The sequence below is a fragment of the Salmo trutta genome, chromosome 40 (genome assembly GCF_901001165.1).
Source record: "Salmo trutta chromosome 40, fSalTru1.1, whole genome shotgun sequence".
Lineage (NCBI taxonomy): Eukaryota > Metazoa > Chordata > Actinopteri > Salmoniformes > Salmonidae > Salmo > Salmo trutta.
In genome coordinates this window covers 8,374,905-8,443,027 of record NC_042996.1, presented here as the reverse complement: position 1 = coordinate 8,443,027, position 68,123 = coordinate 8,374,905, and the positions used below count along the sequence as shown (strand labels likewise).

Genomic DNA, 68,123 nt, shown 5'->3' with positions numbered 1-68,123 from the left:
CCAGCGGCTAGATCGGCCATAGCATCTTTTTGATATGAAGCATTACCTTGGTAATCCTCTTAGTGGTGGGAAAGTGGTTTAGAGGTGCATTCTTTATAACAGCAGCACAAATGGGGGGATCACTGCCCCGAGGGGCCTGGGTTCAGGGTAGGCCACTCCCTCTAAGGCTCTTCAAAACTTTTCATGAAGATTTCCTGGGATGGGATTGCCCGCCTGCATTGCAGTGAACCCGCTGACATCTCTGCACAGTGTGTGATGTGATGGGATGGAGGGGTGGAGGGAGGGGGGCGAGGGGCGGTGGGGGCCAGGGTGGTTGGGGGTGGTTTGGGTTCAATCTGGATGGGAAACTCAGGGAAATGGTGTTGCCGCGGGAATGCAGGGCTGTTTGAGCCATGATGGCTGAGAGGATTAAGGGGATCAGGAGCGGGAAAGGTGGCCACACACACACACATACACACACGTACACACGCGTATACACACACATGTATACACACACTAATCAGGGCACGTCAGTCACAACATTCTCTGCAGCCCACGCTGGGACACGATGAAAGACAGAGAGACAGAGAGAGACAGAGAGACAGAGAGACAGATTTACAATGAGCATTGGTGTAGTGGGGGCTATACGCCGTATACCCACTTTTTTCCAGTGGGAATTGCATATTACTTCTTAATCCCTACTGATGCATATCAAAGTAGTATAGTGAAGGTATATGCCATTTCAATTATGTAGTACAATAGCGAAATCATGCACAAAGTAGCCTAAACAATCGCAAAGTATGTGAATATAGGCTATTCACATTCATGCTGCACACATTGCTAGTTTTAGCAGAATATCAGGCAGCAAGAGCACACAGCTCTCATCTGGTTGTTGTCGCATGGAGCAGCTCACAGAATTGAAAGACATCAGTAGCCGGTTATGGACTTCAAACTTCACATTTTTGAAGTTTTTCGATTAAAAATTGTAATTTTGAGAGTGAAAACATGAAACTACTATAGGAAAATGTTTGGCAAAATTAGAGTATACCGACTTCTCCAAGCACCACTACACCACTGACAATAACAGTCACCACACTCAATAACAGAGACAGACAGACAGACAGACAGACAGACAGACAGACAGACAGACAGACAGACAGACAGACAGACAGACAGACAGACAGACAGACAGACAGACAGACAGACAGACAGACAGACAGACAGACAGACAGACAGACAGACAGACAGACAGACAGACAGACAGACAGACAGACAGACAGACAGACAGACAGACAGACAGACGTACAATGAGACTCAATGAGAGACAGGCAGACAAGCTTAAGATGACACTAGAAAGACAGGCTTAAGATGACACTAGAAAGACAGGCTTAAGATGACACTAGAAAGACAGGCTTAAGATAAGACTAGATTAGACCATTAATACATTGGCCTAACTCTTTGTAAGTGTTAGAAAAAGTACTCTGAGACTTACAAAGATCCAACAGCATACGCTGAGGTAATTAGACACACAATTGGTACACTCAACAAGTCGTAGACCATGAAAGAAACATCAACAGAGACCCTGAGACAAGGCTGTGAAGAAGACATGCAGACTAGGCCTACTTACAGATGAGTGCACTGTTTTCCCTCTGCCACAGCAGTTGTTGCTGCGTGATTTTGGTCGATTTGCTCAACGGCATTGTCGCAGTGCACCATGCCGGAAGTGCTGTGAAATACCATCTCCATGACCATTTCCTGTAGAGGACAGGAGGTTAAGGAGACAGACATGAGGCATTATGACACAGCTTCCTGTCTGACAGCTTCCTGTCTGACATAGTGTCAGCATTGGAGAAGATAAGGAAATATTTTCTCAGGAAGAGCTGTGGAAATGTTTTCAAGTGTCTTCTGGGAAGGGGAAGGAAATGTGGTGTTGTGATGTTGATCAAGAACATTTTCCACTGTGGCTGAAATGGTGGCTGAAACAGTGGCTGAAATGGTGGCGTATACATCAGACCGGACTACTAGTATTTCTACAACTAGTACACCAATAGTTCCTTATTGCAAATGGTAACTGCTCTTTTCTTTATCAGAGTCAGCCAGTTCTTAACCACATCAGACAGAAAGAAAACAGCACCACATTGGCCTGGGGTTAGTTTCATATCCCTTCTGAACACATTTCTATCCACAACACGTCCTGTTCTCTCATTGCTTACATGTACTTTTTTGATGAACAACTCTTTTATTTTATTTGAGCAGTAAAATCCTTTAGTGCGGACAAGCTTTCTTGGAAAAGATGTGTTGACAAGTTGTGTGAGTGTGTTACTAGAGCTGAACATTGGCATGTCGGATTCATTTAAGGGCTCACTTTGCTTCCAAAATATGAACAGAAAACATTTAAAATGTTGCTTTGTAGTTTACACTACAGTTCTAATAATGATAAATGTTAAAGTAAGTGTGTGACGTGGGTGAAGGATTGTGATAAAAAAGACAATTTAATGTTTTATTGTTGAGAAACGTGAAGAAACGTATATGGCCAATAATAATCATAGTAATGAAAATTGCACACAAAAAACATGATCATCAACTTCCTACATAGAACATGGAGGCAGATTCATGACAGGATGCTGATAGTATATCCGTCGTAAATCCAAAATGACCTACTTACCGAGTGGTGTGAATGTATTGTAGGTTTGAACGTCCTAGTGTAGACTGTTGGAACCTACCAATGTAGACTGTTGGAACCTACCAGTGTAGACTGTTGGAACCTCCCAGTGTAGACTGTTTGAACCTCCCAGTGTAGACTGTTTGAACCTCCCAGTGTAGACTGTTTAAACCTCCCAGTGTAGACTGTTTGAACCTCCCAGTGTAGACTGTTTGAACCTCCCAGTGTAGACTGTTTGAACCTCCCAGTGTCGACTGTTTGAACTCCCCAGTGTAGACTGTTTGAACCTCCCAGTGTAGACTCTTTGAATCTCCCAGTGTAGACTGTTTAAACCTCCCAGTGTAGACTGTTTGAACTCCCCAGTGTAGACTGTTTGAACCTCCCAGTGTAGACTGTTTGAACCTCCCAGTGTAGACTGTTTAAACCTCCCAGTGTAGACTGTTTGAATCTCCCAGTGTAGACTGTTTGAACCTCCCAGTGTAGACTGTTTGAACCTCCCAGTGTAGACTGTTTGAATCTCCCAGTGTAGACTGTTTAAACCTCCTAGTGTCTTCAGGTTGACCCATATAAGACATGTTCCCATCTTTGTTGTTTCTTCATCTCCTTGGTTTCTGACCTTCATAGTTTTCAAGAGGAGATTCTGTGGACTTTACTCACAAGGCCATCACACTAGGAGCCCCTGACACACACAGACACTCCACCCCGCCTACTTTCCAGATGCCAGGTGGGACCTAAACCCACTTTCTGCCATATTTAAACTCTACTAAACTCTAGTATAAGCTACGTTATCAGCTTCTTTTTTCCATTTTATTGTAGAAAGACTGATAAGCAGGATACAGTAAGATTCAATGCAGAAATGTAATTGACAAAGGGGCTCAGGAGTAAAAAAAAAAGAGGATTGTGACTATGCACTTTCATGGCTTACCATAGCTAGCATCTTCGAACTTCTACAGTGAACCACACTTTGATAAGAGTTTTGTTTGGAATTTCATGATTGTTTCTTTACTTGGGGGTTCATTCTAAAACTGCACTTCTAATGCTGTTCAGTCATAAATGATTGTTGAGTCCTATCGATTCCAGTAGCATTTACAGACTTGGTAGGGATACTGTAGCTATTAGTTCAAAATGGAGGATACCATATGTGACTATTCATGTCCTGCCTTGAGGAAGACTATGAAAGTCAGAACATAGTCTGGAAGAACCAAAGAGTACGGATTGCAACGACCATCAAGTGCTTCAAAAACCAAGACGAGCCAAGAGAACTGGGTTGACTTGAGTTGCGTGAACCTCTGGAGGGGTGAGAAAGAAGAGTTGGGTTACCAGGTGGCAAGGGGCCTGTCGGCACAGTTATGGAAGGGTCAGGAGAGGTGGAATCTGATAGGGGTCAGGGACCCATGAAAACCTGGAGCTTTCTCTCCTATCAGTCGCTTCTTCCTCAGACCCCATGGCCGCCGGGCTCTCTGACTGTCTGTTCCTTTGTCCAACGTTGATTATATAAGTCTACGGTGTCCGTTCACCCACCCACTGAGATAGATCATATGAGATACTGATACACACTGCCAATGATCTCTACCGCTGTGCAGGGGGTAGAAACAGTTTATTTGTGCAGTCTCATTATTACATAGGCACGCACATTCACTCAAGTTCTTGGTATGTTCTGTAGGAAAATAGGAACTTGTTCACATGCAAACTTAGCTGTCATCATAAGTGATTGGATCATTTTTCTGACAACAACATATTGATTGTCAGAATGTTGTCTCCAAAAATGTGTTCAGGCATGACTGTAAGGGCTATCATGATCATCAACTTCCTACATAGAACATGGAGGCAGATTCATGACAGGATGCTGATAGTATATCCGTCGTAAATCCAAAATGACCTACTTACCGAGTGGTGTGAATGTATTGTAGGTTTGAACGTCCTAGTGTAGACTGTTGGAACCTACCAATGTAGACTGTTGGAACCTACCAGTGTAGACTGTTGGAACCTCCCAGTGTAGACTGTTTGAACGGGGCAGTCTGGCCACTCTGGCAGCTCGGGGCAGTCTGGGCACTCTGGCAGCTCGGGGCAGTCTGGCCACTGGCAGCTCCTGAGTAGTGGGTGGCTCTGGCGACTCTTCACTGACGGGCGGCTCTGGCGATTCCTCACTGGCGGGCGGCTCTGGCGACTGTTGACTGGCGGGCAGCTCTGGCGACTGTTGACTGGCGGGCAGCTCTGGCGACTGTTGACTGGCGGGCAGCTCTGGCGACTGTTGACTGGCGGGCAGCTCTGGCGACTGTTGACTGGCGGGCAGCTCTGGTGACTGTTGACTGGTGGGCAGCTCTGGTGACTGTTGACTGGCGGGCAGCTCTGGTGACTGTTGACTGGCGAGGCTGAGTTTACGCACTTGAAGCCTGGTGCGTGGTGCTGGTACTGGGCGTACCAGATTGGGAACACGCACCTCCAGGCTAGTGCGGGGAGCGGGAACAGGACGAGTCGGACTGGGCTCACGCACCACTGGCTTGGTGCGGGGAGCAGGAACGGGCCGGGCCGGACTGGGGACACGCACCACTAACCTGGTGCGGGGAGCAGGAACGGGCCAGACAGGACTGTGAACACGTACTGGTGACCTGAAGCGTGGAGCCGGTTTAGCCACTCGTTCTGGCTGGATGCCCATCCTAGCACGGCATGTGCTGGGCATGTCCACCGGACGCACCGGGCTGTGCGGGCGCACTGGCGACACAGCGCGCAACTCCGCATACCATGGCTCCTCCTCCAGCTCTTCCCTCTGCAGGTCCTCAATCAACTGTCTCATCTTCGTCTCCTCCTCCGCCGTCATCCCCCACGAGAGCAGTGGTCTGGGCTCTTCCTCTGCCCTTCCGGACCACCCCATTAGCCCCCCCAAAAAAAAATTCTTGGGGGTGTCTTCCGGGCCTCCTTGACCGCCGCCTGCGACTCCGTCCACCGGCTGGCTTTACCTCCTCGACCTGGGAATCCTTCCGCCAGGGTCCTTTCCCCGACTTGATCTCCTCCCAGGTCCAGAACTCCTTCCCATCGCGAGCCCATCTCTCGCGCTCCTTTCTCTGCTGTTTGGTCCATTGTTGGTGGGAGATTCTGTCACGCACTTCTTCATCATCCGATGATATAGCGAAATCGTCGTCTGAAAGTGTGGACCAATACGCAGTAGAGTTGGTGTTCATTTTCTTAATTTATTAAAGAACGTTGAACACGAGAAAACAAGAAAACAATAAGCACGACAAATGACAGTTTTGCAGGCTCACAAAAAACACGCAATGCAAAAACAATCTCCCACAAATCCCAAACACAAACACACCCTAATATATGGGACTCTCAATCAAAGGCAAAGAGAAAACACCTGCCTTCAATTGAGAGTCCCAACCCCAATAAATCAACCATAGAAACACAGACTACCTAGACTAGACATAGAATTACCTAAACATACATAAACCAAAAAACCCGGAAATACTAAATCAAACGCCCTTTTCCCAAAACACCACCCTGAACCACATAAAACAAATACCCACTGCCACGTCCTGACCAAACTACAATACCAATTAACCCTTATACTGGCCAGGACGTGACACTATGGCCAGGGCGTTACAATGACCTTGCAAGTATAGGGACCTACTTGCTGTTTTTCCTCCCTAAAAAGCTACAACTTTAGTTACTTTCAAAGATGGATTCAGTTACTTAAATTACAGTAGAGGGCAAAGATGAAAAGTCAAGTACATCTTTCAATTTTTCCCTTTTGGTGCCATTCCTTAAAGGTTGGCACAGTGGACAGTAATCGGTAGCGTCTGGGAACACAACAAACAGGTTACCGTCATGTAATAACATCACGGCTCTGCCCACAGCATTATATAAAGATAGACCTCGTTCCGCAGTCATCTAGTTCCTTTACTGCTACTTTCCTGGAAGATCCATGTGGCAGCACCAAGCATTGCATATCCTGTGAAAGAGCGTAATGCTATCAATCCTCCCTATTAGCATTAACATTCCCCTTCAGCCTGCATAACCATAATGAACCTATCAGGCTAAACACACTAGCTATCAGCATTATGTCAAGGAAAAACATGCAACAACCTAATCACTGGTCTAGGATCACCTATGATCGACATGTAATGGTTATAAAGAAGGAGAGAATGTGTGCCCAAAAATGTCCATTTATTTAGCGGTGTAGATGCCTCTCATGGTATGTCTCTAGTCTGATTTATTTCCTGCACCGTCATTTCCCTCTGGTGCTCTCAGGTTTACACCTGGAGAGAACATCAATGGTCACTCTATCGCAACTCCGGATGACTCTGCGTTTCCTTTTTGAAAACATTGCAACAGCATACCTCCCAAAAAACAAACAGTGCCACCAAATAACAAGTGAACAGCTTTTGAAGTTCACACATGAAAGATACGGGTAGCTAACGAGCACTTTTCAGATAGTGTTTGTCAACTCACGTCCGTCATCCTGATACCAATCCAATCATTGATTTTTACCTCAGATACTGTAGCTATTGATAAAGTAAGTCTAAAGAGTAGAGCGGTTGGCTTGAAAAGCTACGTGGTTGATTCCGTTAGGAATGACCCATTATGGTTCTGTGTGGCTCAGTTGGTAGATCATGGCACATTCAATGCCAGGATTGTGGGTTTGATTCCCATGGGGGCGTCACTCCTACCCAGTGCTGGTCTGTCAGACAGTGGGAATTACCTAAATATATACTTCCTTTTGGGACAGTGCTCTTTCTCTCCTAAGAGCTGGCAGGATCATACAAATACAATCCATTTCTAGGGTATGAGTTGGTCACAGGATATACTGTCAAAGACCATTGTCCTGCCACATCATAACAACAAAGTGTACTGTACATAGTGGTCTGAAAAGTGTCTCGAAGACCATTCTGTGGGCAAGGGTCTCTTTCAAACCTACAGCAGGACCTTTGGACTGAACCATCGATTTAGGTGGGAGCAATCTGCGGCACGAAATGGCTTATCACTGTGTTTGGAATGTCGTTGGGAAATGCTCACGTTCTTTCAGGGCTATAACACCAGGGACTCGGAAACGATGAAAGCTGTGTATCTTATCAACAGGAAGCAATAAACGGGATTCCACAATAAAACCCCAATAAAACCCATGTTACATCATTTTCAGTGGCTTTCAAAGACTTAACGTGCCATGATGAATCTATTTCCTTGAAGAATGCTTCTGTGATGCTCCTTAGTGGAGATCAATTTCAGGATTCGAGGTTCTTTTAATACTTAGGACATCCAGTCCATCAGCATATATATTAAGGCCATCATCTGCACATTAAGACTTTCTGTCCTGGTGCTGTACGTTCTGTCCTGGTACATTAGGATCATACTGTGACCATCAACTGGCATGCTAACATTTCAGACAGACGCTGCCTATGTACAATATGTGTCAAGACTGTGGCATTGAATTGGCCAACTAGCCTAGTTTCCAAGGCCATTGCCCAAACCTGCTTCATTCACGGTTCCATTTGAGTTGTATTTACATTTAGAAACATGGTAAACAAGCTGGTTTGTTTGCCTTGACCTCCAGAGTCTGATGCATGTGAGACTCATTTAGCAGCAGTAAAAAATTTCATAATTGAAGGCAATGTCATCACATTATATTTTCATACACAAATAATACTTTATTTCTACATATCTGTAGCCTATAGTCATGGAAGTGCTCTTACGGTTGTTTAGCCCAGGGACGGGAAAATGCCTATGGGCTCTCATGGCTTCAGAAAAGCCAATGGCTTCTCATTGCTCTGTGATTGGACCATTTGCCAATCACATGTTGACCAGGTAACAAGGGTTCCTGAGAGGTCAGAATCATGGTCATTCTGAGTGGAGGTGGTGGTCAAAGGTTGCTCTCTCACACCAAGCGGCTGCTTCTCTCACCGAGTCGCCATTTACAGGGTCTTGACCACCACTTGTGTGAGACACAGCAGCTTCCAGTAAAGGATGTCGGAGCAGTAAACCATTCAACTCCACCAAAACAGATAAAACAGCGTATACTGAAATAGCTTATCTATGTATAGGCTATAAGTAACTAAAATAGCTGATCATAACAACTGATATCTCTAAAAGTTAATGATAACATTTCAACTTATATCTAAAATAGTTGATCATCACTGATATCTCTAAAATCGCTGATCATCACCGATATCTCTAAAATAGCTGATCATCACTGATATCTCTAAAATAGCTGATCATCACTGATATCTCTAAAATAGCTGATCACAACAACTGATATCTCTAAAATAGCTGATCATCACTGATATCTCTAAAATAGCTGATCATCACTGATATCTCTAAAATAGCTGATCACAACAACTGATATCTCTAAAAGTTAATGATAACATTTCGTTATATCTAAAATAGCTGATCATCACTGATATCTCCAAAATAGCTGATGATCACTGATATCTCCAAAATAGCTGATCAAAACGTTTCAGCAGTTATCTCTAACAGAACTAGAGAGGCGGGCCATCGTCACAACAGTTTTTCAAACTCAAACAAATAATCGTTGTCACACAACCCTACATCCGACGATCAACCTTTGTGTAAACAATAACAGAAGTGGGAGAAATGGAACTACCCCAGTTAGTCTGTGATTGTGTCCATCAGGGTCATTAGTGCAAACCGTAGCAAAACTCATCGCAATGGAACACGTTTTGCAACAAAAAATAAAGTTTTTTATTGGACAAGTTTAGGTTAGTGCCTCCCTGTTTCAGTCTGTTTTCTTCCACTTGGTGCCTAATGAATACGACCCAGACGTTTCTCTTACGTACGGTATGTTCCTAATGCAGGCTACACGAGGGTGGCAGGACTATGCGATCTGACCGAGGTCATCTGAAACATGGACACTGGATTATTAAAGGTGGCAGTTTTCCTGGAATTCTCCCCACCGTGCAGGACAGTTAATCCTCATAAAAGAATGATCTGAGGGAGGGAGGGGAAGGAGTGAGAAGAAATGAAGGTAGAGAGAGGGAGAGAAACTTTAGGGGGAAAATAAATAGGCACATAGGGTAAGAATGTCTAAAGTTAAAGTGGAAGAGGAAGAGAGGGATGGAGAGAGACATTGGGAAAGAGGATAGAGAAATTGGATGAGAGGAATATGGAGGGATGAGGTATAAGAAATATAGCTGTGGTTAAATATATGGGCACCCTTGCACCCTTGCACCCTTGCACAATTCACTATTTATTTTAAAACAAGTAGATTTTTATTTATTTCACATACTGTATGTATTTGTTTGATATACAACTACACAGGGCCAAGAAGAAAAAAAAGAGTAATAAAATGGCCTGGACTAAACTATTAAAAATTCAAATGAATTTGGTTGGACGCAAGTGATTCTCATCTATGTGTAACTTGTCTCACCAGTGGTAAATTTCAGATGCCTACAGGGTAAAAATAGCCATTCAACCACTTTCTAAAAGACAAAACGGAACATTCTACTCCATTGCACATCATTGTGAAGTGCAAGGATGCCAATATATTTGACCACAACTGTAACACATAAAGTGATTGATGAAGGGCGTGAGAGAGTAGTGGAGAGCAGAGTGGGTGAAAGAGGGAGTGGAAGAAAGAGAGAGAGGAGGGGAGGGGTTAAAGAGAGGAGGGAGGGGTTAAAGAGAGGAAGGGAGGGGTTACAGTGAGGAATTGAGGTGTTAAATAGAGAAGGGGAGGGGTTAAAGAGAGGCGGAAGATGTGGAGGATGTGAAGAGAAAAGGAGAGGGTAGCCAAGCCTTTATTTACCTAGTCATGGCAGTCACACCACTGTGTAACATGACAAACGGATCCAGGTTAAGTTATTAAGAGTGCGCACAAGGTATAGAGTTGCCTGTGAACGCAGTATCTATTAAGTAAACACAGCCTTGGCAACAGCCAAAGATCTTCAACGTTGCAGGGATAAGGATATGGGGATGAGGACGACACCCAAAATCCAATGTCTAGAAAGAAGAAATCCCCCAAAATAGGCACAATTCAATCCAGCAGCGTTGAATGTCAAAATGTTTTATCCAACCAAGTCAGTGGAGTCTGTATGAAGTAATCCAAATAATTAGTCCACGAGAACATTGATGAACAATAAACAAGACTACTATTTAAGTAAATATGGGTGTGGTCAGTGGCCGGGCGGGGCCCAGTTAAGTCTACATACACATACGCTAAGTAATTATGGAACCTTGTGGTTACATGGATTGTATGGGACCATAACAGCCATGCAATATAACTACAGGGGAGACTGTCTAAATTGCCTGGTATATGAAGTAAAAGGCCAGTCCTGTAATGGGCACTGTACTGTTTGAGATGACTAGTTTTAATGTCATGTTGTCTATGGTGAAAAGACAACGCAACTACACTGAGCTCCAAAGGTATTGAATGAATCGTGAGTAATGATGAACGAGAATGTTGCAAATATCGTACCCCCCCAAAATGCTAACCTCCCCTGTTATTGTAATGGTGAGAGGTTAGCATGTCTTGGGGGTATGATATAAAATGCTAACCTCCCCTGTTATTGTAATGGTGAGAGGTTAGCATGTCTTGGGGGTATGATATAAAATGCTAACCTCCCCTGTTATTGTAATGGTGAGAGGTTAGCATGTCTTGGGGGTATGATATAAAATGCTAACCTCCCCTGTTATTGTAATGGTGAGAGGTTAGCATGTCTTGGGGGTATGATATAAAATGCTAACTTCCCCTGTTATTGTGATGTGGAAAGGTTAGCATGTCTTGGGGGTATGATATAAAATGCTAACCTCCCCTGTTATTGTAATGTGGAAAGGTTAGCATGTCTTGGGGGTATGATATAAAATGCTAACCTCCCCTGTTATTGTAATGTGGAAAGGTTAGCATGTCTTGGGGGTATGATATAAAATGCTAACCTCCCCTGTTATTGTAATGGTGAGAGGTTAGCATGTCTTGGGGGTATGATATAAAATGCTAACCTCCCCTGTTATTGTAATGTGGAAAGGTTAGCATGTCTTGGGGGTATGATATAAAATGCTAACCTCCCCTGTTATTGTAATGTGGAAAGGTTAGCATGTCTTGGGGGTATGATATAAAATGCTAACCTCCCCTGTTATTGTAATGTGGAAAGGTTAGCATGTCTTGGGGGTATGATATAAAATGCTAACCTCCCCTGTTATTGTAATGTGGAAAGGTTAGCATGTCTTGGGGGTATGATATAAAATGCTAACCTCCCCTGTTATTGTAATGTGGAAAGGTTAGCATGTCTTGGGGGTATGATATTTGTGCTTCTGTAACCTTCGCACTCATCATTATTCAGGATTAATTCCGGATTATCCATAATCATGGTAGCATCCACATGAATGTAGAAGTGTTTAGAAACATTCTATTCTTATTTACAATAAAAGTGACTCCAAAATGACACAATACATTATTTACCATTAATTTCTATTGGGCACAAAATAATCTGAAACACAACCAAAACAAACAGCAAATGCATCCAACAATTTGGTAAAGTCAAAAGCGTGACATAATAATTGAGTGCTAGGAATATGGGACTAAATACGAAACTTTTGAATACTTTAATATATATATATAACTGCATTTATCCCAATACTTTTGGTCCCTTAAAATGGGGGGACTATGGTACAAAAAGTGCTGTAATTTCTAAACGGGTTCACTCGATATGAATGAAAATACCCTCAAATTAAAGCTGACAGTCTGCACTGTAGTTCAAATCAAATCAAATTGTATTTGCCACATGCGCCGAACAGATGTAGATGTTACAGTGAAATGCTTACTTACAAGCCCTTAACCAACAATGCCGTTTTAAGAAAAATACCTAAAAAAAGAAAGAGATAAATGTAACAAACAATTAAAGAGCCGCAGTAAAATAACAATAGCGAGGCTATATACAGGGGGTACCGGTACAGAGTCAATGTGCGCTGGTTAGTCGAGGTAATTGAGGTAATATGTACATGTAGGTAGAGTTCTTAAAGTGACTATGCATAGATAATAAACAGAGAGTAGCAGCAGCGTAAAAGAGGGGGGGGCAATGCAAATAGTCTGGGTAGTCGTTTGATTAGATGTTCAGGAGTCTTATGGCTTGGGGGTAGAAGCTATTTAGAAGCCTCTTGGACCTAGACTTGGCACTCTGGTACCGCTTGCCATGCGGTAGCAGAGAGAACTGTCTATGACTAGGGTGGCTGGAGTCTTTGACAATTTTCAGGGCCTTCATCTGACATCGCCTGGTATAGAGGTCCTGGATGGCAGGAACCTTGGCCCCAGTTACGTACTTGGTTGTACGCACTACCCTCTGTAGTGCCTTGCGGTCGGAGGCCGAGCAGTTACCATACCAGGCAGTGATGCAACCAGTCAGGATGCTCTCGATGGTGCTGCTGTAGAACCTTTTGAGGATCTGAGGGCCCATGCTAAATCTTCTCAGTCTCATGAGGGGGAATAGGTTTTGTTGTGCCCTCTTCACGACTGTCTTGGTGTGCTTGGACCATGTTAGTCTGTTGGTGATGTGGACACCAAGGAACTTGAAGCTCTCAACCTGCTCTACTACAGCCCCGTCGATGAGAATGGGGGCGTGCTCGGTCCTCCTTTTCCTGTAGTCCACAATCATCATTGTATCATTTCAAATCCAAAGTGCTGGAGTACAGAGCCATAACAACAAAAAGTGTGTCACTGTCCAAAAATACTTTTGGAGCTCACTGTAAGTGACTCACATGTACACAACCTCAAATAGCATCTGTTCAGCATGTGACTTAGCTGTATACAGCATTTGAATTCCAACACACCATGGCTGAGTTTCCGGGGAATATGTCAGTTTGCTGGCTACAATCAATTCCTATTGATTCTGTGCCAGGAGATATTTATGTATGTGCTGTTGGTTCATGGGAAATGGAATCAGCAGGCATAGAGGCATTTATCCTCAACAGTAACACTTCACCTCATCACCTCTTGGTAAGGCCTGAAATTGGTAGGCTGTCATTGTAAATAACAATTTGTTCTTAACTGACTTGCCTAGTTAAATAAACTATGACATAACAGATGCCCTAAGCAGTCATGACAGCTGATGTCAGCTCATGGCAACTAACTTAACTCAGTTGTGACACAAACCGTTATTTTGCCAAGCTAGTTGGTTAAACTTACAGATAGTCAATTAGCTGACATCTGCCATAATGTTAAAGATGCAGTCCGGCATCTTAAGGACAACAAATTCATAACATATTGTACGAATGTAACATATCATGTGAATTTGCAGGACGTAACATATCATACATAACTGGATGACGTAGTACACAAAAAACGGAGACCCGTTTTGGCTCGTGAGCACCCCTTAAAAACTACTGGCTGAAATTATACAAAAGTTCTTGAGAATCACTTTAAGTCATCTGCCATAAGAGTTAATGACTGCATATAATGCATATTATGTCACTGCTATGACAGTGCTACACAAGCATTACTACAGAGGATTCTGTACTTACCTCTTCAACAAACACACTGTGGTACAGCATATTTACTGTATATGGAATTCTCTAGACCAGAGCCGTATATAACAGAAATGGCATTGGCCTAGACCTTTCTGTTTTGAAATGAAATCTCTGAGACGTCTCATTGGATGAATTACTGTATCACAGTGTCATAGAAGGACACAAAGAAGGAAGGTCAGCGCATCACTGGAAATGAGGTGAGTATGTGTCCTTGGTGGGACAGGGTGAGGATAAAGAGATAGAGGGGGGCGATAGAGGCAGGGGATGATCCAGAGGCAGAGGCGTTACGTAACCAGATCCTCAGGGAACCATGCAGAGGAGTGTGACCTGCATCCTGAGTGAGGCTATGAGCTGGTGCTCACACTCAGACACACAGACACACACCCAACAAATGTAATAATACAAGAAAGTAGTATTCTATTTTTTATTGTTATATTTTACAACAAAATGTAGTGGTATGTATTAATAGCCCAATTTCTTGGAATTTACTGATGGTATTTCCCAAAATGTCATAACATAAATAAAATAACATTTAAAGCATTAATAATTAACCATGAACTGATGGTGCGGCAGGTAGCCTAGTGGTTAGAGTATTGGGCCAGTAACTAAAAGGTTGCTAGATAAAATCCCCGAGCTGACAAGGTCAAAATCTGTTGTTCAGCCCCTGAACAAGGCAGTTAACCCACTGTTCCTAGGCCGTCATTGTAAATAAGAATTTGTTCTTAATTGACTTACCTAGTTAAATAAAAAATATAAAACATGAACTGAATGCACCTGAGCTACTGTACAGCCAGTACAGTTGGAATACTGTCTTAATTCAAATGAAACTCACAACCTGCTCCACAGACCTTGAAGGCTGATTCCTGATGTTAGATGTTTTTGGTAAGGTGGAGGGTAGAGAACAACACCTCCTAGCTCCCACCTGACCACCAGCGTGTGACCTGTCCTGGAACATGACAAGCGGGTGCTAGATGTCCGGGCTGGATGTTAAATAGACAGGACAAAGGTATATTTCTGGACAGGCCAGAGTGCACTGTGTCATTACACCAGTAAAATTGCTCCCAAATGAAGAGTTATTATGCCCTGTCAGTCGTTCACAGGCGTCGTAACACCAGCCGTGGGCAGGGAGAGAGGGGATTTGGTGAGTAGAAACAACCCCAAGCAAGTGCACACACGCACATGCACACGTCCATTAGCTATACTGCATATTTGTTGCGGAGCTTGAAAGATAATGATGAATTAACACTATAGCTGTAGAAGAGAAGGAATGAAATGAAATTAAAATGTTATCATAAGTTGAGGTTCAATCAAATGTCATTTAATTAGACCTCGTTGTCCAATGTAAAAAAAATAACAATAATATTTCACATACTTACAAAGAGTTATGGTATGGTACTTAAATGATTATACTAAACTGGTCAAGGCATTTAGAAGATGCATTACTAAAAAAATCTAGTCATATTTTTCAGTAGCCAATAGAGAAAAAATAATTTTGCATTTTTAGTTTATTCTGGGTACTACTTAAGCAATAAGGCTCGAGGGGATGTGGTATATGGCCAATATACCACGGCTAATGACTGTTCTTATGCACGACGCAACACGGAGTGCCTGGATACAGCCGTTAGCAGTGGTATATTGGCCATATATCACAAATCCCCGAGGAGCCTTATTCAGTGGTATAAAGTACTTAAGTAAAAATACTTTAAAGTACTACTTAAGTAGTTTTTTGGGGTATCTGTACTTTACTACTTATAATTTTGACAACTTTTACTTCCACTACATTCCTAAAGAAAATTATGTACGTTTTACTCCATACATTTTCCCTGAAATCCAAAAGTACTCGTTACATTTTGAATGCTTAGCAGGACAGAAAGTGGTCCAATTTGCACACTTATCAAGAGAACATCTCTGGTCATCCCTACTGCCTCTGATCTGGCGGACTCTAAGCACAACTCCTTGTTTTTACCTCATTTCAACAGCAGAGAGATCCAGCCAAGTTTATTTCACATTTTTATTGTTCATGTTACATGACATTGAAACAGCTTCACTGATACAAAAATCCCCTTTGTTCAGGCAAATATACAATTTGAATGTTAGTTGATCCACAGGAAGCAGACACTGAACGGCAGGACACCGGTGCTGACCCAGTGCTTCTTTCAGGCCAGGTTACAGATAAGGCAGATGGTTTTGGGGTAACACATTACTTAAACCCTCCGGCATGAAGCCTACTTTACGTTGTCAAACGCATGACACGCAGTTTGCATGCCAGAATGCTTGGTCATTTAACGTATATTAAAGTCAGCTGTCGTGACTACAGCATGTCATGCTACGACAGTCTAAGTATGCTTCATAACAGAGGACATTGTACCTGAGTGATATTGAGGGCATAGCGCTGAAAGATCCCCTCCCCAACCCCATTCTTGAGTGTCTGACACCCCAACATCTGTGCTCTCTGCTCTGGTCCTTCATTGGGAGAGAAAAAAAACGAGCCCCTTTTGAACGTTAAAAAACGAATGAGAAAATCACTGTATGACGGTCTTACATCTGGTGCCGTGCCTGACCCCAAGGTTTGCTCCCTAGATAAACTGAAGTTTGCAATTATTAAGGCAAAGGTTGGTTTCTGCATTCTCACACAATAGTAAGGTTTTTGTCAATACACTTCATGAAATGCATCTTCACATACAGTAACTGAGGCTCAGGAGGAATTTCAGCAAAGACCCAGCAGCCCCTATCGATGCGGACCGCATCTAAAATGTGACTGTTGGGTGGTTCTTACTAAAAGCATGTGATCTGAACGTCATTGATCTTTTGACAGCGCACCCACCTGCATGGCATGAATCAAGTACTTCAGCTCAACATAGGCAATATCTACCTAAGTCTCGCAAGACATCAACACTGAGCTTCTACTTGGACCCTGCAGCCACTGTAGGACTGAGGCATCAGACAACATTACCGACAAACCATCCATTAATTCAAGGTCTAGGTACTCCAGATATGTAACTATAAAGAAATGAAAAGGGATAGAGATTTTCTACAAATGTACAAGCTTCCATAAAAGAAAGAAATATCATCATAGAGCAAAAATCGAAAACATTGAATACTAAAATAACAGTCAGATTGTAGAAGACTTCTGGTAAAATCCTTACAACCCCCCACACACATAATTCTGTGAGTGCACCATATAATACGATTATTTACAAAGCATATACAAGTTGTCAGAAAAGACCATGTTTGTGACCCAAAACATACACATAACATACCATTTCATTTGAAATATCAATTTGTTTCATGCATATGTCGATCCACAAAGGATCTGTAAATGTTGTCCGTTCTGGCTGGATCCATTTGGAACAAGTATCTGCTTTAATACCTTAGAAAACAGGTATTCTCTGCTTTGAATGCAAACTGCTAATGTAGCCAGCTACTGACAAATGTTTTTTCAGCACGGCACAATTTGCACAACATTTTGAAATTCCTTTATCGTGGTGTTAATGAATTAATTATGGCATTTTAAGAAATTATGGTCTGTTGAAATTAGGTCAATTACAGTAACAATAGTCACAATTACAGTAATAAACGCATACTGTTTATGTAAACTCTACTATCAGTAGCAATCTGCCATAAACAAATCGCTGGTAACAACGTCACCAAATGACAAGCCTGCGAAGTAACAGTGGATGCATTTCATTTCTCTAATCTATTCCACCTTTGACATTATGACCCATATTGAACTTAAAGGGCCAATCAGCAGTTGAAGCAATAACAAAGTGTAGCCCCCGCTGTTCCGGAAAAGGTAAAGGATGAGATATACAGATGCAAGGACTGACCTTCCATGATATCAAAATGATGGCTTTAACCATGTTTTGAGGCTATATATTGTTTACATTTATGTTGTTTACAAACATTGGAGTAAACGTATCATATATTCTGGGTTCTGATGGGGTACGACGGTTAAACTAAGCTCTTGAGGCATTTATAAGTTATATTTTTCAAGAATCAATGGGAACAAATCATTAATTTATAAGTCAAAAAATGTAGCAACTGCAGATTTCCCCTTTAAGGTGATAAAATAACTTATCTTGTGTCTCAGAAACAGCACAGTCTGGAGGTCCAATCCATTGCTTATTTTACCCAGAATCTTTTTTTCCCACAATTGAATTTTGTCACAAGATATCGTTTTACACACTGGGATAGAATAAAAATATTCTCATGGGTTATAGGATCGCTGTGCCAAGTCAAATAGCTAAATAACCTGTATGGTATACTGCCAGTAGACCTTCTTTAACTCTCATAGAGCTCTGTTGTTGTTCCTCTTCACTGAAACTAGCTTTCACTAGTTGTATTTCATAGCACAGTTCACTTCACATGAAGTTTAGGAAGAGATGGAGTTACAAGTTGAAAATGATCTCAAGCCAACAACATGAGCTCATCTCCTGGTAATGTTGGCTGCAATTGACCCAAGGGGTCTGTAGCGTGACACATTGGACAAGAGTGAACAAGAAGACAAAGAAAGAAACACGTAAACTGTCATTCAGTAGATCAGTAGACCATTGGCCAAGTACCGGTACATTCAAAACTCGGCAACATTCAAATCTCTGGGACAATAACACTGAATGTAGTCTCTTGTTTGAAGATCATGTTTCAAAATGGCTGACAGTGTGTGTTGATCATCGCGTTAAGTGTTGATTGGGAGAATGGATATGGCTGAAAATGTTGACCTGGTGTATGTGTCTGTCGATGTGTATGATTGCTAACGTCTGATCTGATGATTGCTGTGAAGGGATGTTTGAGAGCAACACACTGGCCACTGAGAAATATGTGTGTGCACATAAACTGTGGTGATTTGATTGATTGTAAAAGTATAAAATACAATATAAACTACTTTACCAAACCTAGTTTACAAATATCACTCAGAACAACTTTTTTCCTCTGAAAAAGATACTACACCTGTCATGTGTACCGTTACATCGACTTTGCTTACTCCCCCTAGGTGTACAAAAATATATTTTGACAGTAAGCAACATAGCTCCAATTAGTGTAGATGGCGTGCTGTGTGTGTGTGTGTGTGTTTTTGTGTGTCTGGATGTGTTAAAAATACATTAAAACTTGAAACATATGCTAAAAGTGCTCTTTGTTTTTGAACCCTTGTCCCACCTCTCTCTCTCTCTAATCTTCAAGTGTGCAGAGCCCATGGCCCTGAAGCCACGCCTGCAGTCACAACCAGCACCAATAGAGGCAGCTCTCAGATCAGCTCTCAGATCAGCTCTCAGATCAGCTCTCAGATCAGCTCTCAGATCAGCTCTCAGATCAGCTCTCAGATCAGCTCTCAGATCAGCTCTCAGATCAGCTCTCATTCTCTTTGGGTTCTCTTGACAGTTTAATGGTTGAGGTCTCTGCTCGTATTTGTCTTTTGCTCAGGTAATATCACAGAGTAGGGATGATGGGCTATCTAGACAACTACGGCAGGGCGCGCAGCAACAGCCAAGCGTCTGCTGTCTTTTCTCCCGTTTCTGACCGGCCTCCTTGATTACTTTGTGTCCTTTCGGCGAGTCCCTGTTGTGGAGGATTCTATAGAACTAAACCATCCAACAACAACAAGAAAGAAAAATAATAACGAACTTAAAAGAGTCTGTTTCAGTCGTAGAACGTAGTCCCCTCCAGTAATAGTCTCCTCCAGTAATACTTTGTGGAAAGGGTTGGGGGTTAAGAAAAGCGAACCGCCCCTTTACAGTACGCTGATGTACTCAGTCTGTGGGTGATGTGTGGGGGCACCCCTCGGGCCCGGTGACCTTACCCCCAAGGCACAGTCAGGGGAGGGGGTTTGAGGTGAGAGGGGGTGGAGGTAAGGGGGGTCCTCTTAGTGACCACCGCCGGAGCCGGGAGGGTTGTGGATCCAGTCCATCACGATGAGCGACAGGCTGCTAAACATGAAGATGATGCCCACCACCAGGAAAATGGCCGCCTAAAAGACATCAGGAAAAATAATAACGACACTGTGAGAGGAGGTTGTGTGAAGTGTTCATATCTGTACATTCAGCGCAATCATTTATTGGCAAGAATCTCAGTGGGCCTCTGGGAAACCCTGTTTTGGGGGACTGCTGTAAATCTGTAAATCAGGGTTGTTGTGGATGGGGGTCTGTTCTAATAACAGCCATGGTGTGTCTGTGTGGGCATGTTGATGGGTGCTAATTTCGTCAGGCTATGTCATGTGTGTGTCATATGTTGCGTGTGTCAGAGTGGCTGTTCTGTGTGTGAGTCACCGTATGTGATTTTGAGTTTTGAGTGTTTGTGTGCGTGTGTTCGTGCACCATCGTTTCCTGCACACTTACCGAGATCTTCTGCACGGAGCGCATCGGCACGGACTTGACCAGGCGTAGATAGAAGGCAGCAGGGAGGATGAAGATGAGCATGGTGGCTGCAGAGGAGCCTGTCAGAGGGGAAACAGGAAGAAGACCACCATCAGTCATTTAGTCTTTTTTGTCTAAACAAATGTCCTCACTTAGACAGAACTAGCCTCAGGAGGTGCGGGCGTTTGAGCCAGCCCAGCACTAACACACCTCATTCAACGAAATAGCTCCACATCAAGACATCAATCAGTGTTAGTGCTTGGTGGGAACAAAAGCCTGCACTACCCGTAGCTCTCCAGGAATGGATTGGGGACCACTGCTGTGGTCGAGGACTCACCGATGAAGCCGAAGATGTCTCTGATGGTGGGGACGAAGATGACCAGCAGGTTGTTGAACAGGAGGATGAAGGCAGCGATGAGCATGTGACGCACCCAGCTGAACTCCCGTTGGCTGAACAGCATTGTATTGATTGAGGAACGGATCTGCAACACAAACCTCTTTATAACGTCTGATCAACCGCTACATACTGACGATCAGTTGACAATTACGATACCACTTGTAAAGTGTTTTTTTATGTATTGATTAATACAGCACTTTTTTGTCTTTATTTCGCTTACACACACACACACACACACACACACACACACACACACACACACACACACACACACACACACACACACACACACACACACACACACAAACGCACACACACACACACACACACACACAAACAATTACACACACACAGTCAAATTCAAGGGAGAGTAGGTAACAATATCGTCAGTCACGTCTGCAAACTAGTCTAAGCCCACAGGCCAATTCCCACAGTTGGCTGCTGACTGAAGTGTGTCAACTGCAGCAGGTGAGAATCTAAGTAGGCAGCCAGGCAGAGGCAGGGAAGGAGGCTACCAGCTAAGAGGCTGAGAGCTGCACAGCTCAAGGCATTGAGTTAAAGACTTCACTGGGTGAGAGGTCATGGGTATCAGGTGAAAAGGAACTGCTATGGGCCAGCCGGCCACAGGGGGAAAGGTTGAGGAGGCGGGGCTTAACGCGCCATTCAAAAGGCAGAGGATTAACTCCGGGAGAGCCTCCTGCAACGGCACCCTGGGATTGCATCAGCCGAGGGCCAGAGAAGGCGGGACTGAAGGCAGCAGGATAGGCGTGTTCTGCCACCAGGCAATGCTTGTCACTTAACAATTTCCCTTTTTTCCCTTTACTGAAATCCTCTCATTTGTTCTTTTCACTAATGATACCTTTCCTACGTACACATTTAGAGAGCAGAAAGACGAGACGCTTGGCTGGTTCATGTTTCAATCTAAATACTTGTTTGGTGAGGGTTGATGGCGCGCTGCTCTCTTGAGTTGTGGATCTAATGCCAAAATGGCCGACACTGACACCTTGCTGAAAGAATGAAGGAGTGGCAGAGATTTACAACCTTATTATTTTAAGGGAGTGGCAGTAACTCTGCAAGGCAAAATTACCCCCCTATTGATAATAAACAATCCCCTCTTCCAGCAGCCATGGCATAATTGGGCCGGTGAAAACCTGGCGCCTGGGGGTGACATTTCTACCCACCTGGATGCCAAGGCTCTGAACTATTCAGCGCCCAACAGAGATCCTGCGCAGCGCCTTTGGAGTGCACCATACAATATTTGCCTGCATCTCCCTCCACCTGCCATGACAGCTCCCACTGGGGTGAGATATGTGGCAAAGCGCCACCGCTGCTTAGGTACCTGGGTCTACCAGGCCAGCCAAAAGCTAGCAACATGGCCCAAAACCAGGGAGCCAACTGGCCTCCAACCAAGTGAAAGATTCTGCAACCTTTTCAGCTACAACTAGATATATGGCATAGTATTACTACACCTTGGTTTGCCCCTGCTTTTTTCATAGAGGAAGACATTAAAAAAGGAAGAGCAAAAAGGTAAATCCAAGATTAAGAGAAACAATCACACCATAAAGTCAGGAATAAGATAGACAGGTTTTAACTTGAGATTTTTTAAATCCTCATTTGACTGACCATCAGAAATAAAACCCATTTTAATCCCTTTTCCACCACATTTAACAAGCCTATTCAACCACTGTCAAAGACAGGTGACAGGGTTCACTTTGTAAAGCCAGTCAAATGATCCTGAAAATATTGTATCACAGCAATAACAAGGGCAGATATATAATTAACTCACTAACTATAAGCTTATTTTCCGTGAAGTCATTGTGAAAAGACAGCATGCATGGCAGGCTACTTTTGGTCACAGCCAACTGGGCATTGTGCTTGTGTACCACAGCATTTGCCTTCTCTGACATGCCCTCTAGTGGAAAAGTCAGCAGCAGTCTAAGAACCTCATCACAAGAGTACCATCACTACTAGGCCAACGTAACCATCATAACTGACTGCAACACAAACAGAATCACTTCTTATTACAGAGCCATAAGCAGCAGAAAATACGTTAATAGTTAGAAGGCCCTATTTCTTGCGTTTATATTTCTCAGACAAGTGGTCCTACTGCTTTATTTACTTCATTTAGAAAGAAAGAAAAGGTCAACCGCCTTGAGATGAGGCCATAGAATATCACAATATAACAGATCATATCACACACCAACATTAAAAAACAATGTTGTAGGTCAATTAAAATGACTCATGAAAACAGGAATCATTACACTTAAGAACACTTTAAGTGACTTTTTAAACATCAAAATGAACAGTTGACTTGAGGTAATTTAATTCTTTGTGTTCCAGTTATTGAGGAGCCATGAAACAAAGAGAGCATGGGAACTAGACAAGTCTGCCTACTACATCTAAACACTGTTTCATTAAAACCTGCTGGTTCGTGACCAAGCATCTTTACTGTTGCCTTTAAGTTCTTTACTGTTTGAGCCCACCCTTTCACCTCGCCTCCCCTCTCCTACACAACCCCAGCCCTCCTGCCTGTAATAAAGGACATAGTGCTTGAGAGACAAAGCAAACGTTAATCTGAGTGCTGAAGGCCTCTCTGCCAAATGAAGGGCAAAGGACTCTCAAGGGAAGATCTCAAATGTCACGTCTCGTGATTCAGAGTTCTGGACACCTGGCAACGTGATGCCAGCATGACTGGTTACTTTCATCTCACCTCTCCTATGTCTCCACAACTATATCCTCAAGCTTGTGCTGTGAACTGAACTCACTGCACTGTAAATGCTGAGGTGCATGTGATGCTTTGTTGAAGCCTGAGCAGCAGTCAAGGGGGGGAAAATCAATGGTTTGATGCTGCTGCTGGGTTATCTAGACCTGGACTAATGTGTTTGGAAAAGATGTCATGCATATGCTATGCCCCACAGTTTTTCAGGTGTAACAGACCAGTACCTAATGGCTACAGAGCACACGGCAGCAGACACATCGACATGATTGTGTCCAAACATGTATTCGACATGCTGTACCGTAAATTCCGGACTATAAGCCGCAACATTTTTCCCAGGCTTTGAACCTCGCGGCTTAAACAATGAAGCGGCTAATATATGGATTTTTCCCGCTTTCAAATTTTATTTTATTTTTTTAAACAATCTGTGACGTGCTCAGTTTTTTGGCGGCATGAAGCTTTCATTAGACCAATGAAATTGCCGAACGGGTTAAGGTCAAACAACTTTTTTGTTTACTGTTTAGATTAAATCGAGCGCTCTCAAACTTCCCATCATTCTGATTACGGTAGTCATTTTGTCACCCTCATCATGGCAAAGACACGGAGAAATGCATATGATGCAGCTTTCAAGTTGAAGGCGATTGATCTGGCTGTTGGAAAAGGAAATAGAGCTGCTGCACGGGAGCTTGGTCTTAATGAGTCGATGATAAGACGTTGGAAACAGCAGCGTGAGGAATTGACTCAGTGCAAAAAGACAACTAAAGCTTACTGCTCATTTTTTATTTTTTGTTACAAGCCGTGTTTCGTTAAAGCCTATTTATTTTGTTACAAGCCGTGTTTCGTTAAAGCCTATTTATTTTGTTACAAGCCGTGTTTCGTTAAAGCCTATTTATTTTTGTTACAAGCCGTGTTTCGTTAAAGCCTGTGTAAAGTTCATTTGTTTCAATGTACCGGTAGGCACCTGCGGCTTATAGACATGTGCGGCTTATTTATGTTCAAAATAAAAAAATGTTTTAAATTCAGTGGGTGCGGCTTATATTCAGGTGCGCTTAATAGTCCGGAAATTATGGTACTTGCTTTATGTTCACATCGCCTCCCTTCATTTCTGTGCTTGACTACGGCCTGCTCAAGGAGCCTTTCGGCTATGGGAGACTGTACAGACACGCCTGGTGCTCTCTGATTCAGAGGATTTGGGTTAAATGCGTTAGACACATTTCAGTTGAATGCATTCAGTTGAACAACTGACTAGGTATCCCCCTTTCCCTAATGGATGATGTACACTACATGGCCAAAAGTATGTGGACACCCCTTCAAATGAGTGGATTCAGGTAATTTAGCCACATCTGTTGCTGATAGGTGTATAAAATCGAGCACACGGCATGCAATCTCCATAGACAAACATTGGCAGTAGAATGGCCCGTACTGAAGAGCTCAGTGACTTTCAACGTGGCACCTTCAAAGGATGCCACCTTTCCAACAAGTCAGTTCGTCAAATTTCTGCCCTGCTAGAGCTGCCCCGGTCAATTCTAAGTGCTGTTATTGTAAAGTGGAAACGTCTAGGAGCAACAACAGATCAGCCGAGAAGTGGTAGGCCACACAAGCTCACAAAATGTGACCACCGAATGCTGAAGCGCGTAGCGCGTAAAAATCGTCTGTCCTCGGTTGCAACACTCAATACCGAGTTCCAAACTGCCTCTGGAAGCCACTTCAGCAAAATAACTGTACGTTTGGAGCTTCATGAAATGGCTTTCCATGGCCGAGCAGCTGCACACAAGCCTAAGACCACCATGCGCAATGCCAAGCGTTAACTGGAATGGTGTAAAGCTCGCCGCCATTGATGAATCAGGCTTTACCATCTGGCAGTCCGATGGACGAATCTGGGAAATCTTAACGCTACAGCATACAATGACATTCTAGACGATTCTGTGCTTCCAACTTTGTGGCACAAAGCGAGGTCCATACAGAAATGGTTTGTTGAGATCAGTGTGGAAGAACTTGACTGGCCTGCAGACAGCCCTGACCTCAACCCCATCAAACACCTTTGGGATGAATTGGAACACCGACTGCAAGTCAGGCCTAATCGCCCAACATCAGTGCCCAACATCACTAATGCTCTCGTGGCTGAATTGAAGCAAGTCCCCGCAGCAATGTTCCAACATCTAGTGGAAAGCCTTCCCAGCAGAGCAGAGGCTATTACAGCTGCAAAGGAGGGACCAACACATTATTAATGCCCATGATTTTGGAATGAGATGTTCGACGAGAAGGTGTTCACATACTTTTGGTCATGAAGTGTATGTGACGCAGCTGAGAGTCATGTCGAGACAAAGGGGTTTGGTTCAGTTAGTCATCCTGATAAGCCTCTCCCAGATAGGTAATGCTGGCTACCTGGCAACAGCAGCAGCATGGCACTAGTTAAAACCTGTTAAAGAACGTGATGATTATGTCGATGGGCGAGGGAGAAATAACTTGTCTTATTGGTCACCGTCTCCAATTTGTTCCATCCAACATGATTTTATTCCGAGTAGGATAGAAGCCTAGACAAGAAATAACTTGTAATGTTTGTAGTAACCATCTGGATACAATCTACTGCTCAATGGGGAGAGTTTGCGCTGCAAGCAGGCAACACAACAACACAGGGAACAGTGTCCTTCGCTCCCGCTTGCCACAGTAAGGAAAGGGTAGCTAGATAGCGTAGCCAATAACAGACCATGGTGACAGCTGAAGCACATTTATTGTAGTTTTCACCAAAAATGTACAACTCCTGCATTAACGTCTAACGTTACATTAAAAAACATAAATATACACTCAGATAAAAACAAAATGATTTCAACTTCGGCAGACAAGTTTCAAATTCTCGCTGAAGTTTCTAGCCACAAGCATAAACTAGGTAGCTGGGAACGGCTCATCGGGACTGACTGAACCCAATCCGTTTGTCTCTACTCGACTCTCAGTGCGCAAGAAACATAATTCATTTGGGCACTAGGCGTGTCCGTATAGCCTCCCTTCTGACACTGCATTTTGGTGTCAGCTGCAGTAGTCAGTGAGTGCATTGTCTCTCCCTCCCTCTGTCTTTCTCCCTCCCTCCCTCCCTCCCTCTATCTTTCTCTCTCCCTCCCTCTCTCTCTCTAAGGTGGAGGTCACAGTAAGGGTTTTTCCACTGTCTGCTCAGGGCTTATCTCCTGTAAACTTCCACTGGGACTGAGATTCAGTCGCACATTCCCATGACCAAAGAAGCGTTCACTCCCACAGGGAGAGAGCTGGTGAGTGTGTGAGTTTCTCTGTGTGTGTGTGTGTACCACTGCAGCCCACAGAGAAAACGGATACTCCCCCCACCTCTCTTTCTCTCTCAAAGCAGGGCTGACTAGAGCCATGGGGCTGACAGTTCTCCCATACCCTCTGCTGGTGGCTCAGTGTAACAACACCACCAACACATACTCCATTAACCCTTCCACCCTAAAACTGTCTCTCCCATCACAAGAACCCATCTCCCAACTCCTGCAAACTACAGTGACTGTAGGTAAACAGTGGAATTGTGGTGCAGTTCCCCTGTATAGCACTTTGATCGCTTGGAGAAAAAAAACATTCCATAAATCGAATCTATTATTACCATCTTAATGTTCCTTGGGTCAACTAAGTCCTTTGAGAGGATCCATTCTAATGGGCACTGCTAAGTGCGAATGCATGGTTCATTGTAGGCTACAAAGGAGCTCCGTGACACTTCTGAGACCCTCAGCCCTTTATGGGCTCCTGTGCCAGGCTAGGGCCAAGACAAATATAGCCCACAGCCATATAGGGGGGTCAGGTACGGCCATGCAAGGCCAACGCTCTCATTCAGTGACTCACACCACACAGGCAGACAGGCAGACAGGCAGACAGGCCGCATGAACAGGATATTACATAATAACCAGTGGAACAGAAACACAGTATCAGACCTGAACTGACACTACAAACCAAGGCTAAACTGTATAAACCAAGGCTAAACTGTACAAACCAAGGCTAAACTGTACAAACCAAGGCTAAACTGTACAAACCAAGGCTAAACTGCAGCTTACACTTTAACAAAATAAGGACGGTAGCAAATGACTTTACGGTATGTATTTGCTAGGACAGCATCTGGTGACAATGTGCAACTTAGAGCAGAGTGGGAAATGGGAGACAGGGGAGTTGTGAACATTATACTGTGTTCCTTGGCAGCCAGGCTGAAGACCTTGTGACGAACAAGACGTCTATTTTACCACCGCTTTTTCACATTGACATTTAGTCATTTAGCAGACGCTGTTATCCAGAGAGACATACAGTAGTGAGTGCATCCATTTCTGTGCTTTCACATGCTGTGTCTATTGATGTGTGTCCATCTATGTGTCTCCCAGAAGGAAGAGACTGAATATGTCTGGCATCATGTGGGTAGCAGTGTAGGGGTGTAATTGTTTCAACGCTGTGTATGTGTGTGCGTGTTAATTTGTGTTTATGCTTGTATTTGTGTGCCTAAAGTATGATTGAAAGTATGATTGGAGGAGGGACAGAGTGCTCTTGTAAGGAAGCTTACGACAGACAAACAGAGCTTTGAAAACCTGGGCTGGTTCTCATTTGGGACCTGGGGAGTTGGATTGACGGGATTGCTGAAAGTCCAATAATGAGTCCGCTAATGTCACAGCAGAACAGTATGTGCTTTACCAAGTTCAGCAAGAAAACCAGCCGTGTCAACACACCCACTCACTCAGCCAATACAGAAAGAGACCCTCAGGTTGGTATTAAAATAAATCATGGATGTTTAGCTCATTTGGATACAGTGACCCAGGTGTTGAGCAGCGTGTGAATGTATCTGCATAAATTGCCAGCGTGAGAATGTGTGCATATGTTTTGTGCATGTGGGTGGGTGTGTGTGTGTGTGTCTGTGTGCATGCATGCGTGTGTGAGTCTCTGCTTGTGTGTGTGTGGTGTGGATGTGCGTGTGCCTACGTGCACGCGTGCGTTTGAGCAGATGCCTCGGTGTACTTACAGGGAACAGGACAATGGGGACCGTCAGGGTGACAGCGGTCAGGACAGCCAGACGGACCAGCAGGAGCATGGTGTCAAAAGTATACACCTTGGTGAAGGTGTGGAGCAACTCCGCCTCCACGTTTTCTGTGTTCGGGAGAAAGGAGGAATACAAGCTGTCAGACATACCAATACAAACGCCTGAACTGGGTGAGAGAGAGATATGGTAAACAAACACGCAATGGTTACAGTAGCTTACTAGTGTTTTAATACATACTACTGTCTCTTTTTCAAACATTTCACTCATAAAATGAACATATAACGCCAATAAAAGCAGAAACAAAGTAATACAATTGCTGTAAATGTATCTTATTGTGCGTGTGTGTATCTTACCGTAGAAAGTGAGGTAGCCGAACAGCGCTGAGAACATGTACATGACCAGCATGGCCAGGATGGACAGGTTGGACACGTTCTGCATCTTTCTCCGGGAGCGACTGGGGAAGACGCAAGTTGAGATGTGAGTTGTGTGGAGAAAATGTACCGCAGCAATTTCTATGAGCGTCTATGCAAACGTGTCTTTTGTAATTCACTTGGATGCACTTACTCTTTGAGTTCACTGTAGATAGGTAGAATTTCAGGGTGGCACACAAAGGAGAAGGCCAGGATGGGAATAGTGTAAGCAGTCTGAAATGACAGGAGAAGAGATCGTGGAATGAAACACAGTCCCAGATACACACTCACAGCAGCTAACTGTTTGGTTTGATTTCATGTACGTTAAGAATTGCGTTCTTCTAAACCTTGATGAATCCCATTTTTGGGAATGTTTTACAGAGGATATTGTTTCCAAAACACAGAATTATGACATGAAGCATCCCGACTCACCACATATACACACACGTACGTACGCACACACACCACCCACATACCTCCACCCCCCCACCCACATACAGTAGCTCCACAACTCACCAACTCACCTGAGAGTTAAACACAAAGTACTTGGGCGTGCACATCTCCTCCACGTCGTCGGGGTGTGGTTCGAAGTGGACCCCTGAGGTGTGGTGGCCGTCCAGGTAGGAGGCGGGGGACATGTCCATGAGGACGGTGCCGTTGTGAAGGGCGTGGGGCCCCAGGGCTGTTCCGTTCATACTGTGGTTGGTATGATGGTACATGAAGGGCATCGGGCAGGGGAGGTTGTACTTCTTATAGATCAGCTGAGAGGTAAAGAGGCGACAGAGGGGTGAGATGGGGACAGAGGGGTGAGATGGGGACAGAGGGGTAAAGAGGAGGGAGAAGGGTGAGATGGGGACAGAGGGGTGAGATGGGGACAGAGGGGTAAGATGGGGACAGAGGGGTAAAGAGGGGGGAGAGGAGTGAGATGGGGACAGAGGGGTGAGATGGGGACAGAGGGGTAAGATGGGGACAGAGGGGTGAGATGGGGATAGAGGGGTGAGATGGGGACAGAGGGGTAAGATGGGGACAGAGGGGTGAGATGGGGACAGAGGGGTGAGATGGGGATAGAGGGGTAAAGAGGGGGGAGAGGAGTGAGATGGGGACAGAGAGGTGAGATGGGGACAGAGGGGTAAAGAGGGGGGAAAGGAGTGAGATGGGGACAGAGGGGTAAAGAGGGGGGAGAGGAGTGAGATGGGGACAGAGGGGTGAGATGGGGACAGAGGGGTAAAGAGGGGGGAGAGATGGGGACAGAGGAGTGAGATGGGGACAGAGGGGTGAGATGGGGACAGAGGGGTGAGATGGGGACAGAGGGGTAAGATGGGACAGAGGAGTGAGATGGGGACAGAGGGGTGAGATGGGGACAGAGGAGTGAGATGGGGACAGAGGGGTGAGATGGGGACAGAGGGGTAAAGAGGGGGGAAAGGAGTGAGATGGGGACAGAGGGGTAAAGAGGGGGGAAAGGAGTGAGATGGGGACAGAGGGGTAAAGAGGGGGGAGAGGAGTGAGATGGGGACAGAGGGGTGAGATGGGGACAGAGGGGTAAAGAGGGGGGAGAGGAGTGAGATGGGGACAGAGAGGTGAGATGGGGACAGAGGGGTGAGATGGGGACAGAGGGGTGAGATGGGGACAGAGGGGTGAGATGGGACAGAGGAGTGAGATGGGGACAGAGGGGTGAGATGGGGACAGAGGAGTGAGATGGGGACAGAGGGGTGAGATGGGGACAGAGGGGTAAAGAGGGGGGAAAGGAGTGAGATGGGGACAGAGGGGTAAAGAGGGGGGAGAGGAGTGAGATGGGGACAGAGGGGTGAGATGGGGACAGAGGGGTAAAGAGGGGGGAGAGGAGTGAGATGGGGACAGAGGGGTGAGATGGGGACAGAGGGGTAAAGAGGGGGGAGAGATGGGGACAGAGGAGTGAGATGGGGACAGAGGGGTGAGATGGGGACAGAGGGGTGAGATGGGGACAGAGGGGTAAGATGGGAACAGAGGGGTAAAGAGGGGGGAGAGGAGTGAGATGGGGACAGAGGGGTGAGATGGGGACAGAGGGGTGAGATGGGGACAGAGGAGTGAGATGGGGACAGAGGGGTGAGATGGGGACAGAGGAGTGAGATGGGGACAGAGGGGTGAGATGTAGACAGAGGGGTAAAGAGGGGGGAAAGGAGTGAGATGGGGACAGAGGGGTAAAGAGGGGGGAGAGGAGTGAGATGGGGACAGAGGGGTGAGATGGGGACAGAGGGGTAAAGAGGGGGGAGAGGAGTGAGATGGGGACAGAGGGGTGAGATGGGGACAGAGGGGTAAAGAGGGGGGAGAGATGGGGACAGAGGAGTGAGATGGGGACAGAGGGGTGAGATGGGGACAGAGGGGTGAGATGGGGACAGAGGGGTGAGATGGGGACAGAGGGGTGAGATGGGGACAGAGGGGTAAGATGGGGACAGAGGGGTGAGATGGGGACAGAGGGGTAAGATGGGAACAGAGGGGTAAAGAGGGGGGAGAGATGGGGACAGAGGGGTAAAGAGGGGGGAGAGGAGTGAGATGGGGACAGAGGGGTAAGATGGGGACAGAGGGGTAAAGAGGGGGAGAGATGGGGACAGAGGGGTAAATAGGGGGGAGAGGTGTGAGATGGGGACAGAGGGGTGAGATGGGGACAGAGGGGTAAAGAGGGGGGAGAGATGGGGACAGAGGGGTAAAGAGGGGGGAGAGGAGTGAGATGGGGACAGAGGGGTGAGATGGGGACAGAGGAGTGAGATGGGGACAGAGGGGTGAGATGGGGACAGAGGGGTAAAGGGGGGAGAGGAGTGAGATGGGGACAGAGGGGTAAAGAGGGGGGAGAGGAGTGAGATGGGGACAGAGGGGTGAGATGGGGACAGAGGGGTAAAGAGGGGGGAGAGGAGTGAGATGGGGACAGAGGGGTGAGATGGGGACAGAGGGGTAAAGAGGGGGGAGAGATGGGGACAGAGGAGTGAGATGGGGACAGAGGGGTGAGATGGGGACAGAGGGGTGAGATGGGGACAGAGGGGTAATATGGGAACAGAGGGGTAAAGAGGGGGGAGAGATGGGGACAGAGGGGTAAAGAGGGGGGAGAGGAGTGAGATGGGGACAGAGGGGTAAGATGGGGACAGAGGGGTAAAGAGGGGGGAGAGATGGGGACAGAGGGGTAAAGAGGGGGGAGAGGAGTGAGATGGGGACAGAGGGGTGAGATGGGGACGATTAGCAAACATAGAAATGCATTATATTACATAGGCAGCATTCCATTATATTGCAGAGCAATGAGTTCCTTCCATCCTGTAATCTTTCATTCTGTCTTCAAAGAAACAGACGCTGAACGCTAAACTATGTACTTTCAGGGTTACTAACTACATACGATGTCTCTCTGATAGCTACTATGGTATAAACCCTTTGTAAAGCTGACTGTGGCCACAAGCACAGCTCTATTTCATTAATGATGATACAGACTGTATCAGTGTTTAATATGATACAGCACTAGAGAGCAAGTGGGCCAAAGTGGAGTTTAAGATATCAAAAGAAGGCTATTGATAAACTCATCTCTAATCTCATGTACGGTAACTAACCAGCTGAGCACCACACAAGGCATATTCTAAATGTTACTAGGAACTACCATGGCATGCAAATCACCCACATTGCCTGTGAGAGCAAAGCCAGCATTGGCATAATACCCTACAAACTGTCAGGATGACATTTAAGGAGGATAAAGTAGGTACGATCAAGACGCCATGTGCCAAGAATACAAAAGCAATGTAGGCGAAATGTACTATTTTGGCAATAAGTATGTTCTGTCTGCATTGAAGCATGACTGGACAGAAAAAGAATGTCAGAGTTTATAAAAAGCTGTAGTTGTTGGCATATTGACAGAAGGTGAAATGTAGCTGTCTTATCTCACATGTGATGGTACTTTATATAATATCAACACCATCATCCGTCATTGTTCAGTCATTCAGAGGGCTAGAAATGCTAAAGTAGCGGAGCAAGAGGCAGGTTAAACTTACCACTCCCAGGAAAAACACCATGCAGGATAGAGAGAATCCACTGGTGTAGCCAAGGTAGCCTAAAGACGAGAGAGAGAATTACAGAGAAACTCATGTACTATCAAGCAAACACACACGCATTATGTAAACAAAGCATACAAAGACTTAACTCTGAAACACACTCGCAACCACACACACACACACACACACACACACCACTTACCCAGGTTTTTGAGTATGCAGAGAGGCAGGATGATACCGATGGACACAAACACAACCAGGTAGTTTCCGTTCATGTACCATTCACTGTAAACAACGCAGAGAGAACAGGTCTCACACGCAGAGCATCAATCCATCCATCTACACCAACCAAACTGTGTCGTGTGTTGTCACCTGTGCCAAATTAACTACAAATAATGGATTTTATGAAAGAGTTAACCAATGACAGACTGACAGACACTTACCCAGAGCTCTGCTCCAGTCCCATGAAGGCCCGGATCACTTCTGGCAGCTCATACTTTACAATGAAGAGGTAGCTGGACATGGCTGTGTGCAAACAAACACAAAAAAACAAAAGATATATTCCCACACTGAAACACATGTACATTTCAAAATAGGATCATAACACTACGATGAATGCAACATTAGCTGTTCACTTACCACCAATATTTTGAAGGGTTATCGATCCAAACGCAGCCATTTTCCCCGGCCAGCCAAAAGCTCGCTCTCCCAACTTTTCATAGATGAGAGAGCCTGTTAGAACAACGACAATGTGCTGATGAGTGATATTCAAAGATACAGAGGGGAAAAAAGCAGAAAGGCGAGGACAGATAGACAGACAGAGGCTGACGAAAGACAGACATGCACATGAGTTAAACAAATGACACCTACCTCCTTCTTTTGCAGTCATTAGCAGCAAGTGAACGGAGTACAACGACAAGATGGCCACACCCAAGAGAAGGACTCTACGTTGAGATAGATACCAGTCAGACATTAGCATTGGGCTATACCATATGGAAATCTTACACAAATTACAATGAACAACACTTGGAGGGGAATCAACTGGGTTACAAAACACCCTAAATATTAACTTTCACTAGTTTCACCCCCTAGTCACTCTCACTCTGCTTTCCCCATTACCTATTTAGGGAGGTAAACTTAGCTTTAGAACCGCAGTCGTATTTAACTTGAGGGGGGGAGGGGTCCGGATGCTTTCTCTGGCATGCATTTACTGCCTATTTGAGAAGACCATGTTCCAATTCCTGAAGCACATGTCAAAGACACTATCATGCCATGTCAATATATGTGCCAGCTCAGACAAAATAGTGGTAGACCAATGCGTGCCAGTGCTTAGAGACCAGACTAAACTCTGAGCTATTATACAAGTCAATAAAGTGACTTGAGTTATTCCGGGAGGGGATGTATGGGTTTCCCCGCATCGGCTGAACATGATCAGCCTTAAATCCTTACACTTAAAGAGGTTCACAAGGGGCCTTGGTCACCAAGGAGCCTCTAACCCAATCATCCAGCCTCCAATGGGCTCCAACGTATTAAACTAACTGAATTAAATATGTTTTTGAATTGAGAGTTGCCCCTCTACACCTCACTGTACTCTTGTTGGCCAGAGACAGGAAAGCAGGTGAATGACTGTATCAAATGGGTGTTATGGGATACCACCTTCCAGAATGTCAGGGAAGCCCAGAATAGATGGTACGGAAGTAAGATGTCGCAACTGATGAGAGCGACTGACGCTAGGGGACTCCCTGTAAACTCCTTAGGACCGGAACAAACCGGAACAAACTAATATAATCATCAAGTGGGTTCCTAATCTACTTCCTTGTCTCCTGTCCTTCAATCACTTTCAGGGATATGTTTTTGCTTAGTGAAAGTACTCAGTCACCAAATCATTTCTTGGTAAAGCCCAGCCATATACAGTGGAAACAGGACTGAAATAAAGCCTCACAATCCTGTCTTGGACATTTGAAAAACCTGGTTATAGAGATTGATTGAACAGACTCTTACGGACCTTAAACACAATCCAGGAAGCTGGGAATGGATTGGGTGATGGGTTCAGAGGCGGGGCTGTGACATGGTTGTTCACGCCACCTTTGCATGCATGCTGGGGATGGCATGTCACAAAAACGTCCTGACTTCGAGCCAGAGTTAGTGTCTGTGTCTGCCTATTCTCGAATACATACCCCACCACTCACCCTGTTGTCAAACCCCACTTGCTATACCAAGGACTCTGAAGTTATTTCAGTCCTATCAGTAACACTATACGATGCAGACAGAATACTTTACTTTATTAGCTGGTGCTTTAATCACTTGAGTGTTGCAGAAACCAAACATTGACCCCGTTCCACATTGTCTCTATGGCAGAAGTTGACACACACTTACACAAAAAGCACAATGCCAGTGTTGGCCATGGCGTAGGAGAGACCCAGGATGCCGCTGCCCATGATCGCATTACTCAGGTTGAAGACCGACATACCAAAGGAGGTATGTCCTGGGTGCTGAGAGAGAAAACGTTAGAGAGAGAGGGTAAGAGAGAGATTACTATGAGTTCAACTGATCGTAAACAATAACATTTCACACACACACGTGCATGCACCACCCGTCACACACACACGTAACTATCATTTCCTACGAAAGGGTTCCTCGGAATGAAAGTTTGAATAAAAGCAGACAGCTTTTGAGGAAATGGTCAAGGTTGTTGCTAAGAGATACAGTGTCCATAAGCAAGAGCAAACATGCACGTGTTGTCATCGATAGTTCATCAGTCTTCTTACGTATTCTTCTTGATACTCCTCGTACTTCTTCTTCTTCATAATCCCATTAGTGAGAAACTTGTGGCTCTCTGCGTCTCCATCCTCATCCAGGAAGTGACTGCAGACGTACAATCATTGAATCAATCTCTAGTTTAAAATACTTATTTTTGACTAGTTTATGACAGCTATGTTTGGACTTTATGAGTGGTTAGTTAGGCTAGTTCCAGCTTCTATATGTTTATTTACATTTTTTTGGTGATTGAAGAAATTAGATTACAGTGTAGCTAATCCGTTGGTGGTTTACAGTGAAGCTATGAGCTGAGAGATTCTCCTAACCAGTGTATTGAAAAGCATTGTGTACATTAGACAATGATAGGTAGGAGACAAGAAATGTATGATAAAGAATATAATTTCTGTACAGTTTGGCAAAGAACACATTCTTGTTGCAACAACTAAGGAAATGCGCTTTCGTTCCTGTTTTTTTTCTGTCGAAAGTCTCAGATAAAATAATTTATACAGTATTGAAGCACACCTGTTGATGGTGGCCTTCTCTGAGTCGATGGGCTCTGTGAAGCGGTCGTCCAAACTGGCTGTGCTGTCATCGTCTGCCTCCATGCAGACTTTCTTCAGCTCCATGCGGTTCATGGTTACGGCTATAGTGGTGCGGGGCTGGGGAAGGGGTCACGGTCCAAAGCAGAGCAGTTGTACTCGGTAGGTTGGCGTGCTTTAGCTCAGCCTTACACTATAGGGCAAATACCTGCAGAAAATGGCAAAGGGAGAGATAGTAAATGTTCTAAGAATATTCATAGAGCTGCTGATGTGGCGGGAAGCCCTTATAACCAGCAAACATACAACCAATCATTCAATGTTGTCTAAACGTTGACTAAAAGTTGTGGGCCTCAACTAGCCATAATTTCTTTGTAACTACACTTTGACTAGACCTCTATGAAGTGACAATATCCCTAATAAGACACAAAGTTGTACATGTCCAGTCAAAAAAGGTCATGGCCACAAGTATTTTCTGATTTGACTGTGTAATCTGTCAACAATGAGCTAGTTACTGTTAATGTTATGAAGATACATTCAATGAGTCTTATCTGACTGGCCAGAACTCTAGGGCCTTGACAAAGGACACTTCAAGGGGAAGAAAAGGTGTCATTCTACACACACCCTTCTGTGTCACATTCCCCAGAACCCGCAGCACCATTTTATCTCCCCATTCTATACATGTTGGTAGCTCATGCACTTCAGTGTGCTTCAACTATGGCGTCTTTCATAAACAATATCCCCTGTTCCTGTCACACATTGGAATCTTGGCGTTCCGTGCAGACTGGTTTTGGATACCTTTTGTACTCTGCTATACACTGAGAGTTAACAAAATGGCCTCTAACTGTATCAAGTTCAAAAGGATTTTGTAGTCAATGTAGATAAGTAATTGTAGTCTTTTTTTTGCTTAACAGACCGTAAAATCCCATATCAATTGACCTCAAATTTGACATATCATCTATTTTTATAGAATAGCACACATTATTTTCCCTAAAAGAACCTCTAAGTAACCCTTTCAGACACACGTCCATGTTCTTTTGCTGCTGTGCAGTTTCCTTTATGATGCTATAACCACATTCATTTCAGACGGGTGAAAGCAAGTCTCAACATTATGACAAAAACACGCCTGAATCCTAAATTCAAGTCAAAGAGGTCGGCTTATGAGGCAGGCAAGTTTCCAACCAAATGTTCCTGACCTCTGGGAGAGCAAGCTACAAAGGCCTGTCTGTACTGCTGTCCACGGTAAAGCCAATTCAATTGAACGCACCGAGAGCACTGAAGTAGCGGGCCAGCAGGAGGCATGTGTTCATATTTCCATTCTATTGAACATTTGATTGCTGCTATTACGTAACAACAAGATGAGGCACTGGGCAGCGCACACAGAGCTCTGCTAAATGGTTTTAACAGCCAATTACCCACAGTGCTGTTCTTCCCATACAAAGGCTTCTTTGACAGGAATGGGTAAAAACAGCCGAGCAGCCAGGGCCCTTGTCCAGCCAGGTTCCCAAAAGTCGCACCCTGTTCCCTCCCCTGTCCTACCGACCAACACCCCAGGAAAAACACAACGGTGAAACACATCTAAACCCTAGTAACAAACATGCATGTCCAACGTTGTGACAAAGCCATAAACAAACAGCTATGGAACATAACCTCATCCACCAATCCAAGTCCACGAATTAACATTTCAGTGCTGCCCATCAAAAAACAAGCATTGTCAAACTCTTTGAAAGGAAGGTTTAGTGCTAGAAAATACATTTCAGTCACTTGCTATTTCAACTCTGGCTATTTACACTCTGGCTATTTACACTCTGGCTATTTACACTCTTGCCTCAGACATTGAAAGGCATTAATGAAACTGGGCCAAGTATAAAATCCATCATCCTTACATGATCGTCAAAGCACGCCACGTTTACAGTCAATAAGCCATTACGTAAGTGAGTCTATGCACAGTAGGTCCTCCATGTTGTACCCAGTCAGGACAGAGATCCATGGCCTTCAGGACTGAAACAGGTCATGTAAGGGGTTCCATGTTTCCCTTTAACTCCATGCCTTGGAGAAGTCATAGACAGACTGAACCTGTATCTTACCACACACCACTTTTGTGGTGACTGCTGTCACCTACCCTGTATGGAAATGCATAGCCAAGCCAATCATTAGCCGTTTGTGAAGCATGTTTCTACATACTTAGTTTTGCCTAGCTTGTCTACTCTACACAGTTCTGGTTTGATCGCATTCTAGTTCCTGCGGTGCCTGTACCAGCTGCGTTCCTGGAACTGCTGTGTGTCCTAATACATGTCCTATGTTACGTCTCCTCTAGATAAACAGATTGACTGGTAGGCCTATATCTTCGTATTGGTAGATATCTGTATCTTTGTGATCGAAAGTGTGCATTGCATACAAATACAATCAATCATGGTCCCAACTGTACGCCTCCCCAGTGTGCTACCCTCGAGCAAACAAGAAGGAACCTGCTCAACCAGACTTCACCCTCCACCCATGCAGCTAAGCACTCCACTGCTCCCCGTGCATATACCTTGTGTTATGCTATGACTAAGCTACCTATAGCCATAGACCCAGCCCCAGCAAAATCCTTGAACCTTTGCCTTTCATGCACATCTGAAATGTATGCTTTACCCACTGTAGTTAAAACCACTGCTTCTTTTGCATACGACTGTTAGAAACACGTTTTATATTGGATAACAACGACTGAGTGAATGTGATTTAAAGTTGTCACAGTGTGTTAATCAATGTGTCTGTGTGTGCATTTGCTGTTTGATAAAACCAATGTGATAAATGCACGCAAGTACAGATTTTTATTTGAGCCAGTTTTTGTTACAGCAAGAAATAAATCCTGCAGCAACAGGAAATGTGAATTATTACGCGGATTATAATTAATGGACATTTTGTGTAGGGGTTGATACATTTTTTGTTAGGGCAAGTCAAGTCTACACTACAAGTTTGCATGTCCTGCTGTTAAGGAAAATTCCTGCAACAACAGGATGATCAAATTAAGATACGGCATCTGTATGCCAAATCGTTTATTGCATTATCAAACACAATATTTGATACCAAGTCTTGTACACTGTGCAAATAAAGAACCTTCTTGAAAATGCCTAACGCCTAAATCTAATATAGTGTGCTTGCATATAACAAGGCTACAACACTTTTAATAGAAAAGTCAGTTCTGTGACACAACAAACACTGATCAAAACTTGAGATTCTTCTAATCCAATTTGCCAAAAGCGTGACATCAATCATCTGTTTGGGAAAAACATGAACTTCATTCGTTTTATCTGTCCAGAAGTAGCAGAAAAGGAGCCTGTGCAACTTATTTAACACTCAACTCTAAGTTTAAGGACACAACAAAAGTACAGTACCAGAGGATCCCATTCTTACTGGAGGTACACAACACATCATTAGCTCAAAGATTAGCTCTGTCTAACTCAAACTACCACTCAATTTATGCAAGTCCCACTTCAGCAGTGGCTTGGTTTTCTCAACAACCCAACAAAACATCTAATAAACCCACAAACAAATGCTCAAAGGAAACCAACTGAATACTTCAACCAATGAAATACCTCCCACAATCTCAAAAGCACAAAACAAACTAATTCCGCTAGGTGCATCTACAGTTTGTCAAGAAAACTTCTCTACAAGATTTTTTATTTTCTCAGCAGTTACAACTTAGTGCCTATTTGAATAACAAACTTAGACCAAGGTAACTAAAGTTCCCCTGTCACGAGAAGCAGATAAATCATGTGGAAAAGGAGACATACTCACTCATTCAGAGATGACAGAGAGGGGTTCCGAAGTTTTTTGTTGTTGCTTGTTTGTGGGGGGAGAATGAGGACAGTGCTAGTGAGCAGCCGGGAGAGGCAAGAGCTGCTGCTTTTTTGTAACCCAGGTGAGAGGAAGGCTTTTAAAGAGCAGGGGAAGGACCCACCCTGGCCAATCACGTCAGGAGCCTGAAGCCAACAACGCCCCCCCCCCCCCCTTCCCCTACGTCAATGAAAAAGGAGCAAGAGAGAGAAAGGCAGAGAGAGGAGTTAATCAGGAGAAGAAGAGAGGGAGGGGTTAGAGAGAGAGAGAGGGACAGCACACAGACATCCTGAAAGCTCGGCCAAGATTGCACAGTGAGCGTTGTTGCATCAACTGCTGTTTGTTCTGTGATGGCCCGCCGAGCACACACCCCGGGTGGTCATCCCTGGGTGCAAATGGTACCGTCCTCATGCTGCGGTCACTGTCCTACCCTGTCCTGCCCTCAACCACACACCCCTCCCTTCCCACTACCCCTACTACCATGGGTTGACTCAGCGTACCGTTAAGCATTTAGAGCCTGCCAAAGACAACTGGCATCCACTGGGGAGGCTGTGACACTGCCCGCCAATCAGGGGCCACAGCTGAGTGTGCCGCTGAGCGCAAGGTCACACTCCGCTGAAGGATGGGGTCTTAACAGTCCAACTTTGTAACCCCCCTCACACACACGTACACACACACACACACATTATACACAGAGAAACTTCAAATCAGACACATGAAATGCTTCTTTTGAGTCCACAACCCACCACATTTTCTGAAATAAAATAAATATTACTGAAAGTATTGTCTAGTCCACACCCGTTACAGCAGAGAGTATTGTCTAGTCCACACCCGATACAGCAGAGAGTATTGTCTAGTCTACACCTGTTACAGCAGAGAGTATTGTCTGGTCCACACCTGTTACAGCAGAGAGTATTATCTGGTCCACACCTGTTACAGCAGAGAGTATTGTCTGGTCTACACATGTTACAGCAGAGAGTATTGTCTGGTCCACACCTGTTACAGCAGAGAGTATTGTCTGGTCCACCCCTGTTACAGCAGAGAGTATGGTCTGGATCACACCTGTTACAGCAGAGTATTGTCTGGTCCACACCTGTTACAGCAGAGAGTATTATCTGGTCCACACCTGTTACATCAGAGAGTATTGTCTGGTCTACACATGTTACAGCAGAGAGTATTGTCTAGTCCACACCTGTTACAGCAGAGAGTATTGTCTAGTCCACACCTGTTACAGCAGAGTATTGTCTGGTCCACACCTGTTACAGCAGAGAGTATTGTCTGGTCCACACCTGTTACAGCAGAGAGTATTGTCTGGTCCACACCTGTTACATCAGAGAGTATTGTCTGGTCTACACCTGTTACAGCAGAGTATTGTCTGGTCTACACCTGTTACAGCAGAGAGTATTGTCTGGTCTACACCTGTTACAGCAGAGAGTATTGTCTGGTCCACCCCTGTTACAGCAGAGAGTATGGTCTGGATCACACCTGTTACAGCAGAGAGTATTGTCTAGTCTACACCTGTTACAGCAGAGAGTATTGTCTAGTCTACACCTGTTACAGCAGAGAGTATTGTCTGGTCCACCCCTGTTACAGCAGAGAGTATTGTCTAGTCTACACCTGTTACAGCAGAGAGTATTGTCTGGTCCACCCCTGTTACAGCAGAGAGTATGGTCTGGATCACACCTGTTACAGCAGAGAGTATTATCTAGTCCACACCTGTTACAGCAGAGAGTATTGTCTGGTCTAAACAAGACATCTGCAGAAGCAGAGCAGTACAGTCACATAACATCACTCACACAGATCTAAAATCTCCACAGAATAACCTAAATAGCATGTCGTATATTCACATGTAGTATTTGTAATTAGTTACAAGTTAAGAGACAAAACAAACCAATTTGCAAGTATGTTATCTCAACCATTCAAAGACTGAGTCAGTCAGGACGATCCAAAGCTGGAATATATGTCAACTCCATTTATACCTCAACCATCATTCACGGAAAATGATCTGCTACTAAGCACCAATAGCCCGAAAACACAAACAAAAATACTCTTCTATGCTACCATTGGCAATGCATCACCACTATGGCAAATTACATGGAAAATATCCAGCCTATTCAGAGTTGAGTGCAATTTATAAAAAGAAGCTGAGAAATTCAATCAGAGCTCAATCAGAGTGAAATTTTAACAAGAATGTAAGAGAAATGAATACAGGGAGAATTAAATTAAAAGGTTAATTCTAGTGACAGTCCTACTGACCATGCCTGATATCTTCACAGATCTTCACAGACTTTCTTCTGGCTATGGGAGCATTCCTTAAAAGGTGTCACACTTCTGAAGTGCAAGGGGTTCACACCAAACAGTCTGTCTCTGAGTCAATCATTAGCGGTTCTAGACCAGCCCAGGTCAGACAGGAGAAGCGACTGACTGGAACAAGCCTGCTCCAGCCACTACTCAAACGCACAGAGACGTGCTTAGTCATTACAACACAAATTCTAAACTACAACACAAAAATCCTTGCCATCAATGTTATTAAGACAATAACTAATACATTGGCTAAAGCAAGGCTCAACATTATAGAAGCCAGTGAAACATTCTAACCAAACATTGTTTTATCTAGAGGTCGACTGATTAGGATTTTTCAACGACGATACCGATTATTGGAGGACCAATAAACCCGATACCGATTAATCGGCCGATTGTTTTTTTACATTTATTTATTTGTAATAATGACAATTACAACAATACTGAATGAACACTTTTATTTTAACTTAATATAATACATCAATAAAATCAATTTAGCCTCAAATAAATAATGAAACATGTTCAATTTGGTTTAAATAATGCAAAAACAAAGTGTTGGAGAAGAAAGTAAAGGTGCAATATGTGCCATGTAAAAAAGCTAACGTTTAAGTTCTTTGCTCAGAACATGAGAACATATGAAAGCTGGTGGTTCCTTTTAACATGAGTCTTCAATATTCCCAGGTAAGAAGTTTTAGGTTGTAGTTATTATAGGAATTATAGGACTATTTCTCTCTATACCATTTGTATTTCATATACCTTTGACTATTGGATGTACTTATAGGCACTTTAGTATTGCCAGTGTAACAGTATAGCTTCCGTCCCTCTCCTCGCCCCTACCTGGGCTCAAACCAGGAATACATCGACAACAGCCACCCTCGAAGCATCGTTACCCATCGCTCCACAAAAGCCGCGGCCCTTGCAGAGCAAGGGGAACAACTACTTCAAGGTCTCAGAGCGAGTGACGTCACCGATTGAAACGCTATTAGCGCGCACCCCGCTAACTAGCTAGCCATTTCACATCGGTTACACCAGCCTAATCTCGGGAGTTGATAGCCTTGAAGTCATAAACAGCTCAATGCTTGAAGCACAGCGAAGAGCTGCTGGCAAACGCACAAAAGTGCTGTTTGAATGAATGCTTACCTGGATTTCTTTTAACTAAATATGCAGGATTAAAAAAATATACTTCTGTGTATTGATTTTAAGAAAGGCATTGATGTTTATGGTTAGGTACATTCGTGCAACGATTGTGCTTTTTTCGCAAATGCGCTTTTGTTAAATCATCCCCCGTTTGGCGAAGTTGGCTGTCTTTGTTAGGAAGAAATAGTCTTCACACAGTTCGCAATGAGCCAGGCGGCCCCAACTGCTGCATATACCCTGACTCTGTTGCACAGAACGCAAGAGAAGTGACACAATTTCTCTAGTTAAAAGAAATTCATGTTAGCAGGCAATATTAACTAAATATGCAGGTTTAAAAATATATACTTGTGTATTGATTTTAAGAAAGGCATTGATGTTTAGGTACACATTGGTGCAACAACAGTGCTTTTTTCACAAATGCGCTTGTTATATCACCCATTTGGCAAAGTAGGCTATGATTCAATGATAAATTAACAGGCACCGCATCAATTATATCATTTACATTTTAGTCATTTAGCAGACGCTCTTATCCAGAGCGACTTACAGTAGTGAATGCATACATTTCATACAATTTTTTTTTTCTCTTCGTACTGGTCGCCCGTGGGAATCGAACCCACAACCCTGGCGTTGCAAACACCATGCTCTTCCAACTGAGCCACACGGAACCACACTAGATAAACTATGCAACGCAGGACACGCTAGATAAACTAGTAAAATCATCAACCATGTGTAGTTAACTAGTGATTATGTTAAGATTGATTGTTTTTTATAAAATACGTTTAATGCTAGCTAGCTAGCACCTTACCTTACCTTGGCTCCTTGCTGCACTCTCATAACAGGTAGTCAGCCTGCCACGCAGTCTCCTCGTGGAGTGCAATGTAATCGGCCATGATCGGTGTCCAAAAATGCCGATTACCAATTGTTATGAAGACTTGCAATCGTCCCTAATTAATCGGCCATTCCAATTAATCGGTCGACCTCTAGTGTTATCATGGCATTTTTCATGTCATATTACATCTCTCACACACAAGAAGATGCATATTTACTCGACCTCACATGGATTGAGCATGGAAATAACAACAGCTTAGCCCTCTGACCAGTTGCACTCCTTACCCCAGCTATTTCCCCATGTCAAGACATTCCCATCTTCAAACACTCCTTTCAAATGTGGATATAAATTTAACCTTCCTGTAATTATTGTTCTAGTAAACATTTCTTATTGACATTGAGGAACTTACGGAACACTTTGCATTGGGCTCATCTGTATATTAGAGGCCATCTTCAATCAAATCAATACGCATACAGTAACAGATGTCCTATTCTGAAAATCTCAAGCATCTACCTGGAGGAATATACAGTACCTAGCATTGTGGATAATGGGCTATAAATAACAGCCAATGTTTTCCTGCTGTATATCAGAAGTTTCAGCTACATGGGCTGAACTTTCTATGGTATTTTTTACAGTAATTTGAACTACCTCTCCCTCTGTGTCTCTGTGAAGACCAAGAGCCAGATCCCTGCATTAACTGCATTACTGGAAGTACTTCAACTGTGGTCCCCCAAAAACCCACTGGGCTGGAGGCAAATATTCCCCCTCCAACTTATTCACTTTTTACGAGGGGTCTCTGAGTCGACAGAGTAGGATCTGGCCTGTAGATGCCCTATAGTTGGGTTATTTCTGCAGCAGGAGACCCACATGTTGGGTGAACAGCAGCTGGTAAACAGCGGTGGTCAATTACAGGTCAAGGGGCCTCCTGACCTCTCTTATCTTCCAAAACAAAAACACCAAACCAGTCCACTGGCACCAGCAGGTAACTGGAACAGCTGAAACACCATGTCACAGCAATACTACAGGCATTTCTAATAGGGTGAATACAGGGTCCTGTCCCAAGAAAGACGCATGCACACCCACAAACTGTACACAGCACTCCAGTCACCAGACTATTGCCAGCGCAGTCGTCCAACTAGCCTCATTCCAGCAGCCTCCACAGCTCTCTAACCAATTATAGAAAGCAGGAATTTTAAGGCAACCAAAATAAGTCGGTACCCCAGACTCCATGTGACTTGCTGCAAATAGCTCCGGTAGGTGGTGAATGATTGGCCAGATGACATATCACCAGGACGGTAATGGAACGTGCCGCTTTTGTTGCATCAAACAAACCAACATCTCTTTCCGTCCAACATCAACATTGCTGGAAGAATGTCTGGGCCCTTACATCATAACAGTTTAGAAAGTGTTGAGAGACACATTATGATCTTTGCTATGTAGCTATGCTTACGTCTGGTGAACCATTAGAAGCCATTAGCCTGTGTACAATCAGGTGTGTAACACTGGCATTCAAAAGCAAAGAGGATATAACACAATGCTCCTTCTGGTAATCCCTCAAATGCTGAAAGGTCAATAAGGAATGAATACAGTGCAAGAGATACACCAGCCCTTCCACACACTTGTTACAAATACAACAAGTGTAGACCTTACCATGAAATGCTTACTTACAAGCCCTTACCCCAACTATGTAGTTTTAAGAAAAACAGGAGTTAAGAATTATACATTTTTTAAATAACAATAACGAGGCTACATACAGGGGGTACCGGTACCGAGTCAATGTGGGGGGAAACAGGTTAGTCAAGGTAATTGAGGTAATATGCACATGTAGGTAGGGGTAAAGTGACAATGCATAGCAGGTAACAGTGAGTAGCAGCAGCGGAAAAAAAGGGGGGTCAATACCAATAGTCCGGGTACAACATGATGTCGAAAAAGACTCAGGTTACAGTGATCAGCTGACCACCTCAGGGTAGTTTAGGAGAAAGTCAAAGGTATCCTGCATGTGGGACTACTCCGAAATTCACAGAGTGGAGTTACATCCGTGAAGGCATTGTCGAAAGGGTTACAACCAGTCAAAGCACATTTTGATGTACAAGTACACCTCCTGAACAGGACGCTAGTCTATCGCATGGCCTATCTATCAAGCAGCACCAAGCAGAGATGCATCAGTTCCCTTTTTTACAGTATGACTCGGCCGGGGATTACATTAATATCCCCACAAGGTTGGTGGTATTAATGTGTCCTAACCACCCTGTCAGTCAAGCTGATACCCACAAATTAACTATTTAGATGTTGTCTGCACATGCAAGTTAATTATGAGTGGCATGTGCCTCTCTTTCTCTCTCACAGACGTGACACATTCTACATGTCCACTCTCCGAGGCTCCCTGCCACAATTTCAGCTCCACCATAAATGCTTGGGTGTTATGGGAGCCCAGTTCAAGATGGGGTTGACTCGTGTAGCCTACATGGAGATGCATCCGATCCACTGCTTATCTACACTAGCTAGTTACTATTGTTGGCTGTGTGAGTCCTTGTAATCCATCTGTACAACTAGAAAAGCTTTGAATGTCGACCACTGATCAGTTTTAAACCCAATGTTGAATTTAGGTGTCCCTTCTCTCCATTCAACTCGCGAGAATGGTTTCAGAATGTCGGGAACTCAAATTTGCAAATGCAGCATTTAGCTATTGACATAGAAAAGGTTGCTTCATAACACTGCTGCTATTCACCTGTCTGGTATCAGTAAATACTCAAAGGTATCCATCCAAAAACTTACAAGGTGTTTGGTTAGGCCTTTGCCAATATCATCTAACAAGTAGGTGTGTTCGCTAGCATTCCCACAGGTCAGAGCATGTGAGCTGGCGTCTATGGAGATGAACATGTGGGTTGTGAGGGTAAGCTCCAAAACATGCAAATATTTCCATGAGGATCTCCATACAGATTGAATACAGCCAAATAGTGCATTTGTTAAGAACCAAGTTATCATTGAGAGCACAAGCTATCTTAAAGAACCCATGTTAGCATTAAGCACAAGTTAGCCCAAAGAACACAAGTTAGCATTGAGAACACAGGTTAGCACTGAGAACACAGGTTATCATTGATAACACAGGGTTGGATTAATCTATGGGATTTGATTTAAAGCATAGCTGGGCTGGAGTGGGAGAAATTATTTGATAGAGGCTGAGAGACTCCCATCAGGCCAAAGTCCACATAGCAACAGAGCTAAATATAAGCCATTCCTCAGAACCTCACATCTCTACACTAGCTGTGACATGACTGCCATGCTTTTACCACTTCATGCAACACTTACTCCTGAATCTATCAAACCAATACAGTGCTGTAGAAGTGCACAAGGCAAACTGTTCAAGAGAACATCTGGTTAAGTCTAAAAGATCTTGGCAACAAATGTGAAAGTATCAATATTGTTCAAGTTCAATCTCTCAGTGAAATCTGCTAAGCATGAAACACACGAGAATCTGACTGCTGATAGGTACTTATCAAAGTAGGAGGCCGATCCTTCTCTTGCTAGAACAAATGGCGTACCTACTGTGTACTTGTAGAATCACAATGGTTAACAACTTCACTTTAAGCCAATCAGAGAGCACAAACCTCCACGTGGTGAAGCCGACAGGAGTGACAATAAAAAGGAAAAAAAGAGCGCCAATCCACCCTTTTAATCAGAACTGTTCTACCTAAAACAATAAAGCTGCATAAAAAATAGAAAATCTATAGCAAGTGTTTACATCTTTTACATCTAGGTAAGGAGTTTTGTGCTTTTTTGGTAGGTTTGATAATATGTACTAGCTTATTAGTTAGCTAGCTAGCTCACTAACCAAGCATGCTACCTAGCCACTGTAGCTAGTAACATTATAATTAAATCATAAGGGATTTGTTTCCATGAAGCAGCTGCCTGTAGCTGTTGAGAGTCAATGCAGTATCTTTACTTTACCTAGCTAGCACATCAGCGCCCTAGCTAGCGAATCATGCTAACCATTTAGCTAACGTTAGCCAGCTAGCTAAAACTGTATATATGAACTGTATGTGATTATGGAGAGTACATTTAAAAAATAATGTCATATTGCTAGCTAGCTGTGGCCATCTGGCTAGTATCAACAAGGGCCTTTTACAACAATAGCAACAATAGCGCATCTAGCTCGCTAACATTGACTAAACAAAGCAACACACACAGACATGCATTGCCAAAAACTCTACTGCCACCTTCTGGTATGGTGTATTTTAACAAGGCTGAGTGGCTGACGACTTCAAGGTATTTGCTGTCTGAACACAGAAGAGATTGGCTGCCAACACTGTTCAGAAGTGCTAAGTACTGTCGGCAGGCAAACGTTTGACAATCCTACCGTTGTGTCTGAGCCATTGTACTTCAGAATTGTAGTTGGGCTTCGTCAAAGAAAATATAGGCCATCAATGTACAAAGGTATGGTATGAGTTACAGTCACAAGCATGTAGTACTATTCATAGGAGGTAGGTTGCACCTTAATTGGGGAGGACGGCCTCATGTTAATGGCTGGAGCAGAATAAGTGGAATGGTATTAAATACACATGGTCTCCATGCAACTATGTACATACGTATGACTCAGTGACCTTGTTGTACATACTTCTTTGCTCAAGCCTTAGCATCAATATAGGCATTTCTCATGCTGTACATACTCTTGTCAAAACATAATGAATGTATATCCTCATGACGATCTTGTGAAGGGTGCGGTGATATGTATTGGTGTGGTCAGCACAAGGGCCTGATGTATGAGGCCCTGCTATTACTAAGGTATAATCAAATACAACAATGTGTGACCAGGTTTGTGGTGAAGGGGACCACCCAAAGCATGGTCCATGCGTGTTTGAGCTGGACCTCTGCATTAAGATCTATTTTGTTGGCCTGTTGGGATTCAGGCTGTAGTCGTTGTTGCTTCCTGGTACTGTACATGGTCCGTCCTAACTTTGTTTGTGAACACTCTCCCCAGGTCCCCCATGTTCCGATGGTCTTATCAGTCCCTATTGATCTGTCCATGGCTTTTGTTGGCTGATGACGAAGTTGCACTGCTTGACGTAGGACCACATCTGAGTGGCCTTGAATTTGCTAGGGGAGGAGGTTGCTTCCGGGGCCAGGTAAGGCCCTGCATGTCATTAGCCGTTTGCTCATAATTGCGCAATTTTCGAGCCAGTACGTGCTGGCACCTGAGACATTTTAAACCGAGTCTCATTTTAAAAAATAATTTATTTTACCTTTATTTAATTTCTTAGGGATAGCTGCCTTTTTTTCAATTTTCGCCTAAATGACAGACCCAAATTTAACTACCTATAGCTCAGGCCCTGAAGCAAGGATATGCATATTCTTGGTACCATTTGAAAGGAAACACTTTGAAGTTTTTGGAAATGTTAATTGAATGTAGGAGAATATAACACAATAGATCTGGAAGAAGAAAATACAAAGAAAAAAAACAACTGGTCTTTTTCTACCACCATCTTTGAAATGCAAGAGAAAGATCATAGTTAGAGCCATCACTCTGGTTGCAATTATGCAATAGGACGTGGTATTACATTAATCAATGCAGGTTAGTCCAATAGAGATAAGATCAATTATTAAGAGACCTGGTTCAAAGCCATTTCACAAAAATGAAAGCTAGTCTAAGAAATATTTCTTACCATTGCTAGTGCAGGGCGTATTTAAGTTTCATATTCTTATTGTTCAAACTTTTTAGTCATTGCATTATGCAATACTATTGGTAAGAATAGCCAGCCCTCACATTGTATGCCCTTCTCAGATTTCAAAAGGACATAGTGACAGTGTTTTGGAAAATCACCCCGAAATCCTTTGATTCCTTTGTGGAATAATAGTGGATTAGTGTTAATAGTAGCTGCCATGCACCACGCACCTCAAACACGACTTTGCGACCGGCTTAAGGGTAAGTTTGCTTTGTTCCACAGTCCCAATTGCATCAACCGTCATTGCTCGAACATGAACAGCTCTGGGATTTTTGACCTACATCTGTTCGGTCACTCAAGACCCTACATCACACACCTCATACTGACCAATGAAAAGAGCATGCCCATTTCTCTATCCCCACTGACAGGTGTGTGCAGAGAAAAGGTGCCAGGGCCTGCCCCTGCATTTGAACACACCTGCACACTGCTGATATGAAAGTCTTTGACATAGAATGAACCTATTTTCTATTAGACCGTAAACAATCAAAGGTGTACAGTGTTCTCTGTAATTAGCCTAGGCTTCTGTCTGTCACCGAATGGTTACATCTGTAGATTAGCTATGAAATCAAGATATTATCAAATGTGAAAAGTATTTCTCACATCTGCAAGTCATTTCCGATCTTTGTCTCTATAATTTGTGTCACCATTTGTGAGAATAAATAAAAAACACCACACATTTGTACACTTTATTAATAATAGTCCTTTTGACAGGTGTCAAAAGAGGCTTCACAGAGATAGAGATATTACAAATTGACCTTATTTTATGGATACCTAGAAAATAGTCTGTGGACACAGTCAGCAACCCAAGATGTGGGTTGGATTTTACCAAGCAACAATTTAGTAATTGCATTGTAAAGTTCAAAACAATGGGAACTGTATGACCCCTTTTGGCATGCTCTATATAACAGACCTGTATTATCACCGTGATACATTCGGAAGTTGGACATTTTGTTTTAGCTTCATGTCTAACTTCCTGAACCTTCACGCCATAAAAACATTTCACTAAACTGTGAAATTATGCTCCAATACTAACCTATACGTGTGCTGCACTTGTAAACATCAGCATTTGTCTACATATGTGCGAAACATTCCCATTTAGGGACACACTTGCGGTCAGGTCATCTGAATTTGGTTGCCCAACTCAAAACCAATATTACTTAAAATAATCCCATCTCACAGTAGTCTAAAAAGTATGTTATTGTTGGCAAAGGTAACCTAATAATGCATGCGGTGTCAGTGGGAGTTCACCAGACAATATATATAACTTTTTCCCTGAATAACTTACTTTATTTCTATTTAAGATATATGTCTGAGCTTCTGTTATGGTAGGCTCACTGGCCTAATAATGTATGCTACAACCTAAACTCGATGCTGGTACAGGGAGGAGTGTTTTTGAACAACATGGATTTGAGAACCCTATGTACTTTTACAATATATCTAGGTTTACATCTTCAAATTATAATGTTGCAAATAGAGAAGTGAAATGAAATCAGAATATTCTCTGAGCCTATCACCATCAACGACATAAAGATAGAGAAAAAGTCTAAAGGGTTAAAATGACTTAACCCTTTAGGAATCTTCCAGATATACGCTCCACCCCAATCAACGAATGAAGGCGGAATCAGTTTGTATGCTAAACCATACACTCCAAAATACATTTCTCGTTTATTTCTACATGTCCAGATTTTTCCACTATATTTATAATTGTAAAACTATTAAAACACACACATACAGAAATTGTATTAAAAAATAACTATTAAACCTATGTAAACTTTATAACTCCGACAGTGTCGTTGTGAAGGTTATTGAATGGTAAAAATAATAATTTCCACGTTCCTTTGTAGTATGCGAAATGCACACGCGGGGGCAGTTCCAAACATTGGAAGAAACGGAATTGTTTCTTCTCCAAAACACATCAAAATATTTAATGCCTTTGGCTAGTAAGTGAATTACACATGAATTTGAAGTGAATTACAATAGAAGATTGACCCTTCATGTAGTCTACACGACACATTCGACACGTGTTATTTTCGCGAAAAACATTATTTAACATTCAGGCTACACCAAACACAGCAAATATACTCCAGGGATGATGACATTTGATCTAATATCATGGCTAATACCTAAGAACGTGTTTTAAATATCCCATACTTCATTTAAACGACACATTTATTGGCTAAACAGATTACCTGGGAGATTAAACCACAATTTTCAGCCTTGGTTAATTACTCTTGTAGATGTTTTGTCAATAATGTCAACATTAAACATTAGCATTCCGGTGCGAATTGAAATGAGATACAGTGTTTCAAAATGCCGACGTTGACAAACAAGTATGCAATACCTACACAACTATGGGAGAACATATACAGGCTAAACATTGGAAAAAAGCTTAAATGGGGACCTACCTACCTAAATTTTAATTGTTCGGGGCTTCAGAGGTGGAGGACAAGTAAGCGTAGTGAACACCAGTAAGGGAGACCCTTCCCATTTAACAACCGAGGGACACAGTGGAAATTTCCACCATGTGATGGCAACTCTTCAAGCATCATGTTTCACTACCAAGACACCCTCGGACTGAAAGCAACCAATTGCCTTTTGTATCTCGCAGTCGTCTTTAGGCAATGGCAGAACATGGAAGTTGTATGTTGTATGATGGACAGTGACTGTGGTCGACTAAAATATGTACAACGTAGGCAATATGAAGAGCCCAATTGATTTTGGATCGCCTTCACGTTGGTGTGATTCATTGACATTACACATTCTGTTTGTAGAGTAGACGCACTCAAGGAGTGGGCACGGTTACCATTGTTTGCGCGCGCTGCATAAAGTTTCCAAAAACCTTCAATTGTGGATGCATTTCCATTCAACACGTTCACTTTCAAATTAATTTCAGTTGGATAACTGATTTTTAGAAAGTAATTATTTATATGAAATAATTTAACATTGCAACAACCAACAGTGTTTTTCGAAAGATGTCTTGTCTTCGTAATCCTAGAATTCAGAGCTTTAGGGAAAGTGTTTTGCAGTTTATCACTCTAGGGCAGGCTATCCTGAAAATGAAGACAATGAGTTTATTATAGATTACATTTTCATAACCCAGGTATCGTAATAATGCATTAAAAACAATTGCCATCCAGTCAGTCACCATCATTTCAGGTAAAATATTGATATAGGACAAGTAGTTTAATTATGTTGGCCTTTTGCATTTTGGTAGGCCGTAATTGTAAATAAGAATTTGTTGTTAACTGACTTGCCTAGTTAAAATAAAGGTTAAATAAAAAATATATTAAATAAATATGCTCGCTCCACTTTACAACAGTTTCTGAATGGTTTAATATATGTGTAATATATCCAGCCACAAAGATCTCATAAAGACATGGTGCTAACTTTTTACATTTTTTAGCTACATAAATTGCCTAACAACCTACTACAGATGTAGGATCATAATTTGATCACCCGGTTGTGGGATAACTTTTCTTGTAGTGTATTTGAGGTTTAAAAACGCTTCTGAAGTTTGCAATTTCCACTTTGAAATTTCAGACTTGATTTTCCCTTACAAAAAATGTATCAACCTCTACAAAGATTTATATGAATTATAATCCACATAATTCTAATTTCCTGTTGCTGCAGGAATATGTTCCTGCTGTAGCAAACTGGCTCAAATTAAGATCCTACATCTGTATGCAATTGTCTGTATTTTTTTTATTATTGTTACAAGGTAATAACACCCCATATAGTGACCTCATAGTGAGTTAGTGAGTTGAATAGAAAATGTTCTATACAGTAGCATGTCAGATGCGAGGACGTCAATAGAGCCAATGTAATCAAAGAACTGAGTGAGCTGTATAAATTGGATACATAAAATAACCAGCTCAACTGGCTATACTTGTCACGTCCTGACCATAGTAAGATGTTATTTTCTATGGTAGAGTTGGTCAGGGCGTGACAGGGGGTGTTTTGTGTTTTTCTATGTTTTCTATATCTATGTTTAGTTCTAGTTTTTTATTTCTATGTTGTTGTTTTTTTGGGATGATCTCCAATTAGAGGCAGCAGGTCCTCGTTGTCTTTAATTGGAGATCATATTTAAGTAGGGTTTTTTTCCACCTGTGTTTGTGGGTAGTTGTATTTTCTGTTTAGTCTATGTACCTGACAGAACTGTGCGTGTTCGTTCTCTGTTTGTTATTTTGTCTTTAGTGGTTTGAGTTAAAATTAAATATCATCATGAGCAATCAACACGCTGCGCTTTGGTCCCCTCTCTACAACAGCCGTTACAGAACTACCCACCACAAAAGGACCAAGCAGCGTGGAAAGGAATGGACCTGGGAAGAAATTCTGGACGGAAAAGGACCCTGGAGTCAGGCTGGGGAGTATTGCCGCCCGAGGGAGGAGATTGAGGCAGCAAAATCGGAGCGGCGTTATTATGAGGCGCTGTACCAACCACGAGGCAAGTGTGAGAGACAGCCCCTCCTATTTTTTTTGGGGGGGACACACGGGGAGATTAGCAGAGTCAGGTTGGAGACCTGAGCCAACTCCCCGTGCTTACCGTGGGGGGCGAGTGATTGAGCAAGCACCATGTTATGCGGGGATGCACACTGTGTCGCCAGTGCACAGCTACAGCCCGGTGCGCTCGGTGCAAGCTTCCCACAGTTGCAGTGCTAGAGTTGGCATTCAGCCAGGAAGGAGTGTGCCTGCTCAGCGTTCCTGGTCTCCGGTGCGTTTCTTCGGCCCAGGTAATCCTGTGTGACCTGTTACAATGCCCCGCGCTTGCCGGGCTACGGGGGTTATCCAGCCAGGACGGGTTGTGCCAGCCATAAGCTCCACACCTCCAGTGCGCCTCCACGGCCCAGTATACCCTGTGCCTGCTCTGCGCACCCGGCCTCCAGCGACGTTCCCTAGTCCAGAACTCCCAGTGACGTTCCCTAGTCCGGTGAGACCTATTCCAGCTCCACGAAAGAAGCATCCAGTGATGATCTATGGTCCAAAGCCTGTAAAGATGATCCATGGTACGAAGCCTCCAGTGATGATCCATGGCCCGGAGCCTGTAGGGATGATCCATGGCACGAAGCCTCCAGAGATAATCCATGGCCCGGAGCCTGTATGGATAATCCATGGCCCGGGGCCTGTAGGGATAATCCATGGCCCGGAGCATGTAGGGATAATCCATGACACGGAGCCTCCAGTGATAATCCATGGCCCGGAACCTCCAGTCATGATCCATGGCACAAAGCCTCCAGTGATGATCCATGGCGCGGAACCTGTAGCGACGATCCATGGCGCGGAGCCTGCAGCGACGATCCCCGGTCCGGAGCCTCCAGCGACGGTCCCCGGCCCGGAGCCTCCAGCGACGGTCCCCGGCCCGGAGCCTCCAGCGACGGTCCCCGGCCCGGAGCCTCCAGCGACGGTCCCCAGCCAGGAGCCTCCAGAGACGGCCCGCAGCCCGGAGTCTTCAGCGGCAGCCCGGAGTCTTCAGCGGCAGCCCGCAGCCAGGAGTCTTCAGCGGTGGCCCGCAGCCCGGAGTATTCAGCGGCGGCCTGCAGCCCGGTTCCTTCGACGACGATCCACGGTCCGGTGGTACTAAAGCAGAGGGATCAGCGGGTGGAGCGGGGGTTACGCCCCGAACCGGAGCCGCCTCCTCTGCTGGAGGATAAGGTTATGTGGACTGCACTAGAGTTGCCATGAACAGTAGTTACCCACCCTACCCTCCCTTTTTTGTTTTTGTTTAGTAGTAGCATTCGGAGTCTGCACCTTTGGGGGGGTGGGGGGGGGGGGGTACTGTCACGTCCTGACCATAGTAAGATGTTATTTTCTATGGTAGAGTTGGTCATTTTTCTATTTCTATGTTGTTATTTTTTGGGATGATCTCCAATTAGAGGCAGCTGGTCCTCGCTGTCTCTAATTGGAGATCATATTTAAGTAGTTTTTTTTCCACCTGTGTTTGTGGGTAGTTGTATTTTCTGTTTAGTCTATGTACCTGACAGAACTGTTTGTTATTTTGTCTTTAGTGTTTGAGTTAAAATTAAATATCATCATGAGCAATCAACGCGCTTTGGTCCCCTCTACGACAGCCGTTACAATACTTTGCTTGTCTCAGCAGCTCATAAAATCAGCTTTAACATTCTCAAAGCTATGAGTCAGCAACCAACCGATAGAGCAAGCCTCCTAAGCATACTAAAAACTGCAGCCCCCTCCAGTAACCACGAGCACAACCGTTCCTTGATTTTAACTGGCGGCTTTATTCTGTAGTTTTAGTAAAAATTATCACCTTCCGTGAGAACTATAAAGTAAATGAAAATACAGTTAAGCACACTCTTACGAGTGACTTATTAGCTTGGTATAACTCTAATCCTGCAGCAACAGGAAATGTTGATTATTATGCAGATTTTAATTAATGGACATTTTTGTAGGGGTTGATACAGTTTTCTTGCTCAAGGGCAGAACGACAGACTTTTACCTTGTCGGCTCTGGGATTCGATCCAGCAACCTTTCGGTTACTGGCCCAACACTCTAACCACTAGGCTACCTCTAGGCTACCTGCCACACTACAGTACATCAGCAGATGGTGAGTATGTTACTCTAATGTTTCCCTATCAGGACTCTGATTCTGGATCTGCTATGATTAATGGATACATTATTTCTAAACAATTTCACTGAAGTCCATGGAGAGGCAGGCTTCTGTCGTGTATTATCTGAGATCAGCTGTCTCACGCTCTGGTTTAGAGAGTGATGCCTACTAAAGTACTCACAGGAGGAGGACCAGTGCCTACCAGCTGACAGTCATTAAAGACTCCTACACTGTAATGAAGTTTGCAATTAAGACATGTAGGTTTGATCTAGGGAACCATTTGAGGATAGGAGTCAGGTGATGCCAGAGCAGACACAGCATGGGTGCCTCTATTCCCTTTGAAATAAGTATTTTCCCTTTTGTATATTTAGCCATGATACCAAGAATTTCTGATAAACATACTAGTTAAATATGTATTGCCAGTAACAGTGTGCTACATCAATAATTCACCATGTTTTTACAAGTTCTGCTTTATGATAAAGGAGGTATAAACAGTATTTGGGGTGGATATGATATTACAAGAAACAGCCTGTTTAAAAGGGGAGGGTGATATAGCAGAATGATGACTTCTATGTGGAATTGAGTAAAGATACCTGATGGTAAAATCCTGGGCACACATTGTGCACACACTCCTCAGGTTCCTGCGTCAGAGTGGCTGAGGCAGTGGGTATGTCACAGAGGTGGGAAACTTGGCTTGCAGAGGTGGCTGACCGAGTTTGCTGAAATAGACTGGCTTCAGATTTGGGGAGGGGGCACAGATAGGGGTTTGGGTGGGTGCGGGGGAACAGCCAGGAGTGACAGGTGTGACTGGGGTCACAGTCCCCAGAGTAACCTCATACATGGCATTGCATGGTATAATGCTCACGCCACCTTCCCATACTCAATTCTCCTACTCAAAACAAAGCTTTCAAAACGAGACCCTCCCCACTCCCTATGCCACCCCCCAAAAACCTCTTAATAATTGTTTCTCACGATGTATCGGAAATTGCCATTGAATTTCCCTTGTAATAATGGTGAATTGGATTTAAATACTATTTTAGCAGGTGTTCAAAAACCTTTAGGGGGGGGGACTTAGTAAAGACTTGGAATAAAAACTGGTATGGTCTATAAAGGTACAACGATCTGTGCAGTGTGACCATTTTTTACATTTTAGTCATTTAGCAGATACTCTTATCCAGAGAGACTTACAGGAGCAATTAGGGTTAAGTGCCTTGCTCAAGGGCATATTGACAGATTTCACCTTGTCAGCTCGGGGATTCAAAACCAGCAACATTTTGGTTACTGGCCCAACCTCTTAACCACTAGGCTACCACCCAGCCCAGAATTAGTGCAACCTGTAATAGTAGAATGATAATGTGGACTATTGTAAGATGTCTGATTTAGTGAGTTCTAACAACACCTTAAAGTGATAGTTCTCTCTTTTTACATTTTAGCTTCCTTTTGACTTCCCTGAGTCGTTATAATTTCCTCCAACACGTTTTTAAATTCGTTAGCTTGTTATTTAGCAATGTACAAAATCTCCTGGCTACCATTTTAGGAGAATGCCATTTTTGGAGAATGCCATTTTGTTGCTACATTGTTTAATCTACTTATAGCCAGACTATTTGCCAGATAAACAATAGGAAACCATCTGTATTATGGAAAGATTATATCACCTTTTTATACCAACAAATCCCTAATTTGCTCTTGGGGATAAAGCAACCAATTTATAGTAAAATAAAAGCTTATCCTGGTCTTTCTCTGTGAAAGCTGAATGGTTTTCAACATAGCATGTATTGATCAGATATGGGTGCGTCTTTAGCTTACAGGTATAGATCTATAAATACCAAGAGAGTTTATGCAACAAATACAGTATGTTTTGATCTGTTAGCCAAATGGGAGTCACTCCATTGAAACAGGTCTAATGTTTATACAAGTTCTGATGTTATTTTAGCCATGACTGTGCCCATCTGTCTTTAAAATAAACTAAATAAAATGTTATTGTGGGTGTAGCGAAATGCTTGTGTTCCTAGCTCCAACAGTATCTAACAATTCCCAACAATACACAAATCTAAAAGTAAAATAATTGAATGAAAAAATGCATAAATATTAGCACGAGCAATGTCGGAGTGACATTGACTAAATACAGTAGAATAGAATTAAGCAATAAGGCCCAAGGGGGTGTGGTATATGGCTAATATATCACGGCTAAGGGCTGTTCTTAGGCACAACGCATTGCGGAGTGCCTGGACACAGCCCTTAGCCGTGGTATATTGGCCATATACCACAAACCCCCAAGATGCCTTATTGCTATTATAAACTGGTTACCAATGTAATTAGAGCAGGAAAAACAAATGTTTTGTCATACCTGTGGTATACGGTCTGATATACCACTGCTGTCAGACAATCAGCATTCAGGGTTCAAACCACCCAGTTTATAATACAGTATATACATATGAGATGATTAATGCAGTATGTAAACATTATTAAAATGGCTCGTGTTCCATTATTAAAGTGGCCAGTGATTCCAAGTCTATGTATATAGGGCAGCAGCCTCTAAGGTGGTAGCCAGCTAGTGATGGCTATTTAACAGTCTGGTGGCCTTGAGATAGAAGCTGTTTTACAGTCTCTCTGTCCCAGCTTTGATGCACCTCTACTGACCTCGCCTTCTGGTTGATAGTGAGGGGAACATGCCATGGCTCAGGTGGTTGATGTCCTTGATGATCTTTAGGGCCTTCCTGTGACATCGGGTGCTGTAGGTGTCCTCGAGGGCAGGCAGTGTGCCCCCGGTGATGCATTGGGCAGACCGTACCACCCTCTGGAGAGCCCTGCGGTTGCGGGCGGTGCAGTTGCCGTACCAAGCGGTGATACATCTCGACAGGATGCTCCCAATTGTGCATCTGTAAAAGTTTCTTAGGGTCTTAGGGGCCAAGCCAAATTTATTCAGCCTCCTGAGGTTTAAAGGTGCAATATGCAGAAGTTTCTTTGCCATTTCCTGGTTGCTAAAATTCTAATAGTTCGCCTAATTTCAGTTTATGTGACAAAACAAACAAGAAAGTATAGAGCCTTCAAACTGAACTCTGGACCTCAAAGCCAGTTCTACTTCATTTTTTAATTGTTCCCCTCTAATAAGGGTTTGATTTAGACCTGGGACACCAGGTGGGTGCAATTAATTATCAAGTAGAACAGAAAACCAGCAGGCTCCGGACCTCGTAGGGTAAGAGTTGAATACCCCTGGTGTAGAGAATCGTTGTACCATCTAAACCGCTGTGAAATATCTTTTCAATAACCAAAAATATTGTATTTTCAGCTCTTTTAGCTGGTGTACAAAACCAAAAGTAAAAGACACAAAAACTAAACTTAAGAATGAGAAGCATAGAAATACTGCACACAGAACAGATCTACCACTTGCTTACAATGAGAATGACAGATCTAAAACTTTCTATGTGAATTTGTTTGGGTCGCCCAAAAAGTTGCATATTGCAGCTTTAAATAGTGGGTAGGTATGGTGTCCATTTCAGTAGAGTGATTTTTGCTCAACCCCAATACCTGTCAGTCAAATAGAAAGCAGTCAGGAAATGGGGTCACTGAGCCAAATAGGGTTTAGCCAGTAGCAACTGACAAAAAGTCAAAGTATATATCCAGATTTTCAATGTATTTTCAAGTTCAGAGTAACATCAAATCAGCCATGTTTTTTGGACGGCTGTGAGACGCAACTGGTACAACTCCACAGATGTCAATGTTGCCTGCTGCATCAGTTCTGTAAGCTGCATGTTAGTGCAGCAGCAACACATGCAAGCAGACTTACATCCCTGTTGTGTGTTCCTCCGTATCAAGTCTATTTTCTATGGAGCATAAATGCACAGTGTCTTACACTTCAGACTCAGACAAGTTATGTCTCTGAGATTGCCTGAGGTTGTAGAAGTTTGTGTAAAACTGAACTTGATAGAATACTCACCGCATGCTAACCCAATACCTCTGCTGTAGTTAATCACAGTTAGTCTTGACCTTCAAGTCTCAAGAAGGTTCCAAGTTAAGCGGGTCAAGTCTCAAGAAGTCGTCCTGTGAACTTAGTGAAAGCGGGAGGGGTATTTGTATCAAAAAAGTGTTGAAATGGCATAGCTGTCGTCTGTTCAGTCATCAGTTTTAGTCTTACTCAAGTCCCTTTCGGTCTTAGTGTAAGGTTTGCCGTAATTTGCTCAGTCATAAAAAAAAAAACTCGGAGTCTTAAGTCATGAAACACTTGGTAAGTCTGGGTGGAGTGTCATGTCATATTTTTTTCTACTTTGAGTCAAGCCTACGACTCTGATGTGTAGAATACATTAGGCTGTATTCAATATGGTCAATAATCAGGATGAAAAATGAACATGCAATATGTAACGTCAGGCTTCAGATGGATGTGTTGAGTCAAATATAGGAAGACCAAACGTTTTCGAACAGCAGACACCAGCTGTTCTTGTAGAATAATAAACAACTGTATTTTATTGGCTCTCGACATGACCTGGACTTGAATTGTTGGAGGGACAAACAGTACTCAAGAGTGAATGTGAAAATGTGTCTATTTTTGCATGAGAGAACATCTGTGTACTCAGTTCATCTCACAGACAGACACAGAGGAAGTTCCCCAACCAACTGAAAAATAGAAGGCCCCCTACGGCTCCTTGTCCCTGTTCCTAGCTGTTTACTCAGGTGGGTAGGGGCCACTCAGTCGCAGCTCTGGGATCAGTGTTTAAGACAGGGCTCAGCAGAGCAATTTGTTCACAGGCATTGCCACTTATGATGGCCCCTTTAGATCTAAACATGCATAACAGGGGCACTGACAAACAAGCCATCGTTATGAATGGTTAGAACATCCCTAATAACACGGACATCGACACATCTGAGAGGTATCATTTCCATTACATCATGTCGCACTTCAGCAAACGTCTTTTGCAAAGTACTTGCCTAAATTAAGATTAGACTGTTGATCAGAACATTGATTACTGTCTCCTCAACTCAGATTTGGGTGTACTTCTTGTCATTATGTCTGGGTAATATTTGTATTCTTCATCCATGCATGCAACCTCATTCATGCACACCAGGTTTTGATCAATGGTATAGTAATGGCTCCATAGTCTTGGTCATAAACTAAATTATACAGTAATAGGTGCCTCAGTTCCTCTTCGTGACCATGTTTTTATTTTGGGGACTCTGGCTTGACATCAGACCAACTATCAAATTCCAGTCTCCTGTTTTCAATTAGTAAATTAATTCACCTTTTTATTAACTACGAAAACTACTAATGAGCTACTCCATAAACCATAGGAAGTTGTATTTATTTATACATTTTATCTGAATAATTATAGAATTGTTGATTTCCATCCGAAATTGATTACAGATAAGACAAATTAGTTCAAATAAGTAAAAAATAAGAATAACACACAGCGCTATGATTCCTGTCAGTCTTATGACATCTACCCAATCCATTTCCAATTGCACAGTTGGTTGCTCTGACCTTAATTCAAAAGTTGCCTAAGGGGTTTCTGCATTACACTTTCAGAAGTGTGTTTGATTCATACAGCATTGTATCCAGCATGGAGGAAATTGACACAATTAGGGCATTTAGCCACCATTAGGGTTACCATTTAGCCACCATTAGGGTTACCATTTAGCCACCATTAGGGTTACCATTTAGCCACCATTAGGGTTACCATTTGCCACCATTAGGGTTGCCATTTAGGCCCCATTAGGGCATTTAGTCACCATTAGGCTTACCATTTAGTTACCATTAGAGTTACCATTTAGTCACCATTAGGGTTACCATTTAGTTACCATTAGGGTTACCATTTAGCCACCATTAGGGTTACCATTTAGCCACCATTAGGGTTACCATTTAGCCACCATTAGGGTTACCATTGACCCACCATTAGGGTTACCATTTAGCCACCATTAGGGTTACCATTTAGCCACCATTAGGGTTACCATTTAGTCACCATTAGGGTTACCATTTAGCCACCATTAGGGTTACCATTTAGTCACCATTAGGGTTACCATTTAGTTACCATTAGGGTTACCATTTAGCCACCATTAGGGTTACCATTTAGCCACCATTAGGGTTACCATTTAGCCAACATTAGGGTTACCATTTAGCCACAATTAGGGCATTTAGCCACCATTAGGGTTACCATTTAGCCACCATTAGGGTTACCATTTTGCTACCATTTGGGTTACCATTTAGCCACCATTAGGGTTACCATTTAGCCAACATTAGGGTTACCATTTAGCCACCATTAGGGTTACCATTTAGTCACCATTCGGGTTACCATTTAGTCACCATTCTGGCATTTAGCCACCATTAGGGTTACCATTTAGCCACCATTAGGGTTACCATTTAGCTACCATTTGGGTTACCATTTAGCCACCATTAGGGTTACCATTTAGCCACCATTAGGGTTACCATTTAGTCACCATTCTGGCATTTAGCCACCATTAGGGTTACCATTTAGCCACCATTAGGGTTACCATTTAGCTACCATTTGGGTTACCATTTAGCCACCATTAGGGTTACCATTTAGCCACCATTAGGGTTACCATTTAGCCACCATTAGGGTTACCATTTAGTCACCATTCGGGAATTTAGCCACCATTAGGGTTACCATTTAGCCACCATTAGGGTTACCATTTAGCCACCATTAGGGTTACCATTTAGCCACCATTAGGGTTACCATTTAGCCACCATTAGGGTTACCATTTAGTCACCATTCTGGCATTTAGCCACCATTAGGGTTACCATTTAGCCACCATTAGGGTTACCATTTAGCTACCATTTGGGTTACCATTTAGCCACCATTAGGGTTACCATTTAGCCACCATTAGGGTTACCATTTAGCCACCATTAGGGTTACCATTTAGCCACCATTAGGGTTACCATTTAGTCACCATTCGGGAATTTAGCCACCATTAGGGTTACCATTTAGCCATGTCCTCTCAGTCTTTGAAGTGTTGTGTATTATCCTTCCAAGTTGTGTGTGTCACATCTGTCATCAACACAGTTGTGACTGACTAACAGATACCTTTCTGCTTATTCTGGTGTACATGCTGTTGTGTACATCATCTGACCCTAGAATGACCTCTGACTTCTTGAACTGGGTTGCCTCATGCGATTGGTTGTTGACATAAAAAGTATGTATCACGGCCCATTGTTTTTGTACCGTAGTCATTAAAATGTTAATGGATCTGGAAGTTTCGAAACGTGTTAATTTTTAAGATCAAGCAACACAAAACCTACCAGAGATATAAAGCCAGAATTTTTGTGTTTTACTCTTTTGGCAACGGGATTGAATAAATGCTTGTTGTATGTTGATATGCCCTCTATGGTTAGAGCAGGTTGTGGTTTAGGTCAGCATCTGGACAAAAGGAAACAAATAGTCTCTTCAGCTAACCCTATAAGTTCAGCTGTGAGGCTACAGGTCAGTATTTGTACATTTCTTTTCTCATCAAAACGATGGGCTAAGAGTATCTGCTGGGTATGGATATTTCTCCAATAGTCGTCCTCAGCTAATTCACCTTGGACGGTAGACAATCAGCAGAAAATTTTTGCACTAACGTAAGATAGGATGAAGGGAAACCCCAACAATATCCTCCCTCTTCTCTATTTCTGGGTAATAATTATCTTTCATGGAGGGAAAAATGCTATCTGTTCTACGTACATTGAGCCATGATGACACTTTAAAGCATCACATGTCTGTACTGTGGTGTATAGAATATTAAATTCAACAGCTAGCGGGCTCTGGGTCAGAATTAGGTCACATACATGTCTGTCCTCTAGCTGTATCTAAGTCCATTGAGGATGTCTTGTATGTTTACGGGGACGGGACGGGACGGGGCAACAGTAAGTGTCAGTAGTCTGGAGGTCATGACTAGTTTGGGGTCATGCACTCTGAAAATACCACAGGTGTATGTTTACTGTTTTGCAGAAGTGGCAAATCTTGTCACAACACAAGTGCACCATAGAAACTAGTTTTCACAATGTCACTATTCACAACACTTTGTACCTCATCAAAATGCCCGTTCAGGTGGAATAGGCCTAACTGTCAATACAGAGTTGTGTTGAGAGTGAAAATCATAATCCCCATTATCCAATTAGACAAGGCATATATAGCTGTTGTTATGACTGCATTTAGGCACACTGTACCATCCTCATTAGAGACTAACCCTTTGGAGGCCCCTGCTGTGCCTCAAAGACCAGTCTGGGCGCTCAATGCCAAGGTCAACTGCATAATTTCCAAATTCTTCCGCTCCTCTACCCTCTCTTTAATTGTTGAGGTCGTTATGTAAAAGCCATTATGTAATCTATTTTTCAGACGTTCCTGTTCTCTAATGGGGAAGGGGTTAGGGGGTCGCATCCCTCTGTTGACATTCACATAGCCATGATAAGAGCCCGGCTCATCTCCTGCTGTTGGGCTTCATTCACAAGGCACCCAAACACACAAACGAATGGTCAGGTCAGATTGGAGGAGCGCTGCAAAAATACACACGTGTCCAACGGAACTGTCCACAACATGCAGCAACACGTGCCAGTCCACTCTCCACATCATGACCGCCAGTAACGTGGCGATCCACAGTGCAACCAACCGACGCATGAAACTGTTGATGTGTCTGCTGAAACCAGACCCGGCTCACTTTCTTACTATTTATTTGTTGTTATGAAGGACATAACAGGTGTCTCATCATACCATAAGAGGCTAAATTTGTTTTGAGGCTTTATAAACGTATATTAAATAGTCTAATATTATGTAGAGCATTATGACCCTCTATGTCATGCTCATAAAGGCTTTATGAATGCTACATTATCACCACTCAGAGGTGAAGTTCACTACACTGCTGGATCACAGTCAATACACAGCTCATGGACTAGAACGTGACGGACAAAACTACTAGCACGTGATGCGATCTGAGGACAGCCAATTGGCCTTCCCACATGGTCATACAGTGAGTATAGAAAATACTAAGAACACCTGCTCTTTCCATGACATAGAATGACCAGGTGAATCCAGGTGAAAGCTATGATCCCTATTTGATGACACTTGTTAAATCCACTTCAATCAGTGTAGATGAAGGGGAGGAGACAGGTTAAAGAAAGATTTTTAAGCTTTGTGACAATTGAGACATGGATTTTGTCTGCCATTCAAAGGGTGAATGGGCAAAATGTAAGTGCCAAGCGCACCGGTTTGTGTCAAGAACTGCAACGCTGCTGGGTTTTTCATGCTCAACAGTTTCCCATGTGTGTCAAGAATGGTCCACCACCCAAAGAACATCCAGCCCACTTGACACAACTCTGGGAAGCATTGGAGTCAACATGGGCCAGCATCCCTGTGGAACGCTTTCGACACCTTGTAGAGTCCATGCCCTGACGAATTGAGGCTGTTCTGAGGGCAAAAGGGAGGGAAGGGGGGAGGGGCGACTCAATATTAGTAAGGTGCTCTTAATGTTTGGTATACTCAGTGTATATACTCCGAACTTCTGTCTGGCCAGACAGGAGAGGATGAACTCCCCCTCCAGTGTTAATTTTTCATTGTCACCATCATGTTGTTAAGCACTTCATCTCATGGGATTGATTGATGGTCTAACAAATGGTCACCATTCAAAATGTGACAAACCACTACAAAAACAAGTGCGAAGGTGACAATCCCCAAAATGAGATTAATGTGTAGGTCTACCGGCTTCACACAACCTACTGGCCTACCGGCTTCACACTACTTACTGGCCTACCGGCTTCACACTACTTACTGGCCTATTGGCTTCACATTACTTACTGGCCTATTGGCTTCACACTACTTACTGGCCTACCGGCTTCACACTACTTACTGGCCTATTGGCTTCACACTACTTACTGGCCTACCGGCTTCACACTACTTACTGGCCTACCGGCTTCACACTACTTACTGGCCTACCGGCTTCACACTACTTACTGGCCTATTGGCTTCACACTACTTACTGGCCTATTGGCTTCACACTACTTACTGGCCTATTGGCTTCACACTACTTACTGGCCTATTGGCTTCACACTACTTACTGGCCTATTGGCTTCACACTACTTACTGGCCTATTGGCTTCACACTACTTACTGGCCTATTGGCTTCACACTACTTACTGGCCTATTGGCTTCACACTACTTACTGGCATGTGAGTGTCTCACAGAAATGCTACTGACACAATCATGCGACTGTTACAAGTGTGTTATTATGTACCACCAGTGTAGAGGGGAGGATTTGATGCACGTGCACCCTTCTTGATCTGCAGCAAAATAGTCACTACTTCATGAACTAGCACACCTGATTGAACTGACCAATGGCGTGTTACTTTAATCAGGTGTACTAGATCAGGAATAGATCAAAACAGTGACATTAGCCAGGGGTACTTGAGAAGAGGTTTGGGAAAGACTGCTAAATCTTACTCCTAGAAGAGGCCTTTGGCATTGGCTACAGTGGCTGTGTGAGCGTGCAGGCACTAAATGGCTTTCACAAAACTGAATGAACAGCTGTCCAACACTTCCCTGCCTAACTTAAAACTTGTTAGGGATAGGGTCTAGTTTCCTGAATTTCCGCCTGACTGACGTGCCCAAAGTGGATATTGTGGGCAGATTTGGAGAGAGTTCCTCAGTGAGATAAGAGGTATTCCGTTCTGGGAGTTTTTATGCTGTGTCACTGAGCAATTCAAGGCTGCCCCTCGTGAGGCGCTTGCACATACAATAACTTTGTGTAATGAGTATCATGCGCCTGTTGTTTTCATAAATTCAATTGCGCTAATTTAACAAACATCACTGGAGATTGGAAGGCTTCAGTGGTGGTTGTAGTGGGTTGGCACTGGGTGAACGTAGCCCTATACAGTGAGGGAAACAAGTATTTGATCCCCTGCTGATTTTGTATGTTTGCCCAATGACAAAGAAATGATCAGTCTATAATTTTAATGGTAGGTTTATTTGAACAGTGAGAGACAGAATAACAACCAAAAAATCCAGAAAAATCCACGTCAAATGTTATAAAATGATTTGCATTTTAATGAGGGAAATAAGTATTTGACCCCTATGCAAAACATGACTTAGTACTTGGTGGCAAAACCCTTGTTGGCAATCACAGAGGTCAGACGTTTCTTGTAGTTGGCCACCAGGTTTGCACACATCTCAGGAGGGATTTTGTCCCACTCCTCTTTGCAGATCTTCTCCAAGTCATTAAAGTTTCGAGGCTGACGTTTGGCAACTCGAACCTTCAGCTCCCTCCACAGATTTTCTATGGGATTAAGGTCTGGAGACTGGCTAGGCCACTCCAGGACCTTAATGTGCTTCTTCTTGAGCCACTCCTTTGTTGTCTTGGCTGTGTGTTTTGGGTCATTGTCATGCTGGAATACCCATCCACGACCCATTTTCAATGCCCTGGCTGAGGGAAGGAGGTTCTTACCTAGGATTTGACGGTACATGGCCCCGTCCATCGTCCCTTTGATGCTGTGAAGT

The 68,123-nt window shown here is 43.5% G+C and overlaps 1 protein-coding gene across 2 annotated transcripts; it reads right to left on the bottom strand.

Moving 5' to 3' along the window:
- Positions 1-18,265: 18,265 nt before the first annotated feature.
- On the bottom strand, positions 18,266-52,522 carry LOC115180622 (sodium-coupled neutral amino acid transporter 4). 2 transcript variants are annotated; one of them, XM_029742858.1, is made up of 16 exons: positions 52,504-52,522; positions 36,275-36,499; positions 35,764-35,860; positions 35,372-35,487; positions 33,866-33,939; positions 33,635-33,727; positions 33,439-33,520; positions 33,198-33,280; positions 32,996-33,054; positions 29,519-29,755; positions 29,149-29,228; positions 28,938-29,038; positions 28,567-28,691; positions 20,792-20,936; positions 20,437-20,534; positions 18,266-20,069 (listed from the first exon to the last, which is right to left on the bottom strand). In XM_029742858.1, exons 2-16 carry the CDS (start codon positions 36,385-36,387, stop codon positions 19,965-19,967), a joined length of 1,608 nt encoding a protein of 535 aa, XP_029598718.1. In that variant the 5' UTR covers positions 36,388-36,499; positions 52,504-52,522; the 3' UTR covers positions 18,266-19,964. The 2 variants fall into 2 exon arrangements, with proteins under 2 accessions (XP_029598718.1, XP_029598717.1); XM_029742857.1 differs by lacking the exon at positions 52,504-52,522 and adding an exon at positions 40,069-40,192.
- Positions 52,523-68,123: the final 15,601 nt, after the last annotated feature.

What these genes read in the sequence shown, in the direction of transcription:
- LOC115180622 (XM_029742858.1), bottom strand. Translation starts at nt 36,387, where the DNA reads ATGAACCGCATGGAGCTGAAGAAAGTCTGCATGGAGGCAGACGATGAC. An exon ending in GGACTGGAGCAGAGCTCTGG is followed by an intron (nt 33,281 to 33,438) that starts GTAAGTGTCTGT and finishes CGTTGTTTACAG; the next exon opens with TGAATGGTACATGAACGGAA. An exon ending in TGGTGTTTTTCCTGGGAGTG is followed by an intron (nt 29,756 to 32,995) that starts GTAAGTTTAACC and finishes TTTACCTCTCAG; the next exon opens with CTGATCTATAAGAAGTACAA.